Source organism: Zea mays, chromosome 5 (genome assembly GCF_902167145.1).
Source record: "Zea mays cultivar B73 chromosome 5, Zm-B73-REFERENCE-NAM-5.0, whole genome shotgun sequence".
Taxonomy (NCBI): domain Eukaryota; kingdom Viridiplantae; phylum Streptophyta; class Magnoliopsida; order Poales; family Poaceae; genus Zea; species Zea mays.
Genome location: NC_050100.1, coordinates 38832852 through 38904940, shown reverse-complemented (window position 1 = coordinate 38904940; position 72089 = coordinate 38832852). Strand labels below are relative to the sequence as shown.

The window sequence follows — 72089 nt, the reverse complement described above, 5'->3', positions numbered from 1 at the left end:
TTCTTTCCCGCGGGTACTGTTTACATTAGGGGAAGGACCTCGGGGAAGAAGAAGGGAAGGTCAGGGGGCTTTTTGAACTGTCGGCGACTCAGGGGAATAGTGGCGCAGGGGTAGATTTGAGTGGGTTGATTTAGTTTTAACCCAGGGACCTCGGTGTAAACTGCTTTTTCAGAAAACCTTATTAAACCTGATTTTAAACTTGAACTGAAACTTTGAAAATCCATAACTTCTGTGTAGTTCATCCAAATTTGGTCAAACAAATTTTGTCAGACTCTAAATAATGTAACCTACTTAAGAAAAATATAAAACTTCCTATGTACTATAGAAAACTTTAAGGTTCTGATTTAATTATAGTTTTAGCCAAAAGCTCAATAATAGAAAGAAAAATAGTTGTGCTATTTGGCTTGGGTTAGAAAAATTTGGGGAAGTTTATGTCCACCTACTGACCTAATTAAAAATGCTAAACCTCTCTGTCCACCCCATTAAGTTAGTTTTTACCCCTTATTTTACAATATGCTTAAGGTTAAGAAAAATAGAAAATGTGATTTAAATAATGAACCAGAGGGCACCCCTATTTTTGTTAGGATACTTATTCATTGTAGTTCACTGGAAAAATCTATCATACCCTGGTTTAGTATAAAATAAGTAAGATACCTTTTATTCTAATAAAACAAGGAAAACTTAGAAAAACCCTACAAAATAACCCCAAGGTGAAAACACCCCAACCCTTGGGATAACTAATGTTTTGTTAATAAAAACTTAGGAAAAATATGAAATCTGTTGTTTGACATTTTCAAATAACAATGTAGTAGAAAGTGCCTTTTTGGCATTTAACTTTAGAAAATCATAACTAAATGACCATCCCTTAGCTTTCTGTGATTTTTAACACAAAAGCCTATTATTATTGTTAGATGCCAACAAAAATAACCCTTAGGGCAGAACTCACCCCTAATTAAGAGATGTAGTGTAAAGTGGCCCATTTTACACCACTCTTGTTATTTTTGTCTAAAGCATAGCCTTTATATTTTAAGCCTCAAATTCTTAAAACAGGCTAGAATAGCAAATGGCAACCCACTGTAATTTTTACAGAATTTTTGGAAAATATTAAACCACTGTCGTAGTTCAAACCTACACTAGAAACCATAAGTAGAAAATAAAGGAAGGGAAAGGTGAATAATAGGAAATTAGTGTCATCCTAAAAACTCTTTATAACTTGTCCACTGAAGTATATAAAGGCAATACCAATTCCCTATGTTTATCCTCAACAAAAACCTAAACCTAAAAGTGATAAGCATAACCCACTAAAAGCCCCGCATGACCAAGAAACCCTAAGTTACTCCTTAACTTAGTTTTCTTCTTGGCATAATGTTATTAAATCCTGCATAATCATGACATACCTGTTCATTGCATTCGATAGACTGTAACCTTGCTGATGGAGAGTACGTCCTCGTGCTGGAGCAAGGAGCTGCTCAGGAGGTAGCCCCAGATCCAGCACCAGAGCCTGCACCAGAGGACCTGCCTGTCACTGCTTTGGAAGGCAAGCCCCGGTTTATGCATAACCTGTTATTTCTGCTATTTTACTTCACTTAATGATTGTAGGATTGATTGTGCACTTAGGTGTAGGAATTGTTTGAAACCCTAGTTGCATGATCTCAGGAATCCTCTTGAGATGAATACTAGTATGCTAGGTCGAGTAGCTGCTTTATTAATTAGGATCCCGGTAGAAGACGAGTGATTTTTCTAGCACTCGCGCGAGGTCAGGAAATTGGTTGTATCCACTTTCTTATCATAATGAGGTTGGTTGGTGGACAACAATCCATGGGGATTGGTTGTTCACGGGATAAAAATTGGAATAAGGATTAAGGTGTGGTACCGTGTGTCAAGCGTTTGAACGTACTAAACACATACCGAGAAATATGGTAAATCGGTAAGCCTAGTACCTGAGTGAACCCGGCAGTGGACATATCCCCTCACGCGACCTGAGACGTGGTCTCCCATTCCGGTTATGGTGGGTACAAGTGCGGTCACTGCACGACGGCAGTCGGGGTCAGTGAGGCATTGTACGCCAAGGCGGTGAGCCCTGATCTGCTGACGGGGAATCGATGGGGACGGTTGATAGGTGTGGGGACGGAGTGCCCCTACATGTCGTGTGTTTAGGTTTACCTTGCAAGGATAAAAACTCGATTCGAATCTTCTGCTTCTCGCAGCTAATGAGACTGCTTGATCCATGCTGCTACATTGAGTAACAAGTGGAATTGTGCTGAGATGATACAAGATGTTGATTGCTAAAAATGTTTGCAACTATGTATGAATAGATAGTACATCTTTAGCCTTAAGAGAGTCACACTTAATTTGACAAAGTTAAAACTTGATTTAGAAACTCAGCTAGTGCTTTTGGCAACCAAACCCCTCAGCCAAACAGCTGCATGTCTAGAGGTAGAGGAGTAGACTCCTCACACCGGGTAAGTCTAGCTGAGTATTAGTATACTCAGCCTTGCTTGTGGCATAATTTTACAGGTTCTCTGGAGGACATGGTTGCTGGAGTGACTTGGCCGTCCATCTTGCCACCGGGTTGGACTGTCGAGTGGGACCCTACCTCGGCTGAGGAGGAGCATGAGGAGTGATGGGACAGGCTTCCCCATCTCTCTGTTTATTTACCGTTAGTTTTATTCCGCTGCACTTCGAACAATGATGACTATTTTTGCAAAAACTCCGATGGTGATGTAATAATTTAATACTCCTTCATGTATGGTTTTATGCTTTATTGTATTTGCTCTGTGACTCACCATCGAGTGAGATTGTGGTACTTGATCCTGTCAGTGGCCGTGTCGGACTAGATCCGAGGGATTGACGGGTTATTCCCATTTAAGTGTGGCCTAGCCTCTAAGGCGGGACTTAGGCACTTAAGTTGGAATAATTCGGGCAGTTCCGCCACAGCTGGTATCGGAGCTTGTACCACCACAGAGGAATCAATAAAATGTGAATACCATCATTTTCCAAAATAAAACTTGATAGAAACAATATTGGATAGATAGTAGGACGAGCAGGATAGACCTAGGACGTGAAGCCTTAGGGTGATAGAAGGGTAGCTAGGTGGCTACGTAATTAGGCCCTATAGGCCACCTTAAGGGATGGGAGTTCTTCCCTGTCCCCTTATACTGGTGAGGTCGTTCAGGACGAGCATGCATGCATTGCTAAATTAAACAAATGGATAATTGAGTAAAGACTTAAAAACAAGGTGATAACCAACTAAGTCCCCAGTACCATTTTATTTAACTAGAGAAAGGCTGAGTTTTATTTTTCTTGTTCTTTTTTTTAAAAAAAATCTTTTTCTTTTACTTACGCTTAACCGTACACAGATGACTTCCCACGGATCCTCAGGGGACGGAAATGCACTGTCCCACACTGACGGGCTTGCACGAGAGGGCTTTCCCCGCATTTTGTGGGAGGTACTTCAGGGGGCCGGATACACGACACCACCTCAGTACGCGGTGCAGCAGTTCGAGAAGCACCGAGTGCCCCGCTGTAGGGTGAGGATGACCTTGGAGCCTCATCCCCTGCAGCCAGGCTGGCGCTCATTGGACTCCGAGTCTTTTGGATACCGAGTTGAGGACACGATCGAGGCGATCGCTCTGCACGGGTTGACCACTTTCTGCGGATTCCATCCTTTGGAGCTAGCTACCCACCCCATTGGCTTGTTCCCCGCCTAAAGGGAGGATGACCCAATGTGGAAGGATCGGGTGGAGCATGCCAAGGATATCTGGGCCATCTACCTAGGACAGACTGCGCACTTGACCGTGCGGTGCATGAATGCTCTGTACCGTCTGCAAGTGATGCGCGGTGAGGCGATGTCCCATCTGATGGCACTATTGGAGGCGACAAAGATTACTTTGGACAACAGGGAGGAGCTTGTGGCGGAACTGCCCGAATTATTCCAACTTAAGTGCCTAAGTCCCGCCTTAGAGGCTAGACCACACTTAAATAGGAATAACCCGTCAATCCCTCGGATCTAGTCCGACACGGCCAATGACAGGATCAAGTACCACAATCTCACTCGAAGGTGAGTCACAGAGCAAATACAATAAAGCATAAAACCATACATGCCAGAGTATTAAATTATTACATCACCATCATCATCATCGGAGTTTTGCAAAAGTAACCATCATTGTTCGAAGTGCAGCGGAATAAAACTAACGATACTTAAACAGAGAGATGGGGAAGCCTGTCCCATCACTCCTCATGCTCCTCCTCAGCCGAGGCAGGGTCCCACTCAACAGTCCAACCCGGTGGCAAGGTGGACGGCCAAGTTATCCCAGCAACCATCTCCTCCAGAGAACCTGTAAAAAATTATGCCACAAGCAAGGCTGAGTATACTAATACTCAGCTAGACTTACCCGGTGTGAGGAGTCTACTCCTCTACCTCTAGACATGCAGCTGTTTGGCTGTGGGGTTTGGTTGCCAAAAGCACTAGCTGAGTTTCTAAATCAAGATTTTAACTTAGTCAAAGTTAAGTGTGACTCTCTTAAGGCTAAAAGTGGAATATCTACTCATACATGGTAGCAAGCATTGTTAACAATCAACATCTTATCTCAACTCATCATACTTCCACTTATTACTCAATGCAGTACAATGGATCAAGCAGTCTCATTAGCTGCGAGAAACAGACGATTCGAATCGAGTTTTTATCCTTGCAAGGCAAACCTAAACACACGACATGCAGGGGCACTCCGTCCCCACACACATCAACCGTCCCCATCGATTCCCTGGCAATAGAAAGGGGCTCACCGCCTTGGCGTACAATGCCTCACTGACCCCGACTGGCCGTCGTGCAGTGACCGCACTTGTACCCACCATAACCGGAATGGGAGACCTCGTCTCAGGTCGCGTGAGGAGGGCAATCTGCGGGCAGGTTCACTCAGGTACTAGGCTTACCGATTTACCATATTTCTCGGTATGTGTTTAGTACGTTCAAACGCTTGACACAGGTATCCGCACGTTAATCCTTATTCCATTTTCCATCTCGTGAACAACCAATCCCCATGGATTGTTGTCCACCAACTAGTATCATGACAGTGTGAAAGTGGGTACAATCAATTTCCTGATCTCGCGCGAGTGCTAGAAAAATCACTCGTCTTCTACCGAGATCCTAATTAAATAAAGCAACTACTCGACCTGTCATACTAGTATTCATCTCAAAAGGATTCCTGAGATCATGCAACTAGGGTTTCAAACAATTCCTACACCTAAGTGCACAATCAATCCTACAATCATTAAGTGAAGTAAAATAGCATAAATAACAGGTTATGCATAAAACCGGGGCTTGCCTTCCAAAGCAGTGGCAGGCAGGTCCTCTGGTGCAGGCTCGGGTGCTGGGTCTGGGGCTACCTCCTGAGCAGCTCCTTGCTCCGGCACGAGGATGTACTCTCCGTCAGCGAGATTACAGTCTATCGAAATGCAATGAACATGTATGTCATGATTATGCAAGATTTAGGAACATTAAGCTAAAGAAACTAAGTCAAGAATTAACTTAGGGTTTTCTTAGTCATGCGGGGCTTCTAGTGGTATATATATAGATACATAGACTTATTACCCTTTAAGCTTAGGTTTCTTTTTGAATAACATAGTGGATTGGTATTGCCTTGATATATTTTAGTGGACAGATTACAAAGGTTTTAGGATAACATTCATCCACATTATTCATTTTCCTTTCCTTAATTTCCATTTAGGGTTTCTAGGGTAGGTTTGAACTTCAACAGGGTTTTAATAATTTCCAAAAATTCTGTAAAAAATACAGTGGGTTGTCACTGGCTATTCTAGCTTGTTTTAAGAAGGTGAGGCTTTAAGTACCAAGGCTAGGCTTTAAACAAAAATAACAAAAGTTAGGCAAAATGGGCCACTTTACACTACACCTCTTAGTTGGGGGTAGGTTCTGTCCTAAAGGTTATTTTTGCTGGCATCCAATAGTAATAATAGGTCTCTGTGCTAAAAATCACAGAAAACTAAGGGGTGGTTATTTAGTTATGATTTTCTTAAGTTTAATGTTAAAAAGGCACTTTCTACTACATTATTATTTGAAAAATGTCAAACAGCGGATTTCATATTTTTCCTAAGTTTCCTCTAATAAAACAATAGTTATCCCAAGGGTGGGGGTGCTTTTACCTTGGGGTTATTTTTGTAGAGTTTTTCTAAGTTTCACTTGTTTTATTAAAACAAAAGAGATCTTACTTATTTTACACTAAAACAGGGTATGATATATATTTCCAGTGAACTATATTGAATAAGTAACCTAACAAAAATAGAGGTACTCTCTGGTTCATTAATTAAATTACATTTTCTATTTTCCTTATCCTTAAGCATATTATAGAATAAGGGGTAAAACTAACTTAAATGGAGTATACAGAGATGTTTAACATTTTTACTTGGTCTAGTAGGTAGATATAAGCTTCTCAAAATTTTTCTAACCCTGGTTAAACAATATTCCTATTTTTCCTTCTAATATTGAGTTTTGAGTGGTTTTCTTATTTAATTCAAAACTTCAGAAAGGAACACAGAAGCCATGGGTTCTATTATTTTTATCTGATAGTTCATAAATTCCAGAATCTAACAAAATTGGTTTGAACATTTTTGGATGATTATTCTTCAAGTTATGCATTTATTTAGCTATCTGTTATAACAAAAAGAAAAGAAATTCGAAAATGGAAAAGAAAACAGGTTTACGCTGAGGCCCCTGGGGTTTTTCCTTTTCTTTTCTCACAGAACAGCCCTTGGTCCACTATTGGCTTGGGTCACTGACATTGCGCAAAGCCCCCTGGACTTAACTGAAATCTAACCCGCGCTCCCTGACCGGCTTAAACAGTACCCGCGGCATAGTTTACGGCGGTGGGGCTTACCGGCGGCAGTAGAGCTCCGGCGGGGTGGTCAGTGACGTCCGAGAGGTCGCGACGGTCACGTCGGTGTGCGGGTCGGTGTCGGAGGTGGTCGGAGCTACCCTGGCCACGAGCACAGGCGGCGGGGGTCGTCGGCGGCTCCTGCTCCGGCCAAACCACGGCGGTATAGTTCAATTAGGGTGCACGAGGAGCTTCACGGGGTGACACAGAGGCCATGCGCGCAACGAATTGGAAAACGGTGCAGGGGCTTACCCGGTCCACGTGTGCCGGCGGGTTCTTGAACTCCGGTGAGCACGATTGGGCTATTCCGGTGACGAGGGTCCCTGGGTCAAGCTCGAGCAAGTCTCACGGCCTCACCAGGAAGCTATCTAAGGGCTTGGATCGAACGGATGAGGACGGGAGAGGGGCTGGCCACGGTGGTTGCTCTCGGGCGGCTTTGGCGGGTCGCGGGGAGGTCGCCGGAGTTAATGGCTGGCTCGGGCAAGTCCGGCGAGGTACAGAGGGGTAACGGGGAAGGCAGCCAAGCACTAGGGCGGGCTTTATAGCCGTGGCGCGGGCGTGGTCACGGGCGGCCGCGGGCGCACGGGGGTTCGCGCACGGGCGTGCTCTGAGCGCGCCCCCGGATGCCAGCTCGCGTCGAACACGTGGAAGCTTGCTTCTGCCATGGTTCAACGGCCGATTAGAGCGCCATAGCGTGCGTATCTTGGCAAAGTCACTGTGTACGGTCGCTTCTCTGCTCCAAATCCTATCTTTTCGCTGTGAGTTCCAAGTCGAGATATGGTCGGGGTAGGGAGATAGAGAGGGGAGAAGTTTGCTGTGTCAGCTAAGCCCGAACCGAGACAAAAGGGGTGTCAAGTCGTGTCTAGCGCCCTAGGGTAGGTGTCATCTCTTTCCAGGGTGTTCTAGGGTTAATTTGGCGCCCTTTTGTCAATTGGGTCGAAAGGTTTTGAAAAGGGGATTAAGGTGAACATGGGGAGTCTTTGTGCAAGGGTTAGTTTTTGCACTTAGGCAAAAGCTGAATTTCCCCTTGTGCTAAATCTTAGGTGGACTGTTTAGGGCTTTTCTGAAAACTTTTTGGGGGTACTTCCTTACTATTAATTGTAGGTTATTAAGTATATTACAACTTTTCTATTTGGCCCAAACCATGATCATAAGGTTTACATGATCTTTTGATCATGGCTTCAATTAGGGTTCCCATTGCCTATGGGGGTTTTGCTTTAGGGTTTTGGGAGATCCCCACTTAGATGTGCATGATAAGCTAGGGCATGACATCCAAGGTGGGTTACACTTGCTTAGGACCTAGAATTCCAAGTTTGGTATACTTTGCCCAATTCACTCTTCATGTGATAATGGGTGAAAAGGGGGTAACCCTGGGGTGGACACCCTGGGTAACACCTGGGGTGTTACAGCCCTCCCCCCTTAAAGGAATCTCGCCCCAAGATTTCAGGTAGAGCCCTTTGGAGGGATGCTTGAAGGTGTGCTGGTGTTGTTTTCCCTTTTTATACTTAAGTTTCTCTTATTTACTGCTCTTTGAATGTCATCCACTTTGCAACTTCAGAAGGAAGCCCTTCTTAAGTTAATTCCACAATTTAGACTATCCTCGTTATCTAAGTTCTTCTTATAATTGAATTCAAAGGGCAGGTGGGGGTGGGGTTTTGGGGTTACATACCGACTCCTTTGGGCAGAAAGTCAGGGAAGCGAGAGCGTAGAAATTCCTCCGTCTCCCATGTAGCTTCTTCTGCTGAATGGTGACTCCACTGAACCTTGTACATTCTGACCGACCTTGCCCGAGTTGATCTCTCCTTTTGATCTAATACCACGACGGGGTACTCTTGGTAGGACAATGTCTGGTTCCGGTAGCACTTCAGTGGGTAGACGAACGCATTTCCGCAGCTGAGATACATGGAACACATTATGAACTGCTGACATGTGAGGTGGTAATTCCAATTGGTAGGCTACGGGTCCACAGCTTGCCTTGATCTTATAGGGTCCAACGTAGCGAGGAGCTAACTTGCCCTTGATCCCGAATCTCTGGACACCCTTGGTGGGTGATACCTTAAGATAGACATGATCTCCCACCTCAAACTGTAGAGGCTTCCGCCTCCTATCATGATAGCTCCTTTGCCTGGCCTGAGCAGCTTCTAAGTTCTTGGTAATAACCCTGACCTTTGCCTCTGCCTCGAGTACCAAGTCTGGCCCAAAAATTTCCCTTTCTCCTGCTTGAGACCAATTAAGTGGGGTCCTACACCTTCTCCCATATAATGCCTCAAAAGGTGCCATCTTCAAACTGGACTGATAGCTGTTATTGTAAGAAAACTCTGCCAAAGACAGACACTTGTGCCAATCCTTTCCATAGTGTAGTGCACATGCCCGCAACATGTCTTCCAAAATCTGATTCACCCGTTCTGTCTGGCCATCTGTTTGTGGGTGATATGCTGAGCTTCGGATTACTTGGGTCCCAAGTGATTCTTGCAGTTTCTCCCAAAAGCGTGCCACAAACAGGGCTCCTCTGTCAGATATAATGGTCTTTGGAATACCATGCAATCTTACTATCTGATCAACATAAATTTCTGCGTACTTCTCTGTCTTGTGGGTGGTGTGCACTGGCAAGAAATGAGCGGTCTTGGTCAACCTGTCCACGATGACCCAAATGGAATCATGGTGCCTGGAGGTATTGGGCAATCCTACGATAAAATCCATGCAAATGTCCTCCCATTTCCAAGATGGTATGGGAAGGGGTTGCAAAGGGCCTGCTGCCTTCAAGTGACTAGCCTTGATTCTCTGGCAGGTGTCACACTCGGAGATGTACTTGGCAATTTCCCTCTTCATTCTGGTCCACCAATATAAAGACCTGAGATCATGGTACATCTTGTTGCTACCAGGGTGCATGGAGAATTTTGAAAGGTGAGCTTCATCCAATATTTGCTTTCTGAGCTCAGGGTCCTTGGGAACAACCAATCGATCTCCAAACCATAGAATTCCCTTGCTGTCCTGTCGGAAACACTTGTATTTTTCTGCCTTTTGCTTGATCATATCCTTGATAACCTGAACACCCTTATCCTCAACCTGTGCCCTGATGATCTGCTCTTGCAACGTGGGTTCCACCGAGATATAGCTTAGGTTACCCGAAGAAACAACTTCCAGGTTCAGCTTGCACAACTCATCACACAGGGTGGTCACTCCCACATCCATGCTCATACAATTACACTGGGTCTTTCTGCTCAAGGCATCTGCCACAACATTGGCCTTACCAGGGTGGTAATGCACCTCCAAATCATAGTCCTTGATTAACTCCAACCATCTCCTTTGCCTCATGTTCAGATCTGCTTGAGTGAAGATGTATTTGAGACTCTTGTGATCAGTGTAGATGTTACAGTGAGCTCCCATCAAGTAGTGTCTCCATATCTTTAGAGCATGGACTACCGCTGCCAATTCTAGATCATGTGTAGGGTAGTTCTGCTCATGGGGCCTGAGTGCCCGGGAAGCATAAGCAATCACTTTGTTCTCTTGCATCAAGACACATCCCAATCCGGTACCAGAAGCATCACAATAAACTTCAAATGGCTTGGTGTTGTCAGGTTGGGCCAGCACTGGGCTGTTGTCAAATGCTGCCTCAAGGTATGAAAGGCATCTTCACACTTTTGGCTCCACTCAAATTTGACTCCCTTCTTTAACAGTTCAGTCATTGGTTTGGCAATTCTGGAGAAATCCGGAATAAATCGTCGATAATACCCTGCCAATCCCAGAAAACTCCGAATTTGCTTCACTGTAGTCGGGGGTTTCCAATCCATTACCTCTTGTACCTTCTCAGGATCAACTGATATCCCATTCTGAGAAATTGTGTGTCCCAAGAATTTAATCTCCTCCAGCCAGAACTCACACTTACTCAACTTAGCATACAACTGATGATCACGCAGTCTCTGAAGTACAGTATGCAAGTGTTTGGTGTGCTCGGCTTCATTCTTGGAATAAACCAGAATGTCATCAATGAAAACGACCACGAACTTGTCTAGTTCTGGCATGAATACTGAGTTCATCAAGTACATAAAATAAGCCGGGGCATTGGTCAGCCCAAAAGACATCACCAAAAACTCATAGAGCCCATATCTGGTAGAGAAAGCCGTCTTGGGAATATCGCTGGCACGGATCTTGATCTGATGGTATCCTGAGCGAAGGTCTATCTTGGAGAATACCTTGGCTCCTACCAATTGATCGAACAGAACATCAATGCGGGGCAGCGGGTACTTGTTCTTAATAGTCACCGCATTGAGAGGGCGGTAGTCAACACACATCCTCAAACTCTCATCCTTTTTCTTCACAAATAAGGCTGGACATCCCCATGGTGAAGTGCTTGGACGAATAAACCCCTTGTCCAACAATTCTTGCAATTGTTTCTTCAATTCCGCCAGTTCCGCGGGAGGCATCCTATAGGGTCTCTTGGAGATAGGAGCAGTCCCGGGTTGCAATTCGATGGCGAACTCAATATCTCGGTCAGGTGGCATCCCTGGCAATTCGTCTGGGAAAACATCTGGGTAGTCGCAGACCACTGGGATCTTTTTCACCGGGGATTCTATCATAACAAAGGCACAAGATCGGGTACAACCCTGGTCGGGTAAATATAAAACAGTCTCGCCATAAGCAGGGGAATGAATTTCAATGGCTCTGGCTGCAATGTCCAATACTGCCTGATGCCTGGTCAACCAGTCAGCTCCCAAAATAATATCCACGCTATCCAACCCTAAGATGAGAAGGGTGGTTCTAATCACCAGACTACCAAATCTTATAGGCACTTGCCTGTTGATTTGATAAGTGGCAACTCTGCCTCCTGGCGTTGAAATTGTAATGCCCCCATCGGTATGGTGAAAGGGCAACTGGCACTTGGCACTACACTTAGCACTGATAAAACTATGCGATGCACCCGAATCAAATAAAACAATCGCAGGATAATTCAAAACTGTAAAGATACCAGTCATGACGGGTGCTCCCTCAGGAATGTCAGCCATGGTGGTGAAGTTCAGCCTGCCTTGCCTCACTTGCACCTTCTGCCTTTTGCCTTGGTTCTGATTAGCATTCTGTCCCTGCCTCTGCTGGTTCCTGGGGCAATTCTTGGCATAATGCCCAGTGTTGCCACAAGTGAAGCATCTGTTGTCATTTGCCTGGCAGTACTGCTGCTGCTGGTTATTCCTCTGAGCTGGAAACTGGTTGCGGTTGGGTGCCTGCTGCTGCTGAGGTCGGATTACCCATCGCCCTTGCTGCTGCTGCGGTCCCCTGCCCTGGGTGTCGGACACAATCCTGAAGCGCTGTGGCTGAGCTGAGGGTCCTGCCACAGGGGTCTTCCTCTTCTTCTCTGCCTGCCTAGCTGTAATGCAGTCCTCTTGGGAGATAGCCATGTTGACCAACTCATTGTAGCTGTTGGCCCTGACGGTGTTGAGACGATCACGGAGCTTAGTGCTAAGCCCCCTCCTGAATCTGTCCCTCTTCTTCTCATCTGTATCTGCATGATATCCCGCGTACTGGCACAAGTCATTAAAGGCCTGGGCATACTGCAACATTGTCCTGTTGCCCTGAGTGAGTGCCAAGAACTCATTGAGCTTCCTGTCCATGATCCCGGCTGGTATATGGTGTCCTCTAAAAGCTGCCTTGAACTCCCTCCACTCCACCTCTCGGTCCTCTGGCTGCATAGCAAGAAAATGATCCCACCAAGTCCTTGCGGGTCCACGAAGCTGCTGGGTGGCGAACCTGACTTTGGTGACCTCTGAGCAAGCCCCATGGAGTAGTGGGAATTTGGATTCCACCACTCGCAGCCATACATCTGCGTCAAGTGGGTCCTCCGCCCTCGTGAACAATGGAGGCTGGGTGCTAAGGAACTCCTGGTATGTAGCCGCCGCGGGGTGACGCTGATGGTCTCCACCACCATAATGCTGAGGTGGTGGCTGACGCTGAGCCAGCTGCCTCAGGATCTCATTCTGCTGAGCCATGAGCTCCTGCAGAGTGGGAGGTGGTGGCGGCGGTGGAGGAACGTGCTCGTTCTGGCCACGACGCTGCCTCCCGACCATATGAAAAATCACATACTTACTTAACACCACAGTTCCAAATTTCAAGATTTTATCACGGGGAAAAGTTAGAATAGCATGATAGACTCCGACTTCAACAAAAGGGATTTCAAGAGGCATAAATTCCTCCTTCCAAATCTAAACTGATAATAGCATCCATCAAACCAGCTCCCAAGAGAGTTTTAGCACGATTACATCAATTTGTTCCAAAATGACTCAACTCTAACTAGCCTAGTACCCCAAGGGTGCAAAAGCTAAGCTAGCTGCGAGGAGTCCGACTATCCGACTTCTAAGCCTACCCTGGACACCTAGTGAGCGAACGAAGCAACACTCGACTCGGGGGAAGGTGGTCTTCCCGAGCCAGCAGTGTCCACACTGGAGGCAGGCTCATCTCCTCCCTCAATGTCGACGTCCTCGTTGGCCTCCTGGTCCTGGATCTCCTGGTGGTGCATGTCCAGGTGCTCGTTAGCCTCAGCGAGCTGCTGCTGAGTGTTAAGGAGCTGATCCTCTAGAACCTCGATGGTGTTCTCCCTGGTGCCCACCAGCTCCTCCAACTCCTGAATATCAGTGGATAGCTGCTCCACCTGCAAGTCCTTCTCCACCATTTCTTGAGACAAGTCAACCACGAGTTCCTCTCTGTTATCCAACGTAATCTTTGTTGCCTCCAGCAGCGCCATCAGATGGGACATTGCCTCACCGCGCATCACCTGCAGACGGTACAGGGCATTCATGCACCGTACAGTCAAGTGCGCGGTCTGTCCTGGGTAGATGGCCCAGATATCCTTGGCATGCTCCACCCGATCCTTCCACATTGGGTCGTCCTCCCTCTCAGCGGGGAACAAGCCAATGGGGTGGGTAGCCAGCTCCAAAGGATGGAATCCGCAGAAGGTAGTCAGTCCATGCAGAGCGATCGCCTCGATCGTGTCCTCTGCTCGGTATCCGAAAGACTCGGAGTCCAAGGAGCGCCATCCTGACTGCAGGGGATGAGGCTCCAAGGTCATCCTCACCTTACAGCGAGGCACTCGGTGCTTCTCGAACTGCTGCACCGCGTACTGAGGGGGTGTCGTGTATCCGGCCCCCTGAAGTACTTCCCACAAAATGCGGGGAAAGCCCTCTCGTGCAAGTCCGTCAGTGTGGGTCAGTGCATTTCCGTCATCGGAGGATCCGTGGGAAGTCATCTGTGTACGGTTAAGCGTAAGTAAAAGAAAAAGAATTATAAAAGAACAAGGAAAAATAAACTCAGCCCTTCTTTAGTTAATGAAAAGGCACTGGAGACCTAGTTGGTTGTTATCTTGTTTTTAAGTCTTTTACTCAGTTATCTATTTGCTTAATCATGAATGCATGCATGCTCGTCCTGAACGACCTCACAATAAGATAAAAGAAGTAGGGAGGAACTCCCATCCCGAAAAAGTGGCCTGTAGGGCCTAGTTACTTAGCCACCTAGCTACCCTTCTATTTACCTAAGGCTTCACGTCCTAGGTCTATCCTGCTCGTCCTACTTTCTATCCAACCTTGTTTCTATCAAGTTTTATTTAGAAAATTGATGGTATTTACATTTTATTGATTCCTCTGTGGTGGTACAAGCTCCGATACCAGCTGTGGCGGAACTGCCCGAATTATTCCAACTTAAGTGCCTAAGTCCCGCCTTAGAGGCTAGACCACACTTAAATAGGAATAACCCGTCAATCCCTCGGATCTAGTCCGACACGACCACTGACAGGATCAAGTACCACAATCTCACTCGAAGGTGAGTCACAGAGCAAATACAATAAAGCATAAAACCATACATGCCAGAGTATTAAATTATTACATCACCATCATCATCATCGGAGTTTTGCAAAAGTAACCATCATTGTTCGAAGTGCAGCGGAATAAAACTAACGATACTTAAACAGAGAGATGGGGAAGCCTGTCCCATCACTCCTCATGCTCCTCCTCAGCCGAGGCAGGGTCCCACTCAACAGTCCAACCCGGTGGCAAGGTGGACGGCCAAGTTATCCCAGCAACCATCTCCTCCAGAGAACCTATAAAAAATTATGCCACAAGCAAGGCTGAGTATACTAATACTCAGCTAGACTTACCCGGTGTGAGGAGTCTACTCCTCTACCTCTAGACATGCAGCTGTTTGGCTGTGGGGTTTGGTTGCCAAAAGCACTAGCTGAGTTTCTAAATCAAGATTTTAACTTAGTCAAAGTTAAGTGTGACTCTCTTAAGGCTAAAAGTGGACTATCTACTCATACATGGTAGCAAGCATTGTTAACAATCAACATCTTATCTCAACTCATCATACTTCCACTTATTACTCAATGCAGTACAATGGATCAAGCAGTCTCATTAGCTGCGAGAAACAGACGATTCGAATCGAGTTTTTATCCTTGCAAGGCAAACCTAAACACACGACATGCAGGGGCACTCCGTCCCCACACACATCAACCATCCCCATCGATTCCCTGGCAACAGAAAGGGGCTCACCGCCTTGGCGTACAATGCCTCACTGACCCCGACTGGCCGTCGTGCAGTGACCGCACTTGTACCCACCATAACCGGAATGGGAGACCTCGTCTCAGGTCGCGTGAGGAGGGCAATCTGCGGGCAGGTTCACTCAGGTACTAGGCTTACCGATTTACCATATTTCTCGGTATGTGTTTAGTACGTTCAAACGCTTGACACAGGTATCCGCACGTTAATCCTTATTCCATTTTCCATCTCGTGAACAACCAATCCCCATGGATTGTTGTCCACCAACTAGTATCATGACAGTGTGAAAGTGGGTACAATCAATTTCCTGATCTCGCGCGAGTGCTAGAAAAATCACTCGTCTTATACCGAGATCCTAATTAAATAAAGCAACTACTCGACCTGTCATACTAGTATTCATCTCAAAAGGATTCCTGAGATCATGCAACTAGGGTTTCAAACAATTCCTACACCTAAGTGCACAATCAATCCTACAATCATTAAGTGAAGTAAAATAGCATAAATAACAGGTTATGCATAAAACCGGGGCTTGCCTTCCAAAGCAGTGGCAGGCAGGTCCTCTGGTGCAGGCTCGGGTGCTGGGTCTGGGGCTACCTCCTGAGCAGCTCCTTGCTCCGGCACGAGGATGTACTCTCCGTCAGCGAGATTACAGTCTATCGAAATGCAATGAACATGTATGTCATGATTATGCAAGATTTAGGAACATTAAGCTAAAGAAACTAAGTCAAGAATTAACTTAGGGTTTTCTTAGTCATGCGGGGCTTCTAGTGGTATATATATAGATACATAGACTTATTACCCTTTAAGCTTAGGTTTCTTTTTGAATAACATAGTGGATTGGTATTGCCTTGATATATTTTAGTGGACAGATTACAAAGGTTTTAGGATAACATTCATCCACATTATTCATTTTCCTTTCCTTAATTTCCATTTAGGGTTTCTAGGGTAGGTTTGAACTTCAACAGGGTTTTAATAATTTCCAAAAATTCTGTAAAAAATACAGTGGGTTGTCACTGGCTATTCTAGCTTGTTTTAAGAAGGTGAGGCTTTAAGTACCAAGGCTAGGCTTTAAACAAAAATAACAAAAGTTAGGCAAAATGGGCCACTTTACACTACACCTCTTAGTTGGGGGTAGGTTCTGTCCTAAAGGTTATTTTTGCTGGCATCCAATAGTAATAATAGGTCTCTGTGCTAAAAATCACAGAAAACTAAGGGGTGGTTATTTAGTTATGATTTTCTTAAGTTTAATGTTAAAAAGGCACTTTCTACTACATTATTATTTGAAAAATGTCAAACAGCAGATTTCATATTTTTCCTAAGTTCTCTCTAATAAAACAATAGTTATCCCAAGGGTGGGGGTGCTTTTACCTTGGGGTTATTTTTGTAGAGTTTTTCTAAGTTTCACTTGTTTTATTAAAACAAAAGAGATCTTACTTATTTTACACTAAAACAGGGTATGATATATATTTCCAGTGAACTATATTGAATAAGTAACCTAACAAAAATAGAGGTACTCTCTGGTTCATTAATTAAATTACATTTTCTATTTTCCTTATCCTTAAGCATATTATAGAATAAGGGGTAAAACTAACTTAAATGGAGTATACAGAGAGGTTTAACATTTTTACTTGGTCTAGTAGGTAGATATAAGCTTCTCAAAATTTTTCTAACCCTGGTTAAACAATATTCCTATTTTTCCTTCTAATATTGAGTTTTGAGTGGTTTTCTTATTTAATTCAAAACTTCAGAAAGGAACACAGAAGCCATGGGTTCTATTATTTTTATCTGATAGTTCATAAATTCCAGAATCTAACAAAATTGGTTTGAACATTTTTGGATGATTATTCTTCAAGTTATGCATTTATTTAGCTATCTGTTATAACAAAAAGAAAAGAAATTCGAAAATGGAAAAGAAAACAGGTTTACGCTGAGGCCCCTGGGGTTTTTCCTTTTCTTTTCTCACAGAACAGCCCTTGGTCCACTATTGGCTTGGGTCACTGACATTGCGCAAAGCCCCCTGGACTTAACTGAAATCTAACCCGCACTCCCTGACCGGCTTAAACAGTACCCGCGGCATAGTTTACGGCGGTGGGGCTTACCGGCGGCAGTAGAGCTCCGGCGGGGTGGTCAGTGACGTCCGGGAGGTCGCGACGGTCACGTCGGTGTGCGGGTCGGTGTCGGAGGTGGTCGGAGCTACCCTGGCCACGAGCACAGGCGGCGGGGGTCGTCGTCGGCTCCTGCTCCGGCCAAACCACGGCGGTATAGTTCAATTAGGGTGCACGAGGAGCTTCACGGGGTGACACAGAGGCCATGCGCGCAACGAATTGGAAAACGGTGCAGGGGCTTACCCGGTCCACGTGTGTCGGCGGGTTCTTGAACTCCGGTGAGCACGATTGGGCTATTCCGGTGACGAGGGTCCCTGGGTCAAGCTCGAGCAAGTCTCACGGCCTCACCAGGAAGCTATCTAAGGGCTTGGATCGAACGGAGGAGGACGGGAGAGGGGCTGGCCACGGTGGTTGCTCTCGGGCGGCACTGGCGGGTCGCGGGGAGGTCGCCGGAGTTAATGGCTGGCTCGGGCAAGTCCGGCGAGGTACGGAGGGGTAACGGGGAAGGCAGCCAAGCACTAGGGCGGGCTTTATAGCCGTGGCGCGGGCGTGGTCACGGGCGGCCGCGGGCGCGCGGGGGTTCGCGCACGGGCGTGCTCTGAGCGCGCCCCCGGATGCCAGCTCGCGTCGAACACGTGGAAGCTTGCTTCTGCCATGGTTCAACGGCCGATTAGAGCGCCATAGCGTGCGTATCTTGGCAAAGTCACTGTGTACGGTTGCTTCTCTGCTCCAAATCCTATCTTTTCGCTGTGAGTTCCAAGTCGAGATATGGTCGGGGTAGGGAGATAGAGAGGGGAGAAGTTTGCTGTGTCAGCTAAGCCCGAACCGAGACAAAAGGGGTGTCAAGTCGTGTCTAGCGCCCTAGGGTAGGTGTCATCTCTTTCCAGGGTGTTCTAGGGTTAATTTGGCGCCCTTTTGTCAATTGGGTCGAAAGGTTTTGAAAAGGGGATTAAGGTGAACATGGGGAGTCTTTGTGCAAGGGTTAGTTTTTGCACTTAGGCAAAAGCTGAATTTCCCCTTGTGCTAAATCTTAGGTGGACTGTTTAGGGCTTTTCTGAAAACTTTTTGGGGGTACTTCCTTACTATTAATTGTAGGTTATTAAGTATATTACAACTTTTCTATTTGGCCCAAACCATGATCATAAGGTTTACATGATCTTTTGATCATGGCTTCAATTAGGGTTCCCATTGCCTATGGGGGTTTTGCTTTAGGGTTTTGGGAGATCCCCACTTAGATGTGCATGATAAGCTAGGGCATGACATCCAAGGTGGGTTACACTTGCTTAGGACCTAGAATTCCAAGTTTGGTATACTTTGCCCAATTCACTCTTCATGTGATAATGGGTGAAAAGGGGGTAACCCTGGGGTGGACACCCTGGGTAACACCTGGGGTGTTACAGAGCTCGTGGTTGATTTGTCCACTAAAATGGTGGAAAAGGACTTGCAGGTGGAGCAGCTATCCACTGATATTCAAGAGTTGGAGGAATTAGTGGGCACCAGGGAGAACACCATCGAGGTTCTCGAGGATCAGCTCATTAACACCCAGCAGCAGCTTGCCGAGGCTAATGAGCACTTGGATATGCATCACCAGGAGATCCAGGATATGGAGGCCAACGAGGACGTCGACATCGAGGGAGGAGAGGAGCCTGCCTCTAGTGTGGACACTGCTGGCTCAGGGAGACCACCTTCCCCCGAGTCGAGTGTTGCCTCGTTCGCTCACTAGGTGTCAGGGACAGAGTTAGAAGTCGGTGATGGTAGGACTCCTCGCAGCTAGCTTAGCTTTTGCACCCTTGGGGTACTAGGCTAGATAGAGTTGAGTCTTTTTGGGACAAATGATGTAACCGTGATAAACTCTCTTGGAAGCATGATTGATGGATGTCGTTATCAGTTTTAAATTTGGAAGGAAAAATTTATGCCTTTTTAAATCCTTTTTGTTTAAGTTGGAATCTATCATTTTGTTTTTGACTCTTTTCGCCGCGATTAAACCTTGAACTTGGAGATATGGTGTTAAGTATATATGTGGTTTTTCAGATGGCTGGGAGGCAGCGTCGTGGCCAGAATGAGCGCGTTCCTCCACCGCCGCCACCGCCTCCCACTCTGCAGGAGCTAATGGCTCAGCAGAATGAGATCTTGAGGCAGCTAGCTCAGCGCCAGCCACCACCTCAGCACTATGGTGGTGGAGACCATCAGCATCACCCCGCGGCAGCTACCTACCAGGAGTTCCTCAGTACTCAGCCTCCATTGTTCACAAGGGCAGAGGACCCACTTGATGTAGATGTGTGGTTGCGAGTGGTGGAATCCAAATTCCCGCTACTCCATGTAGCTTGCTCAGAGGTCACTAAAGTCAGGTTCGCCACCCAGCAGCTTCGCGGACCCGCAAGGACTTGGTGGGACCATTTTCTTGCCATGCAGCCAGAGGATCGAGAGGTGGAATGGAGGGAGTTCAAGGCAGCTTTCAGGGGACACCACATACCAGCCGGGATTATGGACCGAAAGCTCAATGAGTTTCTGTCACTCACTCAGGGCAACAGGACAGTGTTGCAGTATGCCCAGGCTTTTAATGACTTGTGCCAGTATGCTGGATATCACGCAGATACAGATGAGAAGAAGAGAGACAGGTTCAGGAGGGGGCTCAGCACTAAGCTCCGTGACCGTCTCAACACCGCCAGGGCCAATAGTTACAATGAGTTGGTCAACATGGCTATCTCCCAGGAGGACTGCATTACAGCTCGACAGGCAGAAAAGAAGAGGAAGACCCCTGTGGCAGGACCCTCAGCTCAGCCACAGCGCTTCAGGATTGTGTCCGACACTCAGAGCAGGGGGCCCCAGCAGCAGCAAGGGAGGTGGGTGATCCGACCACAGCAGCAGCAGCAGGTACCCAACCGCACCCAGTTTCCAGCTCAGAGGAACAATCAGCAACAGCAACAGTACCGCCAGGCAAATGACAACAGGTGTTTCACATGTGGCAACACCAGACATTATGCCAAAAATTGCCCCAGGAACCAGCAGAGGCAGGGGCAAAATGTTAATCAGAACCAAGGCAAGAGGCAGAAGGTGCAAGTGAGGCAAGGCAGGCTAAACTTCACCACCATGGGTGATATTCCAGAGGGAGCACCCGCCATGACCGGTATCTTTACAGTTTTGAATTATCCCGCCATTATTCTTTTTGATTCTAGTGCATCGCATAGTTTTATCAGTGCCAAATTTAGTGCCAAGTGCCAATTACCTTTTCACCACACCAATGGGGGTATCACAATTTCAACACCAGGAGGCAGGGTTGCCACTTACCAAATTAACAAGAATGTGCCTATAAGGTTTGGTAGTCTGATAATTAAAACCAACCTCCTCATTTTGGGATTGGATAGTGTGGATATCATATTGGGAACTGACTGGTTGACCAGAAATTAGGCTGTGATGGATATTGCAGCTAGGGCCATTGAGGTGCACTCACCAACTTGTGGTGGAACCACACTATATTTGCCTGACCAGGGTTGTACCCGTTCCTGTGCCTTCGTTATGATAGAGTCCCCAGTAGAAAAGATCCCAGTGGTCTGTGACTACCCAGATGTGTTTCCGGATGAATTGCCAGGGATGCCACCTGACCGAGACATCGAGTTCGCCATTGAATTGCAACCCGGGACTGCTCCTATCTCCAAGAGACCTTATAGGATGCCTCCGGCGGAATTGGCAGAACTGAAAAAGCAATTGCAAGAGTTGTTGGACAAGGGGTTTATTCGCCCAAGTACTTCACCATGGGGATGTCCAGCATTATTTGTGAAGAAAAAGGATGAGAGTTTGAGAATGTGTGTTGACTACCGCCCTCTCAATGCGGTAACTATCAAGAACAAATACCCACTGCCCCACATTGATGTTATGTTCGATCAGTTGGTAGGAGCCAAAGTATTCTCCAAGATAGACCTTCGCTCGGGCTACCACCAGATGAAGATCCGTGCCAGTGATATTCCCAAGACGGCCTTCTCAACCCGATATGGGCTGTATGAGTTTTTGGTGATGTCTTTTGGGCTGACCAATGCCCCGGCTTATTTCATGTACCTGATGAACTCAGTGTTTATGCCAGAGTTGGATAAGTTCGTGGTCGTTTTCATTGATGATATCCTGGTCTATTCCAAGAATGAAGACGAACATATTGAGCACCTGCACATCGTGCTTCAGCGACTGCGCGATCATCATCTTTATGCTAAGTTGTCTAAATGTGAATTCTGGCTGAAGGAGATCAAATTCTTGGGTCACACAATATCTCAGGATGGGGTATCAGTTGATCCTGAGAAGGTACAAGAGGTGATGGATTGGAAACCCCCGACTACAGTGAAGCAAATTCGAAGTTTTCTAGGTTTGGCAGGGTATTATCGACGATTTATTCCGGATTTCTCCAGGATTGCCAAACCAATGACTGAACTATTGAAGAAAGGAGTCAAGTATGATTGGAGCCAAAAGTGTGAAGATGCCTTTCATACTTTGAGGCAGCATTTGACAACAGCCCCAGTGCTGGCTCAACCGGACAACACCAAGCCATTTGAAGTTTATTGTGATGCTTCTGGTACGGGATTGGGATGTGTCTTAATGCAAGAGAACAGAGTCATTGTTTATGCTTCCCGAGCACTCAGGCCCCATGAGCAGAACTACCCTACACATGATCTGGAATTGGCAGTTGTGGTTCATGCTCTTAAGATATGGAGACACTACTTGATGGGAGCTCACTGTAACATCTACACTGATCACAAGAGTCTCAAATACATCTTCACTCAGGCAGATCTGAACATGAGGCAAAGGAGATGGTTGGAGTTAATCAAGGACTATGATTTGGAGGTGCATTACCATCCCGGCAAAGCCAATGTTGTGGCAGATGCCTTGAGCAGAAAGGCCCAGTGCAATTGTATGAGCATGGATGCAAGAGTTACCACCCTGTGCGATGAGCTGTGCAAGCTGAACCTGGAAGTTGTTTCTTCAGGTGACTTGGGCTACATCTCGGTGGAACCCACATTGCAAGAGCAAATAGTCAGGGCACAGATTGAAGATAAGGGTGTTCAGATGATCAAGGAAATGATCAAGCAAAAGGCAGAAAAATACAAGTGCTTCCGTCAGGACAGCAAGGGAATTCTATGGTTTGAAGATCGATTGGTTGTTCCCAAGGACCCGAAGCTCAGAAGGAAGATACTGGACGAAGCTCACCTTTCCAAATTCTCCATGCACCCTGGTAGTAACAAGATGTACCATGATCTCAGATCTTTATATTGGTGGACCAGGATGAAGAGGGAAATTGCCAAGTACATATCCGAGTGCGATACCTGCCAGAGAATCAAAGCCAGTCATTTGAAGGCAGCAGGCCCTTTGCAACCCCTTCCCATACCATCTTGGAAATGGGAGGACATTTGCATGGATTTTATCGTAGGATTGCCCAATACCTCCAGGCACCATGATTCCATTTGGGTTATTGTGGACAGGTTGACCAAGACCGCTCACTTCTTGCCAGTGCACACCACACACAGGACAGAGAAGTATGCAGAAATCTACATTGACCAGATAGTTCGTCTGCATGGGATACCAAGGACTATAGTCTCAGACCGAGGAGCACCATTTGTGGCACGATTTTGGGAACAATTGCAGGAATCAATTGGGACCCAGGTCATACGAAGCTCAGCCTATCATCCCCAAACCGATGGCCAGACTGAAAGGGTGAATCAGATTTTGGAAGACATGTTGCGAGCATGTGCACTGCACTACGGAAAGGATTGGGACAAGTGTCTTTCCTTGGCAGAGTTTTCTTACAATAACAGCTATCAGTCCAGTCTGAAGATGGCACCTTTTGAAGCTTTATATGGGAGAAGATGCAGAACCCCGCTGAATTGGTCTCAAGCAGGAGAGAGGGAAATTTTTGGGCCAGATTTGGTACTTGAAGCAGAGGCAAAGGTCAGGATTATCAAGAAGAACTTAGAAGCTGCTCAGGCCAGGCAAAAGAGCTATCATGACAAGAGGCGGAAGCCTCTACAGTTTGAGGTGGGAGATCATGTTAATCTTAAGGTATCACCCACCAAGGGTGTCCAGAGATTTGGGATCAAGGGCAAGTTAGCTCGTCGTTACATTGGACCCTACGAGATCAAGGAAGCTTGTGGACCCGTTGCCTATCAACTGAAGTTGCCACCCAACATGTCAGCTGTTCATGATGTGTTCCATGTATCTCAGCTGCGGAAATGTGTTCGTCTACCCACTGAAGTGCTACCAGAACCAGACATTGAGATAGAACCAGACTTGTCCTATCAAGAGTACCCCGTCAAGGTATTAGATCAGAAGGAGAGATCAACTCGGGCAAGATCAGTCAGAATGTATAAGGTTCAGTGGAGTCACCATTCAGCAGAAGAAGCTACATGGGAGACTGAGGATTTTCTACGCTCCCGCTTCCCCGACTTTCTACCCAAAAGAGTCAGTACATAACCCCAAAACCCCACCCCCACCTGCCCTTTGAATACAATTATAAGAAAAACTTAGATAGCAAGGATAGTCTAAGTTGTGGATTTAACTTAAAAAGGGCTTCCTTCTGAAGTTGCAAAGAGAATGACATTCGAAGAGCAGTTAACAAGAGAAACTTGAGTATAAAGAAAGAGTAGCACAAACACACCTTCAAGCACCCCTCCAAGGGACTCTACCTAATCTCGGGACGAGATTCCCTTAAGGGGGGAGGGTTGTAACACCTCATGTGTTACCATGGCTAGAGCACACCTTGGTGCTTAGGACTATGATCACATGTGGAAGAAACTTAAGGAGCAAAAGTGTAAGGGCTTTGGAAACTAGGTTTTAACCAAGAGATGTGAATGACCAAAAGCATTACCCTAATTGAGTGCAACTATCACTTTGGACAAGGGGGAGAAAACCCTAGACCTCTCTTGAACCCTATCTCCCAAAGCCATGGATAAAGGGGGGGAGGGTGAGCAATTGTGCAAAACATGAGTAACCTTTAACCAAACCTTAAGTAACCTTATAACCAACAATTAGGGGATGGAGATATTGCAAAAAGGCCCCTGGAGAAACCCCAAACCCATTCCCTAAGTAGAGAGAGAGCTAGAGCTCTCTAATTCTCTCTAAGTTAAAAACTACACCTACACTAAAGATCAGTCGTGTTCACCTCGAAGCTGGCACCAAATCCACCTATGTTCTATACCAAAAATGTGGCATACCACCTAGGGCACCCACTGGAAAAAGCTGAGCCCGAGACCCTGACGTTTGACATGCCTTGGCATGGTTTTTGTTGCGAGGTGGGCAGTGTGACACACCCGATTTGGTGACCGAAGATCTCCCTACCTAGGCCATATCTGCCATGGCAGCTCATGGATGAGAGACAGCCCTAGGTGCCAGGAAAAGACTCGCGCCGGATTTTTGCCAAGATTCGCACGTTTGCGACTTGGGTGAGCTGTGGAACACGGGCAGAAGGAAAGCTCCACGTGTTCGACGCGCTCTGTGTGCGCCAGAGCACGCCCGCGCGCGCCCCACGTCGCGCCAACGGCCAGCCGACGCCATGGCCCGCGCCCGCGCCTATAAAGCCTACTCAGGCGTCGACTATATTCTTCCGCGCACGCTCAAACCTCACCGGAGCTCAGTTCACCGTTATTTGCCCGTGCGCGACGTGTCCGCGGCCACCCGAGCCACTGCCGCCGTAGACCGGCCAGCCCAGCCCTTCCCAACCCTGTCCAACCCTCTGAGGCGAGTGTGCACGCCCCAGTGAAGCTCCCCGAGCAAGGAATCGAAGCTTGCTTCGCCGGAGAGGCCAGTCCACGGTCGCTGGAGTTCACAACCCCGCCGGAGTGCGTGGACCGGGTAATCCACTGAACCATTTTCCGATTCCTTGTGCACACGGTCTCTATGTCACCCCGTGAAGCTCACCGTGCCCTTGGATTGAACCAGATCGCCGTGATTTGGCCGGCACACCCGCCACCGACGAGAACACCCGCCTGCGCACGAGGACCGAGCGATTCCGGCCATCCCCGTCGTCGAGCCGTACATCACTGTGACCGCCAGAACCTCCCCGAGCCAACCCCGTCCCTCGTCGGACCTCTCTCGTCGCCGGTAAGTCGCGCCGCCCTTTTCTTTCCCGCGGGTACTATTTACATTAGGGGAAGGACCTCGGGGAAGAAGAAGGGAAGGTCTGGGGGCTTTTTGAACTGTCAGCGACTCAGGGGAATAGTGGCGCAGGGGTAGATTTGAGTGGGTTGATTTAGTTTTAACCCAGGGACCTCGGTGTAAACTGATTTTTCAGAAAACCTTATTAAACCTGATTTTAAACTTGAACAGAAACTTTGAAAATCCATAACTTCTGTGTAGTTCATCCAAATTTAGTCAAACAAATTTTGTCAGACTCTAAATAATGTAACCTACTTAAGAAAAATATAAAACCTCCTATGTACTATAGAAAACTTTAAGGTTCTGATTTAATTATAGTTTTGGCCAAAAGCTCAATAATAGAAAGAAAAATAGTTGTGCTATTTGGCTGGGGTTAGAAAAATTTGGGGAAGTTTATGTCCACCTACTGACCTAATTAAAAATGCTAAACCTCTCTGTCCACCCCATTAAGTTAGTTTTTACCCCTTATTTTACAATATGCTTAAGGTTAAGAAAAATAGAAAATGTGATTTAAATAATGAACCAGAGGGCACCCCTATTTTTGTTAGGATACTTATTTAATGTAGTTCACTGAAAAAATCTATCATACCCTGATTTAGTATAAAATAAGTAAGATACCTTTTATTTTAATAAAACAAGGAAAACTTAGAAAAACCCTACAAAAATAACCCCAAGGTGAAAACACCCCAACCCTTGGGATAACTAATGTTTTGTTAATAAGAACTTAGGAAAAATATGAAATCTCCTATGTACTATAGAAAACTTTAAGGTTCTGATTTAATTATAGTTTTGGCCAAAAGCTCAATAATAGAAAGAAAAATAGTTGTGCTATTTGGCTGGGGTTAGAAAAATTTGGGAAAGTTTATGTCCACCTACTGACCTAATTAAAAATGCTAAACCTCTCTGTCCACCCCATTAAGTTAGTTTTTACCCCTTATTTTACAATATGCTCAAGGTTAAGAAAAATAGAAAATGTGATTTAAATAATGAACCAGAGGGCACCCCTATTTTTGTTAGGATACTTATTTAATGTAGTTCACTGAAAAAATCTATCATACCCTGATTTAGTATAAAATAAGTAAGATATCTTTTATTTTAATAAAACAAGGAAAACTTAGAAAAACCCTACAAAAATAACCCCAAGGTGAAAACACCCCAACCCTTGGGATAACTAATGTTTTGTTAATAAGAACTTAGGAAAAATATGAAATCTGCTGTTTGACATTTTTCAAATAACAATGTAGTAGAAAGTGCCTTTTTGGCATTTAACTTTAGAAAATCATAACTAAATGACCATCCCTTAGCTTTCTGTGATTTTTAACACAAAAGCCTATTATTACTGTTAGATGCCAACAAAAATAACCCTTAGGGCAGAACTTACCCCTAATTAAGAGATGTAGTGTAAAGTGGCCCATTTTACACCACTCTTGTTATTTTTGTCTAAAGCATAGCCTTTATATTTTAAGCCTCAAATTCTTAAAACAGGCTAGAATAGCAAATGGCAACCCATTGTAATTTTTACAGAATTTTTGGAAAATATTAAACCACTGTCGTAGTTCAAACCTACACTAGAAACCATAAGTAGAAAATAAAGGAATGGAAAGGTGAATAATAGGAAATTAGTGTCATCCTAAAAACTCTTTATAACTTGTCCACTGAAGTATATAAAGGCAATACCAATTCCCTATGTTTATCCTCAACAAAAACCTAAACCTAAAAGTGATAAGCATAACCCACTAAAAGCCCCGCATGACCAAGAAACCCTAAGTTACTCCTTAACTTAGTTTTCTTCTTGGCATAATGTTATTAAATCCTGCATAATCATGACATACCTGTTCATTGCATTCGATAGACTGTAACCTTACTGGTGGAGAGTACGTCCTCGTGCCGGAGCAAGGAGCTGCTCAGGAGGTAGCCCCAGATCCAGCACCAGAGCCTGCACTAGAGGACCTGTCTGCCACTGCTTTGGAAGGCAAGCCCCGGTTTATGCATAACCTGTTATTTATGCTATTTTACTTCACTTAATGATTGTAGGATTGATTGTGCACTTAGGTGTAGGATTTGTTTGAAACCCTAGTTGCATGATCTCAGGAATCCTGTTGAGATGAATACTAGTATGCTAGGTCGAGTAGCTGCTTTATTAATTAGGATCCCGGTAGAAGACGAGTGATTTTTCTAGCACTCGCGCGAGGTCAGGAAATTGGTTGTATCCACTTTCTTATCATAATGAGGTTGGTTGGTGGACAACAATCCATGGGGATTGGTTGTTCACGGGATAAAAATTGGAATAAGGATTAAGGTGTGGTACCGTGTGTCAAGCGTTTGAACGTACTAAACACATACCGAGAAATATGGTAAATCGGTAAGCCTAGTACCTGAGTGAACCCGGCAGTGGACATATCCCCTCACGCGACCTGAGACGTGGTCTCCCATTCCGGTTATGGTGGGTACAAGTGCGGTCACTGCACGACGGCAGTCGGGGTCATGAGGCATTGTACGCCAAGGCGGTGAGCCCTGATCTGCTGACGGGGAATCGATGGGGACGGTTGATAGGTGTGGGGACGGAGTGCCCCTACATGTCCTGTGTTTAGGTTTACCTTGCAAGGATAAAAACTCGATTCGAATCGTCTGCTTCTCGCAGCTAATGAGACTGCTTGATCCATGCTGCTACATTGAGTAACAAGTGGAATTGTGCTGAGATGATACAAGATGTTGGTTGCTAAAAATGTTTGCAACTATGTATGAATAGATAGTACATCTTTAGCCTTAAGAGAGTCACACTTAATTTGACAAAGTTAAAACTTGATTTAGAAACTCAGCTAGTGCTTTTGGCAACCAAACCCCTCAGCCAAACAGCTGCATGTCTAGAGGTAGAGGAGTAGACTCCTCACACCGGGTAAGTCTAGCTGAGTATTAGTATACTCAGCCTTGCTTGTGGCATAATTTTACAGGTTCTCTGGAGGACATGGTTGCTGGAGTGACTTGGTCGTCCATCTTGCCACCGGGTTGGACTATCGAGTGGGACCCTACCTCGGCTGAGGAGGAGCATGAGGAGTGATGGGACAGGCTTCCCCATCTCTCTGTTTATTTACCGTTAGTTTTATTCCGCTGCACTTCGAACAATGATGACTACTTTTGCAAAAACTCCGATGGTGATGTAATAATTTAATACTCCTTCATGTATGGTTTTATGCTTTATTGTATTTGCTCTGTGACTCACCATCGAGTGAGATTGTGGTACTTGATCCTGTCAGTGGCCGTGTCGGACTAGATCCGAGGGATTGACGGGTTATTCCCATTTAAGTGTGGCCTAGCCTCTAAGGCGGGACTTAGGCACTTAAGTTGGAATAATTCGGGTAGTTCCGCCACAGGGCCCGCTACCTAGGGAACCACCGGACAGTCCGATGCCTCTAGGGCAGCAACACTCCTTTCTTTTCTTGGGGTTTTCTAAATCGATTTTGATTCTAACTTGTGAGTGAGTTCTTGAGTGACACCTAGCACTAGTTGTGAGTGTCAACATGCACCGACACTACACTAGTTATCTCTTGGTAAAACTACTCCACAACTCCTCTTTCAAGTTGATCTTGATGAGTTAGATGTGGAGGAGGCCCCGTGCACCGTGCTAAGGAACATGTCCATTGGAGATGTGTGCCCACAAGTGTCCACGATGCCTACATAAGCACAAGATCAACCATCATCCTCCACGAGGGCGTCTCCACGAGACATCTCGTCAGGGAGGAAACATCATACGGTTGTCTTGGGATCAGTAGGCCACCCAGGATACATTTACACGACGCAGAGCTGAAGAGAGGTGAAGATTTTGGTTGAGGAATACTAGAACTAAGGCTAAATTACTCATACTCCTCATGCATAAGGTAAAATTAGGTTGATAGATCTATTATTGTGTGTTTCAATCGGCTGTACCCCTTCATATATATAGGAGAGGTATGGACCCATTCTTAGACAGTTTTCAACAGTTTCCTCACGAGATTTGTTAGGATAATTACACAAGAGATAAGGATTCCAACCTTAATTAATCTAATCGTGGACCGTTTGCGCTACACAACTAGACCGTCTGACCATTCGGACACCAAATTTTGTGCTCAACATGCAGATACAACCTTGAGACCATGGATCATTTTCCAAGTATCAGAGACAACTAAGAGACTGCATGGTACAACCCTGAGCCCCTGGATTATAAATATAGTTAAGAGCAATATGTATGGCGAATCATATAGATACATGCTCTTAGTGAAGAGCCCATCTCTTGTTTTTTTCAATTACCCCTAAAGACCCCTTAATAGACCCTATATTAAATGAGGTTGTACATACTATAAGTGAAAAAAATGAGAGATCTCTACATGACTCCATATATATTGTGTCTTAGATAGTGATGGGAATTAGGCCCGATGGGCCGGCACGGACCAAGCCCATCGTGCTTTGGGGCCAAATAGGCTCAAGGCGAGAAGGCCCAAAAGTTTTTAGGGCATGTCGTGCTAGCCTAAATAGTATAAACAGTGGCCTAACCTAACCCTAAAGCATGTCGAGCGTTCATCGGACCATGTCGGTCCATATATTTGAACCACATAAAGTCTAAAATATTACACCAACATTGTCGGTGTTTTGACATGAGGATCCTACCAACTAGTGAATTAGTGTTGCATGTCCTGGCCCAGATGGGTGATGCAAGGAGACACAAGTCTTTTATCCTGGTTCGGGCAAGAGAAGGCTCTACTTGCAGTAGAGAGGTGATGAGACTTATATTACTTGCACCAAAGTGTTTGCAGTAGGGAATACAAGTTGGTCGAGAGAGGGAAAGGACCCCAAGTCACTGGGGTTGATTGAGGCAAGTGCCAATATCCACGTGGAGGTGAAAACCGTGAAGTGTTCCTCCTCCTGCCTGAGGTCCTGGGCTCCTTTATTTATAGCCTCAACAAGGGCTACCAAGAGCGTCACGACTTGTCACATGTGGGAGAGGAGGTGCGTCCGAGCCCCTGTAGCCAGCATGGTCAACAGTATGTCCCCGTACTTGCTGTTGACTTGAGCTGAGAAGGGGATGTCCGGTTCCTGTATTCGCATCTTTGATCGAGCAGAGAGTCGAGGCCAAGATATGGGGCTTGGACACGTACCCGAGCCTGTCCGATGGAGGAGTTGTCCGAGTCGTAGTGGTTGGAGCAGTGGTAAGTATGACAAAAGCTCTTGGCGATACGTAGAGTGTGCGACGTCAGCTCTGCAACTTCTGGTGACGTCAGACATCCTTTTGTCGATACTATCAAGGCCGAAGCCATGCTCGGGCGAGGCGGAAGTCTTCCTGAGGCCATGGCCAAGCCTGCTCTGGGGCTTGCAGTCGTGCAGGGAACAATTGAAGGAGTGGCCTTCTGCGGGATTCGCGGGGGGCTGTTGTTCGAGGCCGAGCTCGGGTGAGGCGGGGCTTGCTTTGAGGCTAAGGCCGACTTTGGGGCGAGGCGGAGTGTCCTCCCGAGGGTCAGACCGTACTCTATCATACGCGCGTCCCATCCGGAGTTGTTTGAACTCAGCAGACGGCGTGGGGGAGCAGTAGCCGTTATTTCCGGGCATGCGTCATCGTAGTCGGTAAAAGTGGATGGGACCGCTATCCTATCACTCCTGTTTTACCGCGGTATCACGTAGGTTAGATATTTGCATTGAATGCTCATTGTTGGAGACTTGTTCTCAAATTCTTCGAGTTAAGAACAAGGCAACATAAAAAGTGTTAAGTGTTAGGGTCCTTCGTCCTTCGAAGCATTATATCCCTTCGGGAAATAATGAGTCTCGGACGAAGGTCATGAGAGACATACCTTCGTAAACATAACAAGTAATGACGAAGGACTCACATAAAGCATGAAATATGATATAAGCATCACCAAAGAATCATTTCTATTTTATTAACATGGAAAAACAGAAATGATCCCAAATTACAAATGTACCTTCGATCCTGAGAGAAGGTGGAAAGTACGAGCGTGACGCCAAAAGCAAAATGACAAGTCAGCGTGACGCCAAAAGCAAAATGACAAGTCAGCGTGAACAGTACGGGAGTACTGTTCATCTATTTATAGACGCGGGACGCAGCCCACGTAAAATTACATCCATGTCCATTACATTTGTTAACGGTTTATGGAAATCTATTGAGGACCCCGAAGTCTTTTCATCTTAAGGTCGGTTCCCCCTTGTGCCATCGCGCCGAAGCTTCCCTGCGTACAGCTTCGGCTGCCCCCGACCTTCGTCTGGCTCAGCCTTCGTCCTGGTCGTGCTCCATATCCATAATTCTGAATCCGAAAATACCTGTTCATATAATTCACTTGGAAAACATTGTCAAATCATGTTTTTGAGGACCTTCGGAGGACGAAGGCCCCCAACAGTAGCCCCTCGCAATATTAATTTGTAGATAATAAATTCAGATTGCGATATGGACGAAGGCCTTGAGCCGAAGGTCCGAAAAAACACCTTCCCTTTGCTAGAATAGCAACATTCACTGACAAGCGGGGCCTTTTAACTTTTAACGCCCTAGGCGTATAAATAAGAACACATCGTGAATTCATTTGGTACACACGCCTGCCTTTTGCTTCGGCCCACTAAAAATTTTTAGCTCTTGCTCATTGAGATTTGCTGGTCTTTTTGATTTCGAAGCTTCGGCCTCGGGAACAAATTTTTAGTGTTTCCGAAGATGTCTGAAGACAAGAAGATCCCTGCTGAGACGAAGCTGAGTCTCGAGGAGGAGAAGAATCTGGGGTTCCTGATAGCGATGGCAGAGACTAATACAGAGAAAATCACGAAGGAGATTCTCGAAGGTTTGTCCGAAGATACTGATGACAGCGACAGCTATGATGTGGAAAGTGATGGGGAAGAGGCCGAAGATCGACCGTGGCGACCAAGTCACTCAGTTTTTGGGAAAACAACCATCAAGCAGAGTCACATTGATAATATGAGGGGGCGATACTTCCGAGACATATCTATTGTGAGAGCTGATGCCGGGGAAAAGACTTCTCCCACCCCTGAAGAAGATGAAGTTGTGATTTTCCGAAGCCTCCTCAAGGCTGGGCTTCGATTCCCCCTGAGCAATTTTGTTGTTGAGGTACTGAAAACATTCCAAATCTACCTTCATCAACTCACTCCCGAAGCTATTATAAGAATGGGGATTTTTGTCTGGGCTGTGAGAAGCCAAGGTTTGGAACCAAACGCTAAAAGCTTCTGCAACATACACGAGTTATTGTACGAGACGAAGCCCTGGGGAAAGGAGCAATACCACAACAACTTTGGGTGCTACAGCTTCGGCGCCCGCTCCGGGTCAAGCTACCCTGTGCCAACCTTTCGGAAGAGGTGGCCCGGAGCCTGGATGTCTGAATGGTTTTATGTGAAAAATGATCTAACAGCGCAAAATAATGTCAAAAGTATCATTATGTACCCAATTTGGCAACGCTTCGGGCTTCGAAGGCCGAAGGTTGAAATGGATGAGGCAGCCGAAGAATGCCAAAGAGCCTTCGGCGCAGTCTGCTCCTTCATTGGGTCAAGGGACTTGGTCCAGGAGCACATTGCCTTCAGGGTATGGCCACTTGCAGAAAAGTGGGAAATGCCGAAAGAAACCATCAAAGAGTCCGACGAAGGCGGACTAGTCAGATTAAAATACACATTCAAATATGCAGATAAATTTATTGAACCTGATGATGACTGGCTGAAAAGCATTGAAACATTAAGTGATGAATTACTTGGGGCATTCTCGAAGGCTGAAAATACTGCACTATCAGCAGCCTTCGGAGGCCGAAAAAAGAAGAGACTGAACCGAGTGTTTGATGCAATCGGGTTCTTCTACCCTGATTATTGTTATCCCATCCGAAGGCAAAAAAGGAAAAACATAACCTCTGAAAAAGAAGAAGCTGGAACCGCTCCTAGCGAGCCAGAACCAAAAGGAAAAAGGTTGAAGGTCTTCACACACCGACCACGCCATATTGAACCAGCTTCGGTGCCTGAGTATACTGGAGGAACTCCTTCGGCCGCTGAAGCTGAACGGCCACTCTTATTGCCAGAAATTGCAGAGATGGCCGAAGCACCATCGACAGAAAAAATGGAAGAAGCGAAAAATGTGACTAAGGAAAAAACCTCAGAAATTTTAAGTCCTGCAATAAATATTGAAGCAGCAAAAATCCAAAAGGCTCCAATGGTGACCCCAAAAAGGAAAAGAATGGTAAATGTACTAGATGTCTTGGAGACAATTAAGTCTTCAAGCACAACTCCAAAAAAGAGTGTTGAAATTGCTGAAGCTTCCTCTGAAGCTCCGACACAACAAACTGAAGCTGAAGCTGGGCCTTCAGAGCCCTTCAAGGAAGAAACTTTGGAAGCCGAAGCGATAAAAATACCAGAACCAATTTTAGTTGAAGAGACTGACACTGCCATCCCCGAAGCGCCTGCCAGCATGTGTGATTACATCATACGACATGCTTCGGGAAAAAAGCTATCTGATGGAGAAATTCATGAAGCTAATCATTATGCAAAGGAGCTGAAATATCCGAAGGGGGCAGTAATATTCAATGGAACAAATGAAGATGACTTCTTATACTGCCTGCCTGATAACAAAGAGCTATCCGTCTGCCGAGAGATGGCTAGAAGCCTAGGCTTTCCGAAGCTTGAAGCTGGGTTAAGTGCCATGACGAAAGAGGATCTCGCAGACAGCCTTGCGTACAACAGCCTGAAGGTACGGGAATTAAACACTTGAGAAAAAACCCCCTTTTTTTTTTTACGCAACTCATTCCTTTTTTCTTATATGAATTCTTTTTTCATATAGGGCCTGATCCTAAGCAACGCGTTAAGAGCGCAAAAGAGCGCCGAAGATGAAAGTTATGAAATTGCGTTTAATAATTTACGCTCCGAAGTTATCAAACTGAGAAACGAAGCTTTGGAAAAAGATAAGATTCTGCTTACACTGGTAGATAAAGTGAGAAAAAACGAAGCTGCTTCAAAGGCCCAGGCCGAAGCTCAAAAACTCGAAATAAAAGATCTTCAGAAACAGCTGGCCAGAGCCGAAGAGGATCGCGCTCTTGAGGAAACGAAACGAGAACTTAGTGATTTCATGGTCAGCAAATTGGAATCAAGAGTTAAGGAGCTTCGCACATCTCAGGGGAAATATTATGTGAAATCTGTAGAATGTGTTAATAAAATTAAATCCAGCTTCGCCAGCGTAGGCGCTTTTTCCAGCGAAGAGAATTTCTCTCGAGGCAATCCCGAAGGTCCGCTGGAATGGATTAGCCACGAAGCAGAGGCCTTCGAAGAGATTCTGAACAGTCGCGGCGACATATGTGCTTTTTCGGGCGCCAGAGGAATTGCTTCCGTCTTGGAGAAGAAAGGTTGCGAACATGTAAAATTTTTGGCTCAATCCGAAGCTACCTTATCTACCGAAGACATCAAGGACCCCTCGGCCGAAGCGAGCGCAGTTGGAGGCAAATTTTTTACTGATATCTGGAACGACGGCGGCCGAGGAATGGCACGAGAGATCATTGAAAGAAGCGAAAAAGGCATTCACGATGCTAGAAGAGTAGCAGACGCTGCCGAAAGGAGTAGGGAGCCCGAAAGACAGTTAGGTACCAACTAGTCGTTCTTGTTGCGCTGTAATTTTCATTTTAAACTTTGCTCGCGATTTGTAAAAGTACTGAAGAAGTGTTCTCTACGCTCAGAAGCTGTTGGACGATCTCCCCACACAAAAGGGGATGAAGAAATTAATCAGATGGCCGAAACTATCATGGACAAGGTCGTTGACCAACTTCTGAATAAAGCCGCCGAAGCAGTATTGAGGGAAGATTAGGTGCTATTTGGAAAAAACATTTAAAGTGTAATCTATGCAACACTTTGTAGATTTGAATGTAATATACAAGTCTCTTTTCATTATTGAATTCTTTACGATGCATGAAACTTTAAATACATACCACTTTTGAGCCTTCGGCGAAAAAACACCTTCCCTTCTTTTCATGCGTCGTGAAGAAGATAGCCTTCGTCAAAATTATTCTGATGAATGACATCGATGCCTCGTGAAAACATTTTCCGAAGCTATTTTCCGAAGCTATGCAACTTTGATATTGATCTGATAAAGTTCGCCCATGTTTCGTGAAAATATTCCCCGAAACTGTATTCCGAAGCTATACAATTTCAATGTTACTTTTTCAAAGCATCCCTTCGAAGGTTTAGAGTGTCCCCTTCTCTTGCCAAATGCGATATGATGTATGATGCTTATGCTATGCAAAATGATGTGATGATGTTATGTTATGCATGTGACATTTGTTCCGAAGATACACATAAAATATATTCGTAAGCTCTGCATTCCCTTAGGAACGTCTTTGGAGCTTCTTCGTCTTTTACTTAGACGACATCAGCGTTGACTTTTCGCTGTAAGCCTCCCTTAGGAGCTTCTTCGTCTTTTACTTAGACGGTATCAGCGTTGACTTTTCGCTGTAAGCCTCCCTTAGGAGCTTCTTCGTCTTTTACTTAGACGGTATCAGCGTTGATTTTTCGCTGTAGGCTCTGCATTCCTTTAGGAACGACTTCTGAGCAGAAAACTTACGCTGCGCTCCCTTTGGAACGACTTTTTGTGACTTTATAAACTTACTCTGCGTTCCTTAGAACGACTTTTTGTTTCTCCGAAGGATTTTTAGTCCGAAGGTCCTTCTTGGTAACGGAAGAAATTTTAGGCTTCGGCAACTTAGGCCTGTGAATCAAATAAATTTTTCTCGTGGAGACAACGAAATTATTACATGGAAACTATCAATGTTTTTTGCTTCACAGAAAATAAAACTGAATAGAAAAGACTGCTATCAGAGGTAGGATATTTCAATAAATGTGCTTCGACTCTGGCACAGTGCTGTTGACTGTGCGAGCTTCGGACTGTTCTCTGAAGTCCCTCTGCTGTGGAGCGTATTGACTCCCTTCTGGCTGTTGACCTTGCTGCAATGGAGGTGGAGGTGGAAGCTGCTGCCAGGAAGCTTGAGGTTGACTTGCCGAAGCTACAGAAGCCGCAGGGTGGTTATCTATGTATTGTGGGACATAAGGCGGATGAAACGAAGCAGTATGCATAACCTGCTTCGACTGAGCTTGTTGAGATGCAGCTTCGGCTAGTTCTTTTTGCTTCTGGATTGTAACATGGCACGACCTAGTGGTGTGGCCCTTGCCCTCTCCACAAAATAGGCAAAACAGTCTCCTTGGCTGATCTCCGAATCTTCCGCCGAAGCCCCTGGCGCCTCTGCCTCTTGGAGCTGGTGGCCGAAAGGAAGTTTGTTGTTGCCCCGAAGCCTGTGAGGAGCACTGTGGCCTGTTTTGCTGACTCCCCTTATCATCATTCTGAGTGCTGTGAATGGAACGGACATGCCTCGGGTAGTATCTTCCTCCAAAGCCCCTGGTCATCTCAGAAAATCTGAAGGCCTCCTCCCTTCTTTGGCGAAAGTCATTGTCGGCACGAATGTACTCATCCATCTTTTGGAGCAATTTCTCCAAAGTCTGAGGAGGCTTCCGAGCAAAGTATTGAGCTGCAGGTCCAGGACGAAGCCCCTTAATCATGGCTTCGATAACGATTTCATTGGGCACCGTTGGTGCCTGCGCCCTCAATCGTAAGAACCTTCGGACATACGCCTGAAGGTATTCTTCGTGATCCTGAATACACTGGAAGAGGGCTTGAGCTGTAACCGGCTTCGTTTGAAATCCTTGAAAGCTGGTCAGTAACATATCCTTCAGCTTCTGCCATGAAGTGATTGTTCCTGGCCGAAGGGAGGAATACCAGGTCTGAGCAACATTCCTGACGGCCATGACGAAAGACTTCGCCATGATTGCAGCGTTGCCCCCGTACGAAGACACTGTCGCTTCGTAGCTCATCAAGAATTGCTTCGGGTCGGAGTGGCCGTCAAACATGGGGAGCTGGGGTGGCTTATAGGATGGAGGCCAAGGAGTAGCCTGCAGCTCAGCAGACAGAGGAGAAGCATCATCAAAAACGAAATTTCCCTGATGGAAATTATCATACCAGTCGTCTTCGTTGACGAAGCCCTCCTGATGAAGGTCTTTCTGATGAGGCCTTCTGTTCTGCTCATCGTGAGTGAGATGACGAACTTCCTCAGAAGCTTCGTCAATTTGCCTTTGCAACTCAGCTAGGCGGGCCATCTTCTCCTTCTTCCTCTGCACTTGTTGATGTAGCATCTCCATCTCTCTGATTTCTTGGTCTAGCTCTTCTTCCTCAAGCGTCGGGCTAACAGCTTTTCTCTTCTGGCTTCTGGCCTCCCGAAGAGAGACGGTCTCCTGGTTGTGGTCCAGCGGTTGTAGTGCTGTAGCCCCAGCCGCTGAAGCTTTCTTCGGTGCCATGGCGAAGGTCTATAGCTTCCGAAGGTGTTCACGAAGACTCGAAGTGGAAGTGAGTTCACCGGAGGTGGGCGCCAATGTTGGAGACTTGTTCTCAAATTCTTCGAGTTAAGAACAAGGCAACATAAAAAGTGTTAAGTGTTAGGGTCCTTCGTCCTTCGAAGCATTATATCCCTTCGGGAAATAATGAGTCTCGGACGAAGGTCATGAGAGACATACCTTCGTAAACATAACAAGTAATGACGAAGGACTCACATAAAGCATGAAATATGATATAAGCATCACCAAAGAATCATTTCTATTTTATTAACATGGAAAAACAGAAATGATCCCAAATTACAAATGTACCTTCGATCCTGAGAGAAGGTGGAAAGTACGAGCGTGACGCCAAAAGCAAAATGACAAGTCAGCGTGACGCCAAAAGCAAAATGACAAGTCAGCGTGAACAGTACGGGAGTACTGTTCATCTATTTATAGACGCGGGACGCAGCCCACGTAAAATTACATCCATGTCCATTACATTTGTTAACGGTTTATGGAAATCTATTGAGGACCCCGAAGTCTTTTCATCTTAAGGTCGGTTCCCCCTTGTGCCATCGCGCCGAAGCTTCCCTGCGTACAGCTTCGGCTGCCCCCGACCTTCGTCTGGCTCAGCCTTCGTCCTGGTCGTGCTCCATATCCATAATTCTGAATCCGAAAATACCTGTTCATATAATTCACTTGGAAAACATTGTCAAATCATGTTTTTGAGGACCTTCGGAGGACGAAGGCCCCCAACACTCATGTCTCCGCAGTTTCTGTGACCTTTGACTAAGGGCGGGCTCGAGGTTGTCCTCCTTGCTTGAGACGGGCTCGGACAAGGCGTAAATAGATGTTTCTTGAAGAGGGAACCTCGGGCGAGGCGATGATTTCCCCGAGTGCTGCCCTCATCCGAGAGCAGGCTTGGGCGAGAAGGAATTTTGAGCGACCGTCGAGTGGGGTCTCGGGCGAGTCGTGGCTCATCCTCACTTGACCTCGAGGGAATATGTCTCACGGTAGCTTTGGGGTTAAGTGTGCTTAGAGGTGTAATCCAGTTACCCCTAATTATGATACCCGACAAACATAAACTCCATAACTTACTAAATTAAAGAATTAAACACTACACGCTTTATCGGACCGGGCTGCCCCAAGTCGTCCATGCGTGAGGGTCGTCACGGAGGCACGATAGGCTGAAAAATAAGACCCGACCTAGCTCTGTCTTCATGCCATACTAGCCTAGCCCATAGAACTTCGTGCTGGGTCGTGCTTTGGGCTCCTGATTTGGAGCCTTACTCATGCTGACCAAAAAGTCTTGCCCAGATTTTCAGCACTACTCTTAACTATATTTATGATCTAAATGTTCAGGTTATATTTGAAAAATTAATTTAGATCGTGTCCAGCAGTTTACTTAAATGCTTATCCAAAATATTATTTTATACTATAGATATATTTTTTATAGAGTAAAATTTGAATATGAATATTAGAATGAATAAGCTGATGGAGATAGCTTATGGCTCAGCACATTAATAGTCAATTTTTTCTTCCCAAAAAAGCTGTTGCCTCGTTGAGGAATATTCCACATCCCCTCGTTTCCGGCAAACCGCAATGAAGTCTCTGACCCCCACCGCCGCTGGCTCCGCCGCAGATTTTTCCGACTCTCTGCCCTCCCCGATCTCCCCTGCGGCGGTGCCATGCCATTCCAGGTGAGGGAGCTGCACCTGTCGCTTCCTCGATCCAATCGTGCGCCCTGTTTTATATATGTAACTGAGCTTCCTGGCACCCCCTTTGTCCCCAGCCCCGGCCGCCACTACTACCTCGCCGTCGACCGCACCCAGTTCAAAATGGTGCTTATCTATTTTCCCTGCTCTCTTCGCTTCGTTTGCAGTTTCGATACCACTGTTTGGTTGATCTCGATTCATGATGATTTATGGTGGTATTTGTGCGCAGAGGACACTCTTGGAGCTCCTGGGGGTTGTCGCGGATCGCCGTGGTGGGCTGCCGATTGCAACATGTGTTTCCTCCCGTGATGAGCTTGATGCCGTCTGTGCTGCCGTCGCAAACCTCCCCTTTGTGTCAGCGTCACCTCTGGTAGTTCACAAACACAATTTCACCTCCTTAGTTGTAACTTCCTCTATGCATTTTCATTTGTTCTATTTTCTCTGAAATTTTTTGGTGGCTTGGAAGCAATATGCCTTCATCTAGTATGTTTTCTCTGAAAATATATGACGTTTATCACCAACATAAATATTTTTATGAACCCATAAATTGTTGCACAAGGTCCTAACAGGTATATGATCCTTACTATTATGATGTTCTTACTTCACATCAACCTCCAGATATTACTAATGGTCTTCTATGTACAGTATAGTGATCAAGCTGAAGCAGAGCGTGCATCTATTCTTGAGAACTTTCGTCAAGAAACAACTCAGTGGAATAAAACTGCTAAAGCTACCAATATTGCCGAAAGTTCTAAGCTTGAAAGTACTGGCTCTAAAATAAGCATTATAGTTGCAACAGATGCTTGCTTGCCTCAGGCAGCGATGGCAGAGGCACCCCTTATGGCTCGAGTGCTGATAAACTATGAGCTTCCCACAAAGAAGGTGAGCTTTAACTATATTTCTGTGCATATTTGTTGCTTTTAGTCCATTTTATGCAAAAAGCATGAATCTGTGTATGCTCTCTTTCTTATTTGCTACTCCCTGTGTCCCAAATTATAAGGCATTTTGGCTATTGTATAGATATTTTTACTATGTATCTTGACATAGTGTATATTTAAGTGTGTAGCAAAAGCGTTAAAACAATGTATCTAGAAAAACCAAAACATCTTATGCTCCGTTTGGATGTTGATATTGAATATGATGGAATTGAATTGAGTTGAATACCAAATCATGCATGGTACTGAAATGAGATGCAATTCCAATTCTATTGTTTGGATGTCACTGAATTGTACGTTCTAATTCCACGCAATACCGAGGGGTGAGGCTTTGTATTGGGAGAGGATGTTCTAGTTATAGTCTAATTCTAGGGAATTAGGCCTCTGATTCCAAATCTCAATTCCACGAGCAACCAAACAACAGAATTTAGAAAAACTGATTCTAATTCCCAATTCTGTGCTCCAATATCTATATCCAACCGGGGTGTTAGTATTATGTAGTTTCACTGGCTCTTCTAGTTGTGCTTTTATGATATCTTTTGTGACCTGAAGATTAAATTTGAGTTTTTCAGGAAGCGTACTTAAGACGCATGTCAACATGTTTGGCGGCAGGTATATTAATATTGATTCAATCCAACCCTTATGCTCCTTGATTCAGCTGATGGTCTTTGATGGTGCAGACGGAATTGTGATTAACATGGTCGTTGGTTGTGAGGTGGTTACACTCAAGGCTTTAGAAGAGAACAGTGGTCTGCTTATTGCTGAGATGCCAATACATGTAAGGTGTACACTATTATTCGTTTTACTATCATCTAATACTCTTAATGTCTAAACTTAAATATTTGCTATGCAGGTTTCAGAAATATTATGACCGTTCCAGTTGTACAACATTTCAGAAGTTACTGTTCTGATTGCACACTAACTACTCATGGTTTACTTCTACTTTAATTTTGAATTGCTTTTCATGTTTCAGAATGTTCTCAAATTATATCTCTAAAGCATTAGAATAATGCTCATTGCTTCTTTTTTCCTCTGTATAAGAAATGATAGAATATAGTCATGGTTCAACATCCAGCGACATGTTTCTTTTACTCTGTGCATCGTATCTATGTTGATGCTTACAAGTCCATGTATGAAGGCAACTAAAAGTTTAACATCAATCCATTATTCTTGCTTATCACTAGTCACCATAAATAGTCAGTTGCCACAGCAATGTTGCTATAAAATGCTTTGATATACTTCAAGTTTGAACTAGAGTAGGTTGTATGATACTCTAATAAACTGGTCTTTTGACTAGTTGCCTAGTAAACATTTTGTGCTCTGCGTTGTACCCAATTTCCACTTGGCAGTAAAAGAATTGCGTAAAAAAGTAATGCAAATAATGGGAAAATAATACATAATTATAGTGTTGGAAAAATACAGAAAGTGATAGTGATATTCACATGACATCAGATACAACTTGCCATACAGATATAAGGAAATCTGCACTTTTTTGAGACCACAAATATAATTCACCATGTCTTACATCTAGAGAAAGAATAGTGTAATTATGCTGAATAGTTTTGCTAAGCAGATGGGTTTGCCTCTGGTTCTACTGTCTTGTTAGTGGTTAGCATCTCTAACATGCTCATTGTACATTCTTATCCATTTTGAAATTGTTTCAACATTCAAATAAGCAAAACCCCAAAGTTGAAAAAAGGACGTACCTAGTGCCGTAGGCATCTGTTGGGGACTTGTTCTTAAGCGCTAAGAGTTAAGAACAAGGCAACATAGAAAATGTTAATCGTTAACGTCCTTCGTCCTCCGAAGCATTATTTCCCTTAGAATATAATGACTTGCGGACGAAGGTTATGAAGGACATACCTTCATAAGTTCATCAAACAATGACGAAGGATAAAATATAAAGAATGTAAAAGAAAACATGAATAATCATTTATTATTATTGAACATAAACAAAAATATTATTGAACTATAAGTGTACCTTCAATCGGAAGGAAATGACAGTGCAAGTGTGACGCAAAAAGCGAATGCCAAGTCAGCGTGAACAGTACGGGGATACTGTTCACCTATTTATAGACACGGGACACAGCCCTTACAAAATTACATTCATGCCCTTTACATTTGATAATAACTCTATAGTAGTCTATCGAGGTCTGAATAGCCTTTTCATCTTTAAGTCGGTTCCAATCTTTGCTGTTACGCCGAAGCTTTCCTGCTCAACACCTTCGGCTCTGTAGCAAGCTTCGTATTATTCTGGTCTGCTACAATGCCGACTTTAGTCCGAGGGTACCTGTTCACACATTGTACTACAGAAATACTGTTAAATCCTGTTTTTGAGGACCTTCGGACGCCGAAGGTCCCCAACAGCATCCCACACTGTACGGGGTCTGGGGAGTGTATCTTTAAGTGCCAAGCTTTACCCGCATAATATGCAGAGAGGTATGAGGAAGAGTATCTTTAAGCGTCAAGCCTTACCCGTATAATATGCAAATATGCAGAGGCCAGAGCTCGAACCTGGAACCTTCCGGTTACAGACGGTAGGCTCTATCGCTGCACCAGGTCCCCCTTCAAAACCTAAAATAATAAATCATATTTGGTGTGTCATGTGTCAAGTACATTTTTTTTCTAGAATATGCATATATAAGGCCTTTCGTTCAGGTTCTTTTACAAGCTGTAGCTGCCGTGAATTCTCTATGGTGCTTGGTTGGAGCTTATGTTCTTAAGGAACTACTACTACGCCAACTCACCCTGGGTCCTAGCCAAGTTTAATGTTGTTAGACTATCTTCAGCATACTCTCTATCCCATTCTCTATTTTAAACCCTACTCTGTAAACAGTGCAATCTACAGTACAAAACAGTACTTTGCACGACTGTTTACTAGGCCTGCTGGGGATGGGCTAGGTGTGGCACGTTCTCGGTGGGGGCCCTGTGCTTGGACAAGCCCTTGTACTAGGAGTTGACAACTTGACATGTGTTGTCTCTCATGTTCATCCTTTTTCTTTTTAATAAAATGATACATAGCTCTTTAGCCCTTCCACGTTGTTCGAGAAAAAAATATGCGGGTATCATTGCATAAGGAAGAGAGGTTTTTAGAAACACAACACATACAACCACCAATTCCACGTTTTGAACACTAGAAATAAGAAACTCAAAGAATAAAGCACAAAAATGGGAAGAGATTTGCCGGGTACCTAGGAACGAGGTACCCAAGGTAAGGTCCATAACCTCTTTTCGACCTGTTCACCGAGCAAGTCCATGAGGCGGAGCGGACGATCAAGTCCTCACTGAGCAAGTTTGCGAAACAGAGCGGACAACCAAGTCCCTGCCGAGCAAGTTCATAGGGCGGAGCGGACGACCAAGACCCTATCGAGCAAGTCTGTGAGGCGAGGAGGACGACCAAGTCCCCGTCAAGAAAGTCTACATGGTGGAGCGGACGACCAAGACCCCGTCGAGTAAGTCCGCAAGGTGAGGCGAACGACCGAGTTCCCATCAAGTGGGCCCGCGAGGAAGGAACCCCTGCCCGATGCTGCTGACCCACGTCGGCTACAACGGGACACACCATCCTTAGGCCACAACCGGGTAAACGTGCGGCGCACCGAAGGCACACCAAGTAGTCGCCAAAAGGGCACGTACCTGAGAGCACATAGAGGGGGTGCATAGGTGATCCTACAAAAACTTGCTCAAAACAACACAAACTTGGTCTAATAATTGGGTTAGAGTTAATCAAACTAAGTTTGAGAGTAGATGAGAGAAAGAAAGACTTTTCACTTGATTGCTTTATTGATATGTGTATTAAACTAGGAGCAATATGTAAGTGAATTATAAGCTCAAAGGACTCAAATCACAGTAAAGTAAAGAGACAAGAGACACGATGATTTTTATTCCGTGGTTCGGTCAAGCGTATGGCGTCCCAATGGGCGAGCAGGTTGCACTTAAGCCCTCTCAAGTGATCTAAAGATCAAACTTGAGTACGATGGTTCTTCCTTATATCACGAATCCCATTTTGTGAAGAATTTCCACAAGTTGGAGCTTCTCACACCTTACACAAGATGATCATAATCCAAATCAGAGTAAGGGAGGGAGTATAGTATGCACACAAGATCACAATTGCAACAACACACAAATACAAAGAAGAGAGCGCAACAACAAAGTAATAGAGTAACGACACAGAAAATGCGTTCAAATCTCTCTCAAACACTTCGAAGGCGTGGTCACAGAGTCTCGGAGTTGTGGTGTGCTCTAGAAATGCATGATGTACTTCTCCATAGTGCCTAGGTGCTCCTTTTATAGCCCCAAGGGGCCTAAGAGTCGTTGGAGCTTCATTTGGAAGCTCCCAACCTTCCCTGTTTGTGTGTGCATCGGACTATTCGGTGGCACACTAGACATGTCCGATGACCCTCTCGACCGTTGCCGTGCTAACGTGGCCGGCGTCGATCATGTGGCTGACCGTGGCACGAGTGAGGTGCTACTGACCGCCTGGCTCACCGGACATCTCCGGTGCACACCAGACTGCTGGTGATTTTTAGCCACCGGCCCGAGAAAAACCCAAGACTGGCTAGTTGGGGCAAGCCGACCAGGACAACACCCGACATGTCCAGTGGTGCCTAGTCTGGCTTAACTTTAGCTCTTTCGAGCCAAACTCCTTCATTTCTTTTTGACTCATTGAGTAATGATTCCTAGCACTTAGATAAACATATTTAGCAACAAAAATAATTGACTAAGAGCTAGAATCATACCTTTATCACTTCATTCCATAATAGTTGCAATATGCTCAAGCTAAGTCTAAATGCCGCTTTACTTGTGCAAATAAGTTATTAGCCAAATAACAGTGCAAGAAATATAGCATAATATAAGTGCAACTTATTCAAATACTTAAATATCATGTTTTTATAGTTTTACCCAAGATTGCACTTTTTGGACTTCTCATCCAACTCATTTAGACTTTGCATCTTCAATTTGCTTGATTAGAACCTGTGCTCATGCTCATACCAAGATGGTTAGTTCAAAGTGGTGTGTTGAGTAGTTAATCACCAAAACACTTAGAAATGATCCAAAGTCACATTTTCCTTTCAGTATCTCCCTTTTTGGTGATTTATGCCAACATACTTAAAGCAACTCAAAATTACGAACTTAACCAAATATGAGCCAACTTTTGCAAATTAAAGTCAAACCAAAAACTAATTGAATAAGTATATTGACATATTTGGATCATTTTGCCACCACTCGTTTTGAATTTCGTAATCAAATTCAATTTTCTCACTTTTAAGATAATTTTTTTGATTTTACAACTCAAACATTTTTAGAGACTGGTTTTGATCAAATACCAAAAACTCCCCCTTTTCCCATAAGAAAGGTTTCTCCTCCATAAGAGAACATTTTTGTAATAGGAGGGCTCCTCTTTGCAATCAAGAGGGTTTTGATCAAAAAGATAAGTTTAGAACTAAAAAACTTTTAAAAACTAAAAACTTTTAGAAACTCCAAGTGGTGGTTGATTGATCCAATTGCTTTGGCCTTAATTTCTCCTTGTTTGGCATTAAGCACCAAAACGGAGAAACTAGTGACCTTAAACATCATTATCTCACAAAAATAATGAATTTAAGAACAAAATGGCAATGAAACACCATGTGTAACTTGAACAAAGTACATTAATACAATTATGCAGTGGAAGCCTTTTCCTTTGCTCAAGTCTATCTTTCCTTTCCATTCACCTTTAGGACTATATTAAAATCACTCAAGGAAACACATTAGTTGTTGTCCTCTTCTTGCCTTCCTTTTGCCGGATCCCGAGTCGACGGGTTCTCATCCCTTGGTCGTGTCATCAGTGTGGATCTTCTCCTCGATCACCTTTGCCTTTTGAAATTTCTCTTGTGGGTTTTGGTGGTTTGGATGACAACCCAATTAAAGGACTAACAGGTGTGCTAAGTGTTGAATATGTGCTTAATGCAAAGCTTACATGGTTCAACACAAGTGAACAAGTGTGATGGTCCAAAGACTGGAATATCTATAGATAATGGACATCACAAGTAAGATGGACATTGCTTAAGTGAGACTCGGTGTACGTAACTCGGAGACAACTGATCAAGCCAAGGATGGAGGCAAGAAGAGCTTCGAGGTACCGAGTGCACGGGAGAAGGTCAAAGAGGCCGAGGAACCCAAAGCCAGGGGTGAAGAAGAAGACTTACAAAGTCTAGGTTGATCGAGTTAAGAAGAGTTATGGTGCATCAAGGATCACTACATAAGGACATGACTTACAATCAATGAGGTAACATCTACAGTTATATGGTGTAAGTCATAAGGCTCAAGATCAAGCTCGAGAAGTGAACAAGGTCACTAGAAGGAGGAGCAGTGTCAAAACCAGAACTAGAAGCAGTCCAAAAGAGCTAAGTTTACTTTGACATTTAGTTTGGGTTGTTCCTATGTTTGGATATGTTCTATGTGACCTTTGCAAGGTGTTGGAGCTTATGTGTATTAATCTAGATCAAGTCAAGTTGACTTGATGGTTTTGAAGCTCTGTCTAAAGTAGATTAGAAATCCTAGAATAAAGAGGTATGATCCCAAGACTTAGTTAATTGTTTTAGTGGCTAACTGTGTGTGCCTAAGCGTTAGGGATCATCCCAAAAGAAGACAAATTGGAGTAAAGAAGTTGCACCAGTCTGTGAGCATCGGACTGATAGTGTCCGATGCCCAGGCTGGCCCTTGGTGGATAGGCCGCTCTCGGGAAGCAGTTGGGGTGCTGTGGCTATAAATCACCGGACTGTCTGGTGTGCACCAGACTGTCCGGTGCGCCAGCCGCGCGCCTGACCAACGGTCGGCCGCGCAGTCAACGTCGGCCATGTCAGTCAAGCCAACAGTCATAAAGCCACATCGGACTGTCCGGTGTGCACCAGACAATCTGGGTAATGGTTGGATCCAACTGTCGACTGACGTGGCAAGCATCAGACAGTGAACAGTGCTCTGTCCGGTGCGCCCGTCGACAGAAAGCTGCTCCTTTCTGTCCAATGACTAGAAATGGGGTTGGGACCTATAAATACCACCCCAACTGGCCATTTCAAGGTGTGTAAGACTCCCAAGTGCAGCAACACTTTGTAGACTCATTGCAAATCATTTTGCTCTCCCTCTTTTGTGTATTTCTCTCTAAGTTGTGTAGAGGCACAATTATAAGCCTTTAGAGAGAGGGGAAGTGCTGTTAAGAGCAAGATCAAGATCTTGAGCACTGTTACTCTACCAGAGTGCTGTCTAGAAAGTTGTAAGCAGGCGCGGCAACGTTGTAACAATCAACATAATGGAAGACTCTATCTATCACGTTGACAGATTTGAGCACATCGGAGGACGGAGTAAGATACTCCAATCCAAGGTGTGGCTAACTCCAACGAGGACTAGGCAAGTATTTCAGGCCTGGCCAAACCTCGGTATAAATCCTTGTGTCCTGCGTGCTCTGTGATGTGTCTCTTGTCTTGTCTATTTCTGTTCTTTGTCTCTTGCTTTAGTATGGTGTGCACTTCATATACTCTTATCTGTGGTATTAGTTACTTGTGAAGTGCAGGACTCTTTGAGATAGGAATTTCATTTCCGCTGTCACCTACTCGAAGCAATCTTCATTCCGCCGTCATCCAGTCTTTGAATAGAGTAAGGTTTTAAGTTATAGTGATAATTATTATTCGCCTATTCACCCCCCTCTAGGCGACATCCAGATCCTGTTCCCGGGCATAGGGAACTTTCACCTTTCCTTTAGTGTCGTCGCTAGCCATCTCTTTGGGTTGTTAGACCCAACTAAAGAGACTGGCTTCGATACCAATTAAGAGCACAGAGGGGGTGTTAATAGGTGATCCTACAAAATAGACTTAAAACACACAAACTTGATCTAATAATTAAGTTAGTGTAAACTAAAACCAAGTTTGAATGAAGAAGATGATAGAAAGTTTGCTTCACTTGATTGCTCTTCCAAGTTATGGAAGATTCTAAGAGCAATATTCCAAGTAAGTTGAGAGAACTTAGGAAGAAGGAAAAAGTAAATGAGACAAGAGACAACAATTCTTATCCCGTGGTTTGGCGAAAGCCTACCTCCATGTTGTGGTGTCCTCCTCTAGACAAGGGTTGCAATCAACCCCTCTCAAGTGATCTAAAGATCAAGCTTGAGTGCCACGATTCTTCCTTATATCACGTATTCCTATTCATGAGGAATCTTCAAAACTTGGAGTCTCTCACAGCCTTACAAATGATCAAAATCACAACTCAAAGTAAGGGAGGGAGATGGAGTACACGCACAAGAGCACAATACAGCAACACACGCAAGAATGACAAAGAAACGAGCGCAATAGCACAAGATCACAGTAACAGCAAAGACTGACACTCAAATCTCACTAAAATCACTAGCAGGCGTGGTCGCAGCGTGTTGTAGTGTTGTATAGCTCTTGGAGTGCATGGGTAATGGTTGGAGGCTCCAAGGGGGTTCTTTTATAGCCCCAAAGGGCCTAGGAGTCGTTGCCTCCTCCATATGAAAGTCCCAAAAACTTACTATCTGCGGGCACACTAGGCCGATCTGGTACACCACTAGACCGGGTCCGTGTGCCCCCAGTCCGAAGCATGATTGGCCACCTTCGTTAGTTGACGGGCACAGGACCAGTCTAATGCGCCATCGGACCGTCCGGTGACTTTAGCTAGCCATTCGTCCTTCGGGCGCCGTTGGAGAGAGTCGTTGGAGGCGGTTTGGTGGCACACCAGACCAACTCCTATTCATGGTCCAATGATTTTTAAATAAAAATTATGAGAGTGAGCAGTTCCACTAGGTCGCATGGACCCGGTCTGATGCACCATCGGACCCGTTTGGTGCTCCACATACTAGACCAACTTTGGCTATTTTTAGCCGAAGTCATCCAACTCTTTTGGGTTGTCCTTGGTAGACTCCCTACGATTTAGACAAAGATAATTAACACCTAATCCAATTTACTAAGTGAAGAAAACATACCTTTTCCTTATAGTTTCGCCATGATTTTCAATGTGGCTCAAAACAAGTCCAAAATGCACTATGCTTGCATAAATAAGTTGTAGCCAAAACATAGTGCTAGAAACATAGAATATGGTGTGTGCAAGTGGTACCATCCGTTTCCCATCCCATGCCTTTTAGATTCAGCTGCGACCCACCAAGCGACCCCGCTTCGGTGGATGCTTCCATAAAGGCATGTCCAAACCCTCCGGGGTATCATATGCGGTCACCCTGGGACCGACTGACAGCCGTCTCAACCTACGGGCCCCTGGGTTCCGAGGAAGATGACGAGCCCGACTCTGGTTGGGATTTCTCTAGGCTTGATAACCCCAGTGTCATGCGGGACTTCATGACCGCATGTGACTACTGCCTCTCTGATTGCTCCGACAGTAGCCACAGCCTCGGCGACGAGGACTGTGGCCCAAGTCGCGAATGCTTCCACGTCAATCTAGGGGGTCTCGACGAAGGCAACCATCTTGGTATGCCGGAGGACGGTGATCCCCCTAGGCCTGCGCCTCGCGTTGACATCCTTCGGGAGCTAGCTGTTGTCCCAGTCCCTGTGGGGGGTCAGGACGCACAGCTCGAGCAAATCCGTGAGATGCAGGCCAGGCTCGACGAGGAAGCAGGACAACTTGTGCAGCTTCGGCAAAATATCGGGCAGGAGTGGGCAGGCCGGGCACCGACCAGAGAAGCGCGTCATCTACCCCAGGACGTCCAGCATCGCATCACCGACGATGCCAAGGCAAGGCTACCCCCGGCTTCCAGTGGGGTCGGCCAGAACCTGGCTGCAGCAGCGATACTACTCCGAGCGATGCCGGAACCATCCACCACCGAGGGGCGGCGTATCCAAGGAGAGCTCAAGAATCTCCTGGAAGATGCCGCGGTCCGACGGGCCGAAAGCTCTGCCTCCCGAAGGCAGGGGTACCCCCCGGAGCATCGCGCCGCGACTTCCTGATTCGTGCGGGAAGCCTCGGTCCACACCGGACGCACGCGGAACACAGCGCCTGCGGCCCCGAGACGCCTCGGCAACGAGCACCGCCGCGACCGTCGAGCCCACCTCGACGAGAAGGTGCGCCGAGGCTACCACCCTAGGCGTGGGGGACGCTACGACAGCGGGGAGGATCGAAGCCCCTCGCCCGTACCACCCGGTCCACGAGCTTTCAGCAGGGCCATACGACGGGCATCGTTCCCGACCCGGTTCCGAACCCCGACTACCATCACCAAGTACTCGGGGGAGTCAAAACCGGAACTGTGGCTCACGGACTACCGGCTGGCCTGCCAGCTGGGTGGGACGGACGATGACAACCTCATCATCCGCAATCTTCCCCTGTTCCTCTCCGACGCCGCCCGAGCCTGGCTGGAGCATCTGCCTCCTGCGTAGATCTCCAACTGGGATGACCTGGTCAAAGCCTTCATCGGCAACTTCCAGGGCAAATACGTGCGCCCTGGGAACTCCTGTGATCTCCGAAGCTGCCACCAGCAGCCGGGAGAATCCCTCCGGGACTACATCCGGCGATTTTTGAAGCAGCGCACCAAGCTGCCCAACATCACCGACTCGGATGTCATCGGCGCGTTCCTCGCCGGCACCACTTGCCGCGACCTGGTGAGCAAGCTGGGTCGCAAGACTCCCACCAGGGCGAGCGAGCTGATGGACATCGCCACCAAGTTCGCCTCTGGTCAGGAGGCGGTCGAGGCCATCTTCCGGAAGGACAAGCAGCCTCAGGGGCGCCAGCCGGAAGACGTCCCCGAGGCATCCGCTCAGCGCGGCGCGAGGAAGAAGGGCAAGAAGAAGTCGCAAGCGAAACGCGACGCCGCCGACGCAGACCTTGTCGCCGCCGCCGAGCACAGGAACCCTCGGAAGCCTCCCGGAGGCGCCAACCTGTTCGACAAGATGCTCAAGGAGTCATGCCCCTATCATCAGGGTCCCATCAAGCACACCCTTGAGGAGTGCGTCATGCTTCGGCGCTACTTCCAAAGGGTCGGGCCACTGGCGGAAGGTAGCCGAGCCCACAACAACGACAAGAAGGAGGATCACAAGGCAGAGGAGTTCCCCGAGGTCCACGACTGCTTCATGATTTACGGTGGGCAAGTGGCGAACGCCTCGGCTCGGCACCGCAAGCAAGAGCGCCGGGAGGTCTGCTCGGTAAAGGTGGCGGCGCCAGTCTACCTAGACTGGTCCAACAAGCCCATCACCTTCGACCAGGGCGACCACCCCGACCGCGTGCCGAGCCCAGGGAAGTACCCGCTCGTTGTCGATCCCGTCATCGGCAACATCAGGCTTACCAAGGTCCTCATGGACGGAGGCAGCAGCCTCAACATCATCTACGCCGAGACCCTCGGGCTCCTGCAGATCGATCTGTCCTTGATCCGGGCCGACGCGGCGCCTTTTCACGGGATCATCCCCGGGAAATGCGTCCAGCTCCTTGGGCAACTCGATCTGCCCGTCTGCTTCGGGACTCCCTCCAACTTCTGAAAGGAAACCCTCACGTTCGAGGTGGTCGGGTTCTGAGGAACCTACCACGCAGTGCTGGGGAGGCCATGCTACGCCAAGTTCATGGCCGTCCCCAACTACACCTACCTCAAGCTCAAGATGTCGGGCCCCAATGGGGTCATCACCGTCGGCTCCACGTACCAACACGCGTACGAATGCGATGTGGAGTGCGTGGAGTACGCTGAGGCCCTCGCCGAATCCGAGGCCCTCATCACCGACCTGGAGAGCCTCTCCAAGGAGACGCCAGATGCGAAGCGCCACGCCGGCAACTTCGAGCCAGCTGAGACGGTTAAGTCCGTCCCTCTCGACCCCATCAACGACGCCTCCGAGCAGACCCGGATCGGCTCCGAGCTCGACCCCAAATAGGAAGCAGTGCTCGTCGACTTTCTCCGCGCGAACGCCGAAGTTTTTGCGTGGAGTCCCTCGGACATGCCTGGCATACCGATGGATGTCGCCGAGCACTCGCTGGATGTCCGAGCTGGAGCCCGACCCGTGAAGCAGCCTCTGCGCCGATTCGACGAAGAAAAGCGCAGAGCCATAGGCGAGGAGATCCACAAGCTGATGGCTGCAGGGTTCATCAAAGAGGTATTCCATCCCGAATGGCTTGCCAACCCTGTGCTTGTGAGAAAGAAAGGAGGGAAATGTCGGATGTGTGTAGACTACACTGGTCCAAACAAAGCATGTCCAAAGGTTCCCTACCCTCTGCCTCGCATCGATCAAATCGTGGATTCCACTGCTGGGTGCGAAACCCTGTCTTTCCTCGATGCCTACTCAGGGTATCACCAAATCAGGATGAAAGAGTCCGACCAGCTCGCGACTTCTTTCATCACACCCTTTGGCATGTACTGCTACGTTACTATGCCATTCAGTTTGAGGAATGCGGGTGCGACATACCAAAAGTGCATGAACCACGTGTTCGGAGAGCACATTGGTCGAACGGTCGAGGCTTACGTCGATGACATCGTAGTCAAGACGAGGAAAGCCTCCGACCTCCTCTCCGACCTTGAAATGACATTCCGGTGTCTCAAGGCGAAAGGCGTAAAACTCAATCCCGAGAAGTGTGTCTTCGGAGTCCCCCGAGGCATACTCCTGGGGTTCATCGTCTCCGAGCGGGGCATCGAGGCCAACCCGGAGAAAATTGCGGCCATCACCAACATGGGGCCCATCAAGGACTTGAAAGGAGTACAGAGGGTCATGGGATGCCTTGCGGCTCTGAGCCGTTTCATCTCGCGCCTCGGCGAAAGAGGCCTGCCTCTGTACCGCCTCTTGAGGAAGACCGAGCGCTTCACTTGGACCCTCGAGGCCGAGGAAGCCCTCGGGAACCTAAAGGCGCTCCTTACAAGTGCGCCCATCTTGGTACCCCCTGTTGCCGGAGAAGCCCTTGATCTACGTCGCCGCTACCACTCAGGTGGTCAGCGCCGCGATCATGGTCGAGAGACGAGAAGAGGGGCACGCATTGCCCGTCCAGAGTCCGGTCTACTTCATCAGTGAGGTAATGTGCGAGACCAAAATCCGCTACCCGCAAATTCAGAAGCTATTGTACGCGGCGAAAGTTGCGACACTACTTCGAGTCTCATCCGGTGACTGTGGTGTCATCTTTCCCCCTGGGAGAGATCATCCAGTGTCGAGAGGCCTCGGGTAGGATTGCAAAGTGGGCGGTGGAGATCATGGGCGAGACAATCTCGTTCGCCTCTCGGAAGGCCATCAAGTCCCAAGTCTTGGCGGACTTTGTGGCTGAATGGGTCGACACCCAGCTTCCAGCAGCTCCGATCTAACCGGAACTCTGGACCATGTTTTTTGACGGGTCGTTGATGAAAACAGGAGCGGGCGCGGGCCTGCTCTTCATCTCACCCCTCGGGAAGCACCTCCAATACGTGCTGCGCCTCCATTTCTTGGCGTCCAACAACGTGGCCGAGTACGAGGCTCTGGTTAACGGGTTGCGCATCGCCGTCGAGCTAGGGGTCCGACGCCTCGACGCTCGTGGCGACTCGCAGCTTGTCATCGACCAAGTCATGAAGAACTCCCACTGCCGCGACCCGAAGATGGAAGCCTACTGCGATGAGGTTCGGCGCCTGGAGGACAAGTTCTTCGGGCTCGAGCTCAACCACATCGCCCGACGATACAACGAGACTGCGGACGAGCTGGCTAAGATAGCCTCGGGGCGGACAACAGTTCCTCCAGACGTCTCTCCCGAGACCTACATCAACCCTTAGTCAAGACCGACGACACGCCTGAGCCCAAGAAGGTCTTGGCCCTGCCCGAGGCACCCTCGGCCCCCGAGGGTGAGGCACGGCGCGTCGAGGGAGAGCGGAATGGGGTCACGCCTAATCGAAACTGGCAAACCCCGTACCTGCAATATCTCCACCGAGGAGAGCTACCCCTCGACAGAGCCGAAGCTCGGCGACTGGCGCGGCGCGCCAAGTCGTTCGTCTTGCTGGGTGATGGAAAGGAGCTCTACCACCGCAGCCCCTCAGGCATCCTCCAGCAATGCATATCCATCGCCGAAGGTCAGGAATTATTACAAGAAATACACTCGGGGGCTTGCGGTCACCACGCAGCGCCTCGAGCCCTTGTTGGAAACGCCTTCCGACAGGGTTTCTACTGGCCAACCGCGGTGGCCGACGCCACTAGGATTGTACGCACCTGCCAAGGGTGTCAATTCTACGCAAGGCAGACCCACCTGCCCGCTCAGGCTCTGCAGACAATACCCATCACCTGGCCGTTTGCTGTGTGGGGTCTGGACCTCGTCGGTCCCTTGCAGAAGGCACCCGAGAGCTACACGCACCTGCTGGTCGCCATCGATAAATTCTCCAAGTGGATCGAGGTCCGACCCCTAAACAACATCAGGTCCGAACAGGCGGTGGCGTTCTTCACCAACATCATCCATCGCTTCGGGGTCCCGAACTCCATCATCACCGACAACGGCACCCAGTTCACCGGCAGAAAGTTTCTGGACTTCTGCGAGGATCACCACATCCGGGTGGACTCGGCCGTCGTAGCTCACCCCATGACGAATGGGCAAGTAGAGCGTGCCAACGGCATGATTCTGCAAGGACTCAAGCCATGGATCTACAACGACCTCAACAAGTTCGTCGGGCGATGGATGAAGGAACTCCCCTCGGTGGTCTGGAGCCTGAGGACGACGCCAAGCCGAGCCACGGGCTTCACGCCGTTTTTTCTAGTCTATGGGGCCGAGACTATCCTGCCCACAGACTTAGAATACGGTTCCCCGAGGACGAGGGCGTACAACGACCGAAGCAATCGAACCAACCGAGAAGACTCACTGGACCAGCTGGAAGAGGCTCGGGACATGGCCTTACTACACTCGGCGCGGTATCAGCAGTCCCTGCGACGCTACCACGCCCGAGGGGTTCGGTCCCGAGACCTCCAGGTGGGCGACTTGGTGCTTCGGCTACGACAAGACGCCCGAGGGCGTCACAAGCTCACGCCTCCCTGGGAAGGGCCATTCATCATCGCCAAGATTTTGAAGCCCGGAACATACAAGCTGGTCAACAGTCAAGGCGAGGTCTACATCAACGCTTGGAACATCCGACAGCTACGTCGCTTCTACCCTTAAGATGTTTTCAAGTCGTTCATACACCTCGTTCACATACGCCAACAAAGTCTAACCATCAAGGAAGGGTCAGCCTTGCCTCGGCAAAGCCCGACCCTCCCTCGGGGGCTAGAAGGGGGGAACCCCCTCTGCGTCAAAATTTTCCTCGGAAAAAGTCTTTTTGCCAGAACATCTTTCGTGCTTTTCGACTACTTCGAAAGTGGGATCCTGAAAATGACGGAGTACACGTAAGCAGCAAGGCCGACCGAGCCGAGGGACTCCTACGCCTCCGGGATACGGATACTTCACTCATCACCTTCTGCGATAAGTAACTCACGCTTGGATAAGTGATTCCGCTGACCGAATAAGTAATAACGCTCGAAAACTCTTCTCCCGAAACGATTTTTCGTGCCTTCTCGACTATATCGATAACAGAATCCTACGGACGAGTAAGAGTACACGTAAGCGGCAAGGCCGACCGAGCCGAGGGACTCCTACACCTCCGGGATACGGATACCTCACTCATCACCTTCCGTGAAAAGTAACTCTCGCTCGGACAAACAATTCTGTTACCGACGAATAAGTCCTGATACTCGAAACAAGGGGAAAAGAAACACATCTTTACAACACGACGACAGTATGTTTGGGCCTCGGCGGCCGCAAAAAACATACGCACACTACAGATAAACTGTTCCTGCAGGATCAGACATCAGCAGGGGAGCAGCAACACCCTCGGCGTCGACTCCACCTTCATCGGAATCCGACCCGGCCTCGGATGACGACACGGTCGGAAGACCTCCGCCTCGAAGGAACCTGTCGGCACCACGCCTGAGCCATCGCCGCCAGGGCCTCCTCCAGGAACTCGTCCCGAGCAGACGGCTCGACCGGCCGCTCCGTAGCCTCAGCCAGCTGTCCCCCGAGGACGTCAGCCCGACTCATGGCCTCGGCAACCCGACTCCGGCGCTGGTCCCACCAGTGGACGGCCCGGCCAGGATCCGGCCGACGAAGTCTTCTTTTCGAGCCAACTCTGCCTTTGTCCATGCTGACACTGCTGCCTCCGGCTCTGGCTCATCGCAGAGCGGCCGAGGGTTTCTTTTACTAAGCAAGAGAAGCCTCGGGCGGCAAGGCCGACCGAGCCGAGGGACTCCTACGCCTCCGGGATACGGATACCTCACTCGTCACCTTCCGCACGAGGCAACTCACACTTGATTAAGCGGTTCGGCTAGCCGACAGGCGAGTCCTAGTGCTCGAAATGAAGAAAAAACACGGCTTTACGCCAAAATACAAATGTTCAAGCCCCGACAGCCGCAATGAACAAGACACCGACACTCAAGGTGCCATTACAAACGGAACTCCGGTTCCACTCCCGCGGGTATGAACAACCTCCACATCGGAGAGCCTGCGGGACGATGAACTCCAGGCGACCCGCCAGCGACCTCTGCAGCAGCAGCGATGGTCCCAGGACGGATGCTGCCACCGGAAGGCTCTCGTTCGCGTCCCCACTCAAGGGACAAGAACCAGATATTAAAGCCAAAGAGCCGGAGGTCGGTCCATAGGTGGCGCTGACGGTCTCGACCGCGGAGAAGCTTTCTCCAGCTGCCACCACCTCAGCACCGACGGCGGCGTCCACCTGCCCATCAACACCGCACCAGCGAGCGCCGGCCGCCCCAAAGCGCACCGGCAGGTCCTCACTCCCGTCCTCGCCACGAAAACGAGGACAGAGGACGGAATGTTGCATCCTAGCTGGGCAGCAACAGTTCGCCTTCCTCGGCATGGCTGGAGGGCGCCTCCTCCGCAGAGCTGGAGGATGGTTTCCACCCCCTGAAGCTGGAAGAAGAGGTGGTCTGCCGACCCGTGCGGGAGGTAGAGCTCCGGCTCGCCTCGCCCTCCTCTCCAGCAAGGATGATGAAGATCCTTGAAGCTGAGGGCGGGGCAGAGGTCGCAGCCCGGCTCGCTTCTCCCCACCATCAAACTGGTGGTCACCGTCTTGGGTGACCATCAGCGAGGGGATGCGGCCGGGCCGCCTGATGAAAATCCTTGAAGCCGAACGATGGCTGAAAGGTACCAACTTCCGCGAAGTTGCGTTCCTCCAACGACGACAAGACGAAAGCAACGCAAGCGCTCCCCCATCCGGTGGCTCGGAAGGTGGAAGGGCGCGATGCATGAGGAGAGTGCGAAGATATGGTTGCCATCCAAGGGGGTCGCCCTCCTTTTAAAGGCGACTCTCCGCACTTGCGTCCTCAGCCGTCGCAGAATGAGTCTTCACCAACACGCTCCAAGGTCCTCCCCCTACGACACGGGGGCTGGGTCCCACGCGTCATGCAAGCCGGCCCAGGACAGAAGGAGCCAAACCGCCGCGCGCGGAGCGTACAACTGCCCAGCGGTTACAAGCACTCCTCAACTTTCACCCAGACCAGCGGGTGAAAGGACGTACCGCCATGCAGGCGGCATGCAACTGCACCAAGGGGGCGCACCCTTTCGACTTCGACGCGTCCAGCGTGGGGGCCCAGGCCCACACGTCATGTAACCGGCGCGCCGGTTACTACGTGCGAGAAACTGCACCGCCACTTGCGCCAGTACCGCGCCTTCTCGACTGCGGAACCAGTGCCGCGACTCGAGGCGACCCTGCGCACGGCCCAACAGTACCAACCGAGCACATCGGTCATGGGTCAGTCAGCCGCGGGAGAAGACGCGGCGGTCGATATGGCCAAAAGCGGGCCGGCAGTAATGGCGACGGCAGGCGGGCAGAAGCAGCAGTCAAGTCGTCTGCAGGCTCATGTCCCCTCCTGGGACAGCGAAAGAGCCCTCACCCACGGCGTGAAGACGACGCGCCCGTGTTCCATTCCTCGAACGGCTCGCGCACGCACAACGGCTGCCCCGCGAACCACTCGTCCCGTCGCATTAACTCTGCGGCAGGACAGGCGGCACCTTTGGCAGGCGAAGCAGGCGACGCTTCACCTCCGCCATAATGACCGCGTCAAAAAAGGTACGCCACGTCGTTCGATTTCGTATCCTTTTCCTCTTCCTCTTTCTCTCTCTTGCTACAGGGACCGGGAAAGGGGATATTCCGAAAGGGATCCTTCTCCGCGAAGGAAGTGGGCCCCGAGCCCTCCTACTGATCAGAGGTTCGAAGGCTGACCCCTCGGAAGGGTTCGATAGCCTCCTCAGAGCACTCGGGCTCCGAGCCCTCCTACTGATCAGAGGTTTGAAGGCTGGCCCCTCGGAAGGGTTCGACAGCCGCCTCAGAGCACTCGGGCTCCGAGCCCTCCTACTGATCAGAGGTTCGAAGGCTGGCCCCTCGGAAGGGTTCGACAGCCGCCTCAGAGCACTCGGGCTCCGCGCCCACCACTGGTCAGAGGTTCGAAGGCTGGCCCCTCGGATGGGTTCGACAGCCGCCTCAAGCCACTTGGGCTCCGCGCCCACTACTGATCAGGGGTTCATAGGCTGGCCCCCGAAGGGTTCGACAGCCGCCTCAGAGCACGCAGAGCGAGGGATGACTCTGGGTATGTCCGATACATGGCCGAGGCTCGGGCTACGCTCCCGAGTTACCCTAGGATATTTCCGAGACCAGCAGGAGCGATTCTGTAACAGAATCCCATCAGAGGGAGGCATCGAGCCCTCGGACCCTATCAAACGGGACCGGGTCCGGCAAATCACCTGCAGGTACTTTTGGAGCGCGCCTCTGGGCCACTAGCCGACCCTTATCGAACGGGGCACGAGCGTCCACTCGGATCACCCGTTAGCAACTCACTGGAGACACCATGTTCGGCGCCCTCCGAGGGCAACATGGCGCTTTCCCCCCTCCTCCTTGCAGAAAGGCGACGCAGGGGCGTATGAAAAAAGCCGAGTCAGTCCTTGACCATCCTTTCGCTCTGTGCGGAGGCTCGGGGGCTGCTCTCGCAAACCCGGCTCCGGCCAAACCGTTGACAGCGTCAACATACCAGCCCGAGAACTTGGAACCTGACTATGCACCCGGGCTACGGCCAGTTCGCATGAGGGAACAACCAGACCGGTCGAGGCATCACGAAACGCGCTAAGACCTCGGAGGAGTCAAACCACTCCTCCGAGGCCTCGGGGGCTACACCCGGCGGGTGCGCTCGCGCGCACCCACCGGAACAAAACGCAACCGAGAAAGGCCGGTCCCCTTGCAAAAAAGTGCGACAAAAGCCTCCAAGCGAGTACTAACACTCCCTTCGAGGCTCGGGGGCTACTGTCGGGGACCGTAATTAGGGGTACCCCCAAGACTCCTAATCTCAGCTAGTAACCCCCATCAGTACAAAGCTGCAAAGGCCTGATGGGCGCGATTTATGTCAAGGCTCCGTCCACTCAAGGGACACGATCTTGCCTCACCCGAGCCCAGCCTCGGGCAAAGGCAGCCGACCCAGGAGGATTCACGTCTCGCCCGAGGGTCCCCTCAAGCAACGGACGCACCTTCGACTCGCTCGAGGCCTCGCTCGGGCAGGCTTCGCGGAGAAGCAACCTTGGCCAGATCGCCACGCCAACCAACCGTATCGCAGGAGCATTTAATGCAAGGATCGTCTGACACCTTATCCTGACGCGCGCTCCTCAGTCGACAGGGCCGAAGTGACCGCAGTCACTTCGCCGCTCCACTAACCGACCTGACAGGAAAACAGCGTCGCCTGCGCTGCTCCGACTGCTGTGCCACTCGACAGAGTGAGGCTGACAGCAGCTAAGTCCAGCCTCGGGCGCCATAGGAGGCTCCGCCTCGCCCGACCCTAGGGCTTGGACTCAACCTCGACGTCGGACGACGGACTCTGCCTCGCCCGACCCCAGGGCTCGGACTCAGCCTCGACCTCAGACGACAGACTCCACCTCACCCGACCCCAGGGCTCGGACTCAGCCTCGACCTCAGAAGACGGACTCTGCCTCGCCCGACCCCAGGGCTCGGACCCAACCTCGACTCTGGACGACGGTCTCCGCCTCGCCCGACCCCAGGGCTCGGACTCAACCTCGACTCCGGACGACGGTCTCCGCCTCGCCCGACCCCCGGGCCCGGACTCAGCCTCGACCTCGGAGGAGCCTCCGCCTCGCCCGATCTCGGGCTCGGACCGACCACGTCACAGGGGGGGCATCATTACCCTACCCCTAGCTAGCTCAGGCTACGGGGAACAAGACCGGCGTCCCATCTGGCTCGCCCCGGTAAACAAGTAATGATGGCGCCCCACGTGCTCCATGACGACGGCGGCCCTCAGCCCCTTACGGAAGCAAGGAGACGTCAGCAAGGATCCGACAGCCTTGACAGCTGTACTTCCGCGGGGCTCAAGCGCTCCTCCGACGGCCACGACATCACATGAACAGGGCGCCAAGACCTCTCCGACAGCCACGACGGCATGTACTTAGGGCTCTGGCTCCTCTCTGCTAGACACGTTAGTACATTGCTACACCCCCCATTGTACACCTGGGCCCTCTCCTTATGCCTATAAAAGGAAGGTCCAGGGCTCTCGTACGAGGTGGCCGCGCGGGAGAACGGGTTGGCGGACAGTCTCTCTCTCTCTCCCACGCGAGCGCTTGTAACCCCCTACTGCAAGCTCATCCGCCCTGGGCGCAGGACAACATGAAGGTCGTGGCTTCCCCTTTGGCTGTTCTTCCCCCCTTTGTGTTCCGTCTCGTGCCGACCCATCTGGGCTGGGACACGCAGTGACAATTTACTCGTCGGTCCAGGGACCCCCCGGGGTCGAAACGCCGACAGGATGAATGTGAAAACTTTGTATAAGGTACATCTCCCTGCTTTGCGTACACAAAATCGAATGGTTCGAAATACAGCGTCAGACCGTCCATCTGTACTCTAGGCATTCTGTCATGTGTCGCCAGACGATATGTGGTTGGGTCGAACAGTCCATGGTTATAGCCAGACTATCCGGCTGTATACGGCGCCGCCTGGGTGGTTTGCGCATAGATTGGTGTGGGACTGAATGGTTCGGCGAAGGATACCGGATGGTCCGAGATAAGGCCCGCATAGTCCGGTCATGCCTAGAGTCGGTCGTGTGCTAGGTGCGAGCGGCGATGACTATGGTGGTGTTGTGAATGTGTTCGACGACATACCATATAATGGGTGAGTTTGCGAGGACCCATTCGTAACCGATGCTTTTTGCATGGTAGGCTCAATCATGACTTCATGTGATGAGAAACTAGAAACAACAGATTTTCTATGGTCTGCGTGAATTTCTTAAGTTTCTCCTCTATTCCCCCTATGCATTGTCGTAATTGATTCCACTGTAAATCTACGTATTGTTTAAGGGACGTGATGTCATTGGATTTACTCACACTGGAGTTTTGTGACGAAGGTACGAGAGATGCCATCTAGATCTCCCCTTACTAGGTACTTCTCCTTCGCCTCTTCCTACACCTTGTTCATGTAGTCTTGAAATCATTGTTGTTCATCAGTCGACATGCTCTCAAGAGCTAGCTTCAAGATGTTATCATTGGAGACCTTAGAGCGATTCTTGTAACCAACCATCGTGGTTGATTTAATAGATCTGTTCTCTTAGTCCCCAGCAGAGTCGCCAAAAAGGTGTGCTGGAGCTCTTTTGGTCCAATCACCTAATGAACCCTGGACCTCACCTGTTGGGAGCAAGGGCATGGAGTCCTCTCTACGGGAGTGCGGACCGTCTGCGATAGGTGGCAGGATTATCCGCGACTACACAGAGGGGCTCTGGTCTTCTCTGCGGGTGCGCGAAACGTCCGCGATAGGGCGGCAGACAGTCCACGTGTGCACAGAGGGCTTCGGGATCTCCTTCAGCACCTGGATCTTGCCTCGGGAGGGACCCAGTCTAGGAGGAAAAAATTTAGGCTTGTCATGGGATTGAATGCCTCTAAACGACGTAGAGTCGAGGAGAGGTGAAGATTGAGGATGAGAAATACTAATCTATACTAAATTACTGCTACTCCTAGGGCAAGAAATGTAAGGGTAATGATAATAAATTGATTTGGATCGATTTTGTTGCTCTCATTCGGTCGTGCCCATTTATATTTATAGGATGAGGTCTAAACCCATTCATAGGTGCTTCCAACATATTCTTGCGTGGTTAGCCGGATAAGCACATGCGGGGATGGGTCTTTCCTCAAGTTAATCTAATCGCGGGCCGTTCGAACTACTCCCACAGACCATCCAGGGTGCGGATTGTCTGGGCCACATGGGCGGACTGTCCAGCCGTGTCCAGATGCCAAATCAAGTGCTCAACACTCACTTAAGGCTTGATTGCACTGAAATAAATCATCCATGATATATTTAGTTGTTTAATGAATGGTGCATGTGTTTGTATGGAGAGAGGAAGATAGGTTTGGCAATTAATATTTTTTATTAGTTGCTATGAAAGGTTTAATTATGTTTTAATTGCCAATTTTTGTTCATTTTTGCTTAATTTTAGCCACATTTTGGAATTAGCCTTTCACCATGTGTTAAGAGAAGAATATAGCTAGGTTTTTTTACCTATTTATTCAAATGAGGTTGCTTAAGATGGCTAGATATTCTATCTCATCTCTCCTTTTCATGTTTAGTTCTCAATTCCGTTTAATTTATCCACAATATGTTTAGTTGTTTAATGAATGGTGCATGTGTGTTTGCATGGAGAGAGGAAGATAGATTTGGTAATTAAGATTTTTTGTTTAGTAGTTGCTAGGAAAGTTTGGTTTATATTTCTCTTGCAAATTTTTGTTCATTCTTCCTCAATTTTAGCCACATTTTGCATCTAGGGTTTCACCATGTGTTAGAGAGAAAGTACCTAGGTTTTTGTCTCTATTTCTTCAAATTAGGTTGCTTAAGATGGTTAGATATTATCTCTTCTCTCTCTCTCATTTTTATGTTTAGTTCTCAAATCAATTTATCCATGATATATTTAGTTGTTTAATGAATGGTGCTTGTGTTTGTATGGAGAGAAGATAAGTTTGTCAATTAAGATTTTTTGTTTATTAGTTGTTAGGAAATGTTAGTTTATGTTTATGTTAGGGGTTAGGGATAATGGTTAGGGTTTAGGATTTATGGTTTGGGTTTATGGTTAAGGGTTAATGGTTAAGGATTAGGGTCCGACCACATGAACTATAGTGTTTCTTAAGAACAATTCGGTGGTAAAGGATATGAAACGCCTAGGAACCCTTATCCTAGCATAGATAGGGCCGCTCATTGTGAGTTGCGACGTGACCCTAATTATGATCCATGAGAAGATGAGTTAATGTACACATCCTTGATTTCGTGTGTGTGCCTAATTAGCGGATTTCACAATATCTATTACACATGCATGATTTCTTGTTCATTTTATTACATGAATATGAGGTCATGTCTCAATTTCGTGCGATGATTTTTATAAACTTCATTTATAGGAATTTCAACGAGAAAATACAGAGCACATGACCGAAGATGCATTGTACAACATAACCGACGTCCTATGCACATTTCTATTGAGATAAGTCATTCTGTGTGAAGAAAAATATCACGATGCTACTGGTAGCTTAGCTATGCCAGAGTTTAGAGTACTAACATAAATTAGTAGAGTAAATCTATTGGATACTTGATCTCAATCCCCTTAAGGTATTGAACATCAAGGCAACATAAGTTAAAAATGAAGACCTTTGTCCTAGGTTTAAGACTCCTACAGTGTATAAACACGAAAGACGAAGGTCTTCGGACAAGAATGTATAACAAAAATGAAATGTAATATAAAGAGACAAACTAAATAATATATGAGAACTTATCTCTATTGCCTTAGCATTCTAAGTATGTCCCTCATTACATTAGACAAATTTACAAACATACCTTCGGCTCTAGAACAATGGGATGCATGAAGGTTTTTCGAAGGCTAAGCACTACGAAGTTATGGTCCATGGAAAAAGACACTTTATGTAGGGCACTATTAATCTATTATAGGGAGATGAACTGCCTTAATATAAATTTACAATAGTGCCCATCAATTTTTACATAAGTCATCTACAAATGACATGAGGACAGTAATGTATTTTCTCCGTTCTCAGCTTCGTAGGTTTCAACCTTCGTCGTTTGGTAACCTCCCCTTTTGGCTTGCGCCCAAAGTTGCTGCTTTCGACAGTCATCTTTGTTGCTTATGCATAGATGAAGGGCCTTCGTACACTGCTTTAGTCGAAGCTTAACTTCGTCTGTTAGTGGGAATATTCTTGAAACACACTTGTTAATGCCGAAGCAGTATGTTAGATAAATGATCTTCAATAATAATGATCGTCAGCATAAGAGGCCCCCAACAATAGCCCCTTATGGGATGAGTTTGTTTCTTCGTAATGAGCTTAGATCGCAGAACTTATAACTTGGAGGCCTTATGCCGAAAATCCGAAAACACCTTCTCGAAGCTCGTTATGAAGAAAATTGGTTCATTTGTAATGGAAACGGGTGACCCGAAAGTTGAATCGTCGGGGGGGAGCAGGGGATGATGTGCGGTAATATTTTCAATGGCCCACACCGCTTTGTGCGCGTTTTTAGTATAAAAGCGACCGAGGGGGTGAGGGCAGATCACATTTACTGCCCTTACCTACTTGTTGCCAAAATTTTCTGCGACTCCAAATCTTTTCGTTCAAAAGCGCTTCGAAAGCTAGCTTCGGTTGAGTCAAATTTAGAACTTATTACTTTAGCTTTTGACTTCAAAGAGCAGTCCACATACAAGGCTCCTTCGGTTGGATGGTTGTAGGTTATTGAAGACAGATGCAACAAAATGTGCGGTAACTATCTTGTTAGGGAGCATGAGGATATGTGATCTGCCTTTGGAAGTCGAGGGAAGTTTCGGCTTAATAGGGTTATGAATGCCCTAGGGTTTGAATACTCGGACTATGAAGATCCTTTGGGCAACATCGAGGCTGGAGAGAAAAGAAAAAGGACTGCAAAGAACGAGGTAGAAGAGCCATCTACGGGTCAAGTGAAAACGAAAGCCAAAACACTTGTTCAGAAAGATACAGTCGCAAAAAAAGCTTCGGCTCCAACGAAAACTACAGTTATTCAATAGCAGGAGAAGGGAAGCACTACCACAACCTCGTCGTTGAACCGCAATCGTATTCTTGAAGCAATCACCTGACCGCTGTTGTCTTCACCTTTAAGTCCCTTGGGACCCACACTGACTTGGTTTATGCTGGCTTCAATGGATTCTGACGAAGAAGTGGAGAACCCACGCATTTTTGGCAGTTCATCATCTACAGGAAAAAACGGTGCAACCAAATCCGTCGAAGGTGGCGGATCTCCCGGGTACCCACCAATTCCTCCAACTCTTGGATATCAGTGGATAGCTGCTCCACCTGCAAGTCCTTCTCCACCATCTCAGTGGACAAATCAACCACAAGCTCCTCTCTGTTGTCCAACGTAATCTTTGTTGCCTCCAGTAGTGCCATCAGATGGGACATCGCCTCACCGCGCATCACTCGCAGACGGTACAGGGCATTCATGCACCGTACGGTCAAGTGCGCAGTCTGTCCTGGGTAGATGGCCCAGATATCCTTGGCATGCTCCACCCGATCCTTCCACATTGGGTCGTCCTCCCTTTCGGCGGGGAACAAGCCAATGGGGTGGGTAGCCAGCTCCAAAGGATGGAATCCGCAGAAGGTGGTCAATCCATGCAGAGCGATCGCCTCGATCGTGTCCTCAGCTCGGTATCCAAAAGACTCGGAGTCCAAAGAGCGCCAGCCTGGCTGCAGGGGATGAGGCTCCAAAGTCATCCTCACCCTACAGCGAGGCACTCGGTGCTTCTCGAACTGCTGCACCGCGTACTGAGGGGGTGTTGTGTATCCGGCCCCCTGAAGTACCTCCCACAAAATGCGGGGAAAGCCCTCTCGTGCAAGCCCGTCAGTGTGAGACAGTGCATTCCCGTCGTCTGAGGATCCGTGGGAAGTCATCTGTGTATGGTTAAGCGTAAGTAAAAAGAAAAAGAATTATAAAAAGAACAAGAAAAATAAAACTCAGCCTTTCTCTAGTTAAATAAAAAGGCACTGGGGACCTAGTTGGTTGTTATCTTGTGTTTAAGTCCTTACTCAGTTATCCATTTACTTAATTAAGAATGCATGTATGCTCGTTCTGAACGACCTCACAACAAGATAAAAGGAATAGGGAAGAACTTCCATCCTGTAAATGTGGCCTGTAGGGCCTAATCACTTAGCGACCTAGCTACCCCTTCTATCATCCTAAGGCTTCACGTCCTAGGTCTATCCTGCTCGTCCTACTATCTATCCAACACTGTTTCTACCAAGTTTTATTTTGGAAAATGATGGTATTCACATTTTATTGATTCCTCTGTGGTGGTACAAGCTCCGATACCAGCTGTGGCGGAACTGCCCGAATTATTCCAACTTAAGTGCCTAAGTCCCGCCTCAAAGGCTGGACCACACTTAAATGGGAATAACCCGTCAATCCCTCGGATCTAGTCCGACATGGCCACTGACAGGATCAAGTACCACAATCTCACTCGATGGTGAGTCACAGAGCAAATACAATAAAGCATAAAACCATGCATAGAAGAGTATTAAATTATTACATCATCATAGGGGTTTTGCAAAAGTAGTCATCATTGTTCGAAGTGCAGCGGAATAAAACTAACGGTAATAAAACGGAGGGATGGGGAAGCCTGTCCCATCACTCCTCATGCTCCTCCTCAGCCGAGGTAGGGTCCCACTCGACAGTCCAACCCGGTGGCAAGATGGACGGCCAAGTCACTCCAGCAACCATTTCCTCCAGAGAACCTGTAAAATTATGCCACAAGCAAGGCTGAGTATACTAATACTCAGCTAGACTTACCCGGTGTGAGGAGTCTACTCCTCTACCTCTAGACATGCAGCTGTTTGGCTGTGGGTTTTGGTTGCCAAAAGCACTAGCTGAATTTCTAAGTCAAGTTTTAGCTTCGTCAATTTAAGTGTCTCTCTTAAGGCTAAAAGTGTACTATCTACTCATACATAGTAGCAAGCATTATTAGCAATCAACATCTTATATCAACTCATCATATTTCCACTTGTTACTCAATGCAGTACAATGGATCAAGCAGTCTCATTAGCTGCGAGAAGCAGACGATTCGAATCGATTTTTTATCCTTGCAAGGTAAACCTAAACACACGACATGTAGGGGCATTCCGTCCCCACACATATCAACCGTCCCCATCGATTCCCTGGCAACAGATCAGGGCTCACCGCCTTGGCGTACAATGCCTCACTGACCCCGACTGGCGTCGTGCAGTGACCGCACTTGTACCCACCATAACCGGAATGGGAGACCACGTCTCAGGTCGCGTGAGGGGTAAAGTCTGCGGGCAGGTTCACTCAGGTACTAGGCTTACCGATTTACCATATTTCTCGGTATGTGTTTAGTACGTTCAAACGCTTGACACAGGTATCCGCACGTAAATCCTTATTCCATTTTCCCATCTCGTAGACAACCAATCCCCATGGATTGTTGTCTACCATTAGTATCGTAATAGTATGAAGGTGGGTACAACCAAATCCTGATCTCGCGCGAGTGCTAGAAAAATCACTCGTCTTCTACCGAGATCCTAATTAAATAAAGCAAATACTCGACCTGTCATACTAGTATTCATTTCAAAAGGATTCCTGAGATCATGCAACTAGGGTTTCAAACAATTCCTACACCTAAGTGCACAATCAATCCTACAATCATTAAGTGAAGTAAAATAGCATAAATACAGGTTATGCATAAACCGGGGCTTGCCTTCCAAAGCAGTGGCAGGCAGGTCCTCTGGTGCAGGCTCGGGTGCTGGGTCCGGGGCTACCTCTTGAGCAGCTCCTTGCTCCGGCACGAGGATGTACTCTCCGTCAGCAAGGTTACAGTCTATCGAAATGCAATGAACATGTATGTCATGATTATGCAGGATTTAATAACATTATGCTAAAAGAAACTAAGTCAAGAAGTAACTTAGGGTTTCTTAGTCATGCGGGGCTTCCAGTGGGTTATGCTTATTACTTTTTAGGCTTAGGTTTTCATTGAGGATAACATAGTGGATTTGTATTGTCTTTATACATTTCAGTGGACAAATTACAAGGGTTTTAGGATGACACTAATTACCATTATTCATTTTCCTTCCTTTACTTTCTACTTATGGTTTCTAGTGTAGGTTTGAACTACGACAGTGGTTTAATATTTTCCAAAAATTCTGTAAAAATTACAGTGGGTTGCCATTTGCTATTCTAGCCTGTTTTAAGAATTTGAGGCTCAACATATAAAGGCTATGATTAAGACAAAAATAATAAAAGTTGGGTAATTGGATCACTTTGTACTAAAACTCTTACTTAGAAGTGGGTTCTGTCCTAAAGGTTATTTTTGTTGGCATCTAACAGTAATAATAGGCTTCTGTGCTAAAAAAACACAGAAAGCTAAGGGGTGGTTATTTAATTATGATTTTCTAAAGTTTAATGTCAAAAAGGCACTTTCTACTACATTGTTATTTGAAAAATGTCAAACAGCAGGTTTCATATTTTTCCTAAGTTTTTAATAACAAGACATTAACTATCCCAAGGGTGGGGGTGTTTTCACCTTGGGGTTATTTTTGTAGGGTTTTTCTAAGTTATCCTTGTTTTATTCAATTAAAAGGTATCCTACTTATTTTATACTAAACCAGGGTATGATATATTTTTCCAGTGAACTACATTGAATAAGTATCCTAACAAAAATAGGGGTGCCCTCTGGTTCATTAATTAAATCACATTTTCTATTTTTTCTTAACCTTGAGCATAATGTAAAATAAGGGGCAAAAACTAACTTAATGGGGTGGACAGGAAGGTTTAACATTTTTATTTGGGTCAGTAGGTAGATATAAACTTCTCCAAATTTTTCTAGCCCTAGTCAAATAGTGCAACTAATTTTAGCCCTATTATTGAGCTTTTGGCCAAAACTATAATTAAATCAGAGCTTTAAAGTTTTCTATAGTACATAGGGGGTTTTATATTTTTCTTAAGTGGGTTACATTATTTAGAGTCTGACAAAATTGGTTTGACCAAGTTTGAATGAACTAAACAGAAGTTATGAATTTTTAAAGTCTCTGTTCAAAATAAAAACATATTTAATAAAAGTTTCCTGGAAAAACAGTTTACACCGAGGTCCCTGGGTTAAAGCTAAATCAATCTTCGCAGTTCTACCCTTGCGCCACTATTCCCCTGAGTCGCTGACAGTTCAAAAAGCCCCCTGCCCTTTTCTTCCTCTCACCCGCAGTCCTTCCCCCAATGTAAACAGTACCCGCGGGAAAGAAAAGGGTGGCGCGGCTTACCGGCGGCGAGATGGGTCCGGCGAAGGGCAGGGTTGGCTCGGGGAGGCTCTGGCGGTCACAGCGAGGTGCGGCTCGACGGCGGGGATGGCCGGAATCGCTCGGTCCACGTGCGCAGGCGGGTGTTCTCGTCGGCGGCGAGTGTACCGGCCAAACCACGGCGATCTGGTTCAATCCAAGGGCACGGTGAGCTTCCTGGGGTAACGTAGAGACAGTGTGCACAAGGAATCGAAGAAAGGTTGAGTGGATTACCCGGTCCACGCACTCCGGCGGGGTTGAGAGCTCCGGCGACCGTGGACTGGCCTCTCCGGCGAAGCAGGCTTCGATTCCTCGCTCGGGGAGCTTCACTGAGTTGTGCACACTCGTCTCCGAGGGTTGGATGGGGCTGGGGCAAGCTGGACTGGCCGGTCTACGGCGGCAGTGGCTCGGGTGGCCACGGACACGCTGCGCACGGGCAAACGACGGTGAACTGGACTCCGGTGAGGCTTGAGCGTGCGCGGAAGAGTGCAACCGACGCTTGGGAGGGCTTTATAGGCGCGGGCGCGGGACAGGACGCCGGCTGGCCGTTGGCGCGACGCGGGGTGCGCGCGGGCGTGCTCTGGCAAGCTCAGGGCGCGTCGAACACGTGGAGCTTTCAATCTGCCTGTGTTCCACAGCTCACCCAAGTCGCAAACGTGCGAATCTTGGCAAAAATCTGGCGTGAGTCTTTTCCTGGCACCTAGGGCTGTCTCTCATCCGTGAGCTGCCATGGCAGATATGGCCTAGGTAGGGAGATCTCTGGTCGCCAAATCGGGTGTGTCACACTGCCCACCTCGCGACAAAAACCATGCCAAGGCATGTCAAACGTCCAAGTCTCGGGCTCAGCTTTTTCCAGTGGGTGCCTTGGGTGGTATGCCACATTTTTGGTATAGGACATAGGTGGATTTGATGCCAGCTTCGAGGTGAACACAACTGATCTTTAGTGTAGGTGTAGTTTTTAACTTAGAGAGAAATAGAGAGCTCTAGCTCTCTCTCCACTTGGGGATTTGATTTGGGGTTTCTCCAGGGGTCTTTTTGCAATATTTTCTTCCCCTAATTGCTGGTTATAAGGTTACTCAAGGTTTGGGTAAAAATTACTCATGCTTTGCACACTTGTTCATTCTCTTTTCCCTCTTATCAAGGGTTTTGGGAGATATGGTTTAAAAGAGGTCTAGGGTTCTTCTCCCCTCCTATCCAAGGTAGTAAGTGTGTAAGGATTAGAGTAATGCTTTTGGTTACTCACAATCCTTGGTTAAAATTTAGCTGTCCAAGGCCCTCATGCTTTTGCTCCTTAAGTTCTTCCACATGTGATCATAGCCTTTAGTATCAAGGTGGGCTCTAGCCATGGTAACACCTGGGGTGTTACAGCCCTCCCCCCTTAAAGGAATCTCGTCCCGAGATTTTAGGTAGAGGCCCTTGGAGGGTGCTTAAGGGTGTGTTGGTGTTATTCTTCCTTTTCACTTGAGTTTCTTCTTATTAACTGCTCTTCGAATGTCATTCTCTTTGCAACTTCAGAAGGAAGCCCTTCTTAAGTTAAATCCACAACTAAGGCTATCCTTGTTATCTAAGTTTTTCTTATAATTGAATTCAAAGGGCAGGTGGGGGTGGGGTTTTGGGGTTACGTACCGACTCCTTTGGGCAGAAAGTCGGGGAAGCGAGAGCGTAGAAAATCCTCAGTCTCCCATGTAGCTTCCTCTGCTGAATGGTGACTCCACTGAACTTTATACATTCTGACCGACCTTGCCCGAGTTGATCTTTCCTTTTGATCTAATACCTTGACGGGGTACTCTTGGTAGGATAAGTCTGGTTCTATCTCAAGGTCTGGTTCTGGCAGTACTTCAGTGGGTAGGCGAACACATTTCCGCAGCTGAGATACATGGAACACATTGTGAACTGCTGACATGTGAGGGGGTAATTCCAACTGATAGGCTACAGGTCCACAACTTGCTTTGATTTCATAGGGTCCAATGTAGCGAGGAGCTAACTTGCCCTTGATCCCGAATCTCTGGACACCCTTGGTGGGTGACACCTTAAGATAAACATGATCTCCCACCTCAAACTGTAGAGGCTTCCGCCTCTTATCATGATAGCTCTTTTGTCTGGCCTGAGCAGCTTCTAAGTTCTTGGTAATAACCCTGACCTTTGCCTCTGCCTC

At 47.5% G+C, this 72089-nt stretch overlaps 1 protein-coding gene across 1 annotated transcript; it reads left to right on the top strand.

Moving 5' to 3' along the window:
• Positions 1-39588: 39588 nt before the first annotated feature.
• Positions 39589-41736, top strand: LOC100278909 (uncharacterized). The gene is made up of 7 exons (NM_001152033.2): positions 39589-39713; positions 39806-39854; positions 39958-40098; positions 40374-40610; positions 41236-41275; positions 41344-41441; positions 41517-41736. The coding sequence occupies exons 1-7, from the start codon at positions 39616-39618 to the stop codon at positions 41532-41534; spliced, it is 681 nt and encodes a 226-aa protein (NP_001145505.2). The 5' UTR covers positions 39589-39615; the 3' UTR covers positions 41535-41736.
• Positions 41737-72089: the final 30353 nt, after the last annotated feature.

Coding starts and splice junctions, on each gene's coding strand:
- LOC100278909 (NM_001152033.2), top strand. CDS start 39,616: ATGAAGTCTCTGACCCCCACCGCCGCTGGCTCCGCCGCAGATTTTTCC. Junction 39,714..39,805: donor GCGGTGCCATGCCATTCCAG/GTGAGGGAGCTG, acceptor CTTTGTCCCCAG/CCCCGGCCGCCACTACTACC. Junction 40,611..41,235: donor ATGAGCTTCCCACAAAGAAG/GTGAGCTTTAAC, acceptor TGAGTTTTTCAG/GAAGCGTACTTAAGACGCAT.